General features: G+C 40.1%; 7 protein-coding genes, 1 long non-coding RNA gene and 1 pseudogene across 9 annotated transcripts in view; 4 read left to right on the forward strand and 5 right to left on the reverse strand.

Annotated features, from left to right (window-relative positions):
- Positions 1-2,916, forward strand: part of SUF4 (zinc finger (C2H2 type) family protein) — a 15,127-nt gene extending 12,211 nt beyond the window's left edge. The window contains exons 5-8 of one of the 2 annotated variants that reach the window (XR_013255556.1): positions 1,491-1,651; positions 1,744-1,797; positions 2,573-2,705; positions 2,854-2,916. Coding sequence is in view for 1 of the 2 variants with exons in the window: in XM_077397334.1 (XP_077253449.1) it covers positions 1,491-1,651; positions 1,744-1,797; positions 2,573-2,644 (287 nt within the window). In the remaining variant the exon portion in view is untranslated. The other variant, XM_077397334.1, reaches the window with a different exon arrangement.
- A 4,632-nt stretch (positions 2,917-7,548) lies between these two features.
- LOC143892602 (proteasome subunit alpha type-4) lies at positions 7,549-9,437 on the reverse strand. The gene is made up of 2 exons (XM_077397332.1): positions 9,280-9,437; positions 7,549-8,525 (listed from the first exon to the last, which is right to left on the reverse strand). The coding sequence occupies exon 2, from the start codon at positions 8,511-8,513 to the stop codon at positions 7,761-7,763; it is 753 nt and encodes a 250-aa protein (XP_077253447.1). The 5' UTR covers positions 8,514-8,525; positions 9,280-9,437; the 3' UTR covers positions 7,549-7,760.
- A 5,787-nt stretch (positions 9,438-15,224) lies between these two features.
- Positions 15,225-27,446, forward strand: LOC143892603 (coatomer subunit epsilon-1-like). Its single transcript, XM_077397333.1, has 7 exons — positions 15,225-15,487; positions 15,566-15,655; positions 17,209-17,360; positions 21,619-21,754; positions 21,838-21,993; positions 22,149-22,228; positions 27,144-27,446. The coding sequence occupies exons 1-7, from the start codon at positions 15,326-15,328 to the stop codon at positions 27,235-27,237; spliced, it is 870 nt and encodes a 289-aa protein (XP_077253448.1). The 5' UTR covers positions 15,225-15,325; the 3' UTR covers positions 27,238-27,446.
- A 3,380-nt stretch (positions 27,447-30,826) lies between these two features.
- LOC143892605 (uncharacterized) lies at positions 30,827-32,686 on the reverse strand (annotated as a pseudogene).
- A 3,358-nt stretch (positions 32,687-36,044) lies between these two features.
- On the reverse strand, positions 36,045-40,751 carry LOC143892101 (uncharacterized). Its single transcript, XM_077396567.1, has 4 exons — positions 40,254-40,751; positions 38,886-40,070; positions 38,567-38,693; positions 36,045-36,372 (listed from the first exon to the last, which is right to left on the reverse strand). The coding sequence occupies exons 1-4, from the start codon at positions 40,749-40,751 to the stop codon at positions 36,155-36,157; spliced, it is 2,028 nt and encodes a 675-aa protein (XP_077252682.1). The 3' UTR covers positions 36,045-36,154.
- A 4,481-nt stretch (positions 40,752-45,232) lies between these two features.
- LOC143846687 (uncharacterized) lies at positions 45,233-48,856 on the reverse strand. The gene is made up of 3 exons (XM_077355190.1): positions 48,753-48,856; positions 45,989-46,849; positions 45,233-45,602 (listed from the first exon to the last, which is right to left on the reverse strand). The coding sequence occupies exons 1-3, from the start codon at positions 48,832-48,834 to the stop codon at positions 45,580-45,582; spliced, it is 966 nt and encodes a 321-aa protein (XP_077211305.1). The 5' UTR covers positions 48,835-48,856; the 3' UTR covers positions 45,233-45,579.
- Positions 48,857-50,770: 1,914 nt separating this feature from the next.
- Positions 50,771-58,100, forward strand: LOC143846196 (uncharacterized). Its single transcript, XR_013234693.1, has 3 exons — positions 50,771-51,336; positions 56,551-57,004; positions 57,631-58,100. It is a non-coding gene; the product is annotated as an uncharacterized LOC143846196 (long non-coding RNA).
- A 2,443-nt stretch (positions 58,101-60,543) lies between these two features.
- On the forward strand, positions 60,544-64,079 carry LOC143846197 (C-type mannose receptor (DUF620)). The gene is made up of 3 exons (XM_077354621.1): positions 60,544-61,225; positions 61,634-61,981; positions 63,436-64,079. The coding sequence occupies exons 1-3, from the start codon at positions 60,914-60,916 to the stop codon at positions 63,931-63,933; spliced, it is 1,158 nt and encodes a 385-aa protein (XP_077210736.1). The 5' UTR covers positions 60,544-60,913; the 3' UTR covers positions 63,934-64,079.
- A 908-nt stretch (positions 64,080-64,987) lies between these two features.
- LOC143846199 (hydroxyproline-rich glycoprotein family protein) overlaps positions 64,988-70,715 on the reverse strand; it is a 9,825-nt gene continuing 4,097 nt past the window's right edge. Inside the window, exons 3-4 of the mRNA XM_077354622.1 lie at positions 68,839-69,024; positions 64,988-65,485 (exon numbers count right to left, since the gene is read on the reverse strand). Of these exons, the coding sequence (XP_077210737.1) occupies positions 65,405-65,485; positions 68,839-69,024 (267 nt within the window). The 3' untranslated portion in view covers positions 64,988-65,404. The remainder of the gene's footprint in view (positions 65,486-68,838; positions 69,025-70,715) is intronic.

The raw sequence follows: 70,715 nt of genomic DNA on the forward strand, positions 1-70,715 counted from the left end.
TGAAAAAAAAATGCTTCACTTTGTTTTGGTTCTCCACAACTCTTCTAATTCCAAGGAAATTCTCGCTATTGTTAAAAACTTTACAATGGCTGAACTAACAGTTCAAGTATTTTGATATGGATTTGAAGTTTGAACCTTATCTGTCCGAAACTGAGATAATGCATATTCAAATTCATGCTCTCCAATGATTGGAGTCCCATTATCTAGGTTGCTGTATACTCCAGGGCAGAGTCCATAAGTTCCCATTGTGAGCATCCTCAACTTAGTTGATCTTGGTACATAAGATTCCTTGCTTGTCCTTCAAATGAACATTGGATTACTTGGCGAAATTGTTTACAAGCAATTTGTAATAATGCATTAGAAATTCTCCAATAATTATGTTTGAAATGGAAGTCAACATATGGTGTCTGCCAATTTATTTTGCACTTTTTGCTCCAGTGTGGAGTTGAACCTAAGGCGTCCCAAGTGTGGGAACCCCCACTTCCGGGATTTTTGAAGTTTAGCTTTGATGGTTCTAGTCTTGGGAATCCAGGACCCTTGGGTATTGGTGGGGTCTTGAGGAACAAGAGAGGTGAAGTGATTTGGGCTATTGTGGGGCCCATTGGATTTGCCAAGGCAACGGAGGCGGAGGTTCGTGCGATACATCAAGGTTTTAAGCTGTTGGACAAAGATCTTTTGGACTCGGTGGTGGTAGAAGGGGATTCCCTTAATGTCATTCGCTGGCTTAAGGGTTCTCTTAAGCATCCATGGAGGTTTGATGGGTTTTTTATGAGAGTTTTGATCGGATGGCCTCCTCCACTTCATTCAAGCATGTTGGAGGTCCGCCAATGAAGTGACCGATGGGTGCTTCCAAAGAAGCTCTTGCGTTATTTTTCCTTCCCACCTTGAGCTTTTTTTTGTCTCTCTATCTTCTTTGTTTCCTTTTTTTCTTTCTTTATTTTCCTGTATTGACCATCTCGGCCTGTTTTTTAATGAAATGTGCTACCATTAAAAAAAAAGAAAAAAAGAATCTCAAATCAAGTTGGCTGTTTGATATGTGACTAGATAGATGGGTCCCACTTAGAGTTGAATAAATTAGGATTTAGTAATATCTAAATGGGCTTTTAATATTAATGTGGCTGCTAGCAATATTTTTAGTACTTATTTATATTTAGTAGGATATGGAGGTTTGATATAGCTCTAAGCATATTGGCTACTCTTAGAATAGAAAGCTATTATTTAATTAGGAAGTAGATTTGGGTAGGATTCTTATTAAGTAGGAAAGTTGAATAGGATCTATGGGTTATAAATAAGTTGTAATCTTCTATTTCATCAATGAATGAACAAAATAGTTTCAGAAAGTGTGTTTTGTGCACAAAGGAGGACTGATCCTTCCCTCGAAGTGGAAACAAGAGGCCGATCTTCCCTCTAAGAAGATCAATCTCGTTACGAACCGATTCGGGTTTGTAACACTTATAATTCTTGTGATTTCATTTTATTGTTTTCTGCAGGTGGTGGTGGATCATTCATCAACTCACATACATACGCTTCAGGTCCAAATACTGGTGGTCCGTCAATTGGGCCCCCACCTGTGATATCTAACAAGGTCCCCGCTGTCCAGCCGGCAACTAATGAGGTCTACTTAGTTTGGGATGATGATGCTATGTCAATGGTTAGTCCTCTGCCTTCAGTTTGTCATGATGTGTTGGCGTGAAACAATTATAATCATTGTTGAGTTTTATTTTCTTAAACCTATGTGTACAGGAGGAGCGGAGAATGTCCTTAATGAAGTATCAGGTGCATGATGAAACTAGCCAGGTAAGTTGTAATTGTCTCTCTTCTCATACATTCAATTGGATATTCAAGTCACTTTGCACATCCGAAAGGATAGGTAGGCTTATCTTTTGCTGTTTCAATATTCAATTATTTACTAATTCTGCTTTTTCTTAATATTGTGATAATGTATTTCTGTATGACGTGATGAGACCCATCCTGGTTTTCTTTTATTTCAAAAAAAAAAAAAAACTTTGGGGAGATTACAGGGCTATTTAACTTCTGTTATTTTAGACCCTTTAATCTGTCAATTAAATTTCAAACCATTTTGGTTGATGGGGCACAGTGTACTCCATTTAATTCTCAGCCTCTGTGGTTTGCGAGCAATTGTACCTATTTTGTGGGCATCGGAAGATTCAAGTAGGTATTTACATTATCCTTGCTGATAGTTAGTATTACAAATCTGACAATCTTTCTGTGATCGACTCAAAAGGGTTCTTCAACCTAGCATCGGGTGCAAAATATAAGTATGTATTATTTCTTTTTTAAAAATTTGAATTTCTTTCGTTGGTATTCATTCTCCTATGCTATAAGCGTGGGGGTTTGGGTGGAACGAGAATATGCCAACAGGCGTTTTGCCAATTCGTAGCATTTCGTATCTTTTTTCATCACAGTGCAATCAGATTTGGCACAGGTCAGCAGCTTCTATTCAGCTAACAAAGTTTGATCTCTTGCATAGAAATAAGGACTAATCTGATTTGTCTCTGATGAATGATATCACATATCTTTTCTGATTTATAGCATGGTGAATCTGTGTCAGATGAACTCTATTGATGCTGCCATAGACAGAAGGATATCCGAAAGCAGGCTTGCGGGTCGTATGGCATTCTAACCCAATCATTATAATGGGGAGAGGTCAGCCAAGCCATTAACCAGGGAATTCTTTCTCACGGGTATGTCTTGCTTCATCAATCCTTCAAAGTGCTCACCAGTCATTGAGATTAAACTTCTATATTGTATTCTTTTGAAAAACTTTCAGAGCCCATTTTTTGTGAGGAATACTACTCTGTAAGTTCCATCTTATTGGATTTATTTCTTCAGGTAATGTTTATTATATACATCAACCCTCAAGGGGTCGTAACTTAGAAATTCTATATTTCCACAGAGGGACTGCCTTTCTGGGACATGTGGAGTGTTTTTCCCACTATAGATGCCTCTTGTTGTTAAGCTTCTTCTCTGGTTTATAGCTTCTCATGGCTGCTTCTGAAATTGAAATTGTTAGGAACTCCTAAGTAGTTGCAGGTTCTATAAACCAAGGAAATGATCAGAAATTGGATCTTGGTATATTTGAGATTGTTTCCTTTCATTCGTAATGAAATATATTTGTAACAGCCGTTAAATTGTCATTTAAAGTGAAACAAAGTGAGTAGTGCCTTTATCAAAATTATGGTAGTGCAGATATCGGCCCCCTTTGGTTATATACGGTATCGGAAAAGAAGTCACGGGATCCTTCCGCTTTATTAAGATGCGGAGAATGACGAGCAAAAGATATGGAAAATTCTATCCAACATGCTGAGTCTGTTTCTGAATTTTCACCTTCTGTTTTTAACTGAAAAATGAGATTATTGGAAGTGACTCAGAGTCCCTTCCGAAGATTCTCATGAATCCATTTCTGCCCGTTTAATTCGGTGAAGCGTTGTTCCTGAACACGCCCATAGATATTCAACAACTCCACTGGATCCGATTCGGATTTGAATCACATTTTTCAAAATTATGTTGGATCATATCACAAACTAAAGTTTATACTCCACAAGACTCATGTCTGATTATAATGTTCACGAAAATACTTTAGATTTGCATATGGAAATAAAAAAGAGGAAACTCCCTGCGCTTAAGTGGCTTATAAAGCCTCTCATTGGTCACTTTTTGTGGACCCCGCAAAAGTGGACCCGCTGTATGAACCAATGGGAGGCTTTTTAAGCCACTTAAGCGCAGGGAAGCTCCTGCAAGTGCACCAACACTAGATTTCCTTGAAGATCTCGACCCTTCTATGAAGTTCAGCTTGGTCCATGTATTTGGCATTGCTAGCTTCGATCTTCCTTCACACTACTTGTATTTCACCATCCTTTTCACCTCAACATCGTGGCCATTGTAATCTTCGTGGTTGAAGGTAGTAGAGCAAGGTCCAAGGCACGATTTGAAATTCCCTCCTATGTGTATCTTCGTCGTGCAATTCTTAAAGTTGACATAATTAACTTCCAATGGAGGAAGAACCAAATACCATTGAGATGGCTTTCACCAACCAAACTCCTCAACAGATTCCCCAAAATTCTATTCAAAACCTCTGCTTTTCCATCTTTCTGAGAGTGATGGGCGCTACTATATTGAAATTTGGGATCCTAACCACTCCCATATAGTTCTCCACAAGTGGCTTAGAATTTTACCTCTATTTCCAGTGTAAGCAACCAATTTCCTCCTTAAAAGTAGAGATTGGATGCATCCGTAATTTCCAATGTTCTCTAATATGGTATAAAGTGAGCCACATAGAAAATATATCCACCACAACAAATATGGAATCAATGTGTTGCTTACCATGAAATTTGTTCATCTGAGCAAGAGTCTCGTCTCTAACAAATGTCCACCTAAGTCTCCACCTTAAAGTAACAATAATATTTCATGTATCAGGTACACAGACAATTCTTTGAATAAGAAATCATCATGGAGAACATATTCATCTTGATAACGATTTCCAAAATAGGACCAAAATAAAGGCCACTAGATTTCAAACCCTTAAGTTAGTCAGAGTTTATCACTTGAGTTTCCAAGATGTTCAATATGAAAGTTTGTCGGCTAAGTGCCTTTTTTAATGATATGGCCGAGTGCATCCACTTGTTTTTGACCTGTTGGTCTTGTGATATATGAAGGAAGAAATTTTTGGAAGATATGCCACCCATTTTGCACCTTGACGCCTCAAATTACGTTGCCCACTGATATAGCGAAGTGTTTGTGATGGGATAGAGTTATAAACTTTATTTGAACGAGGAAGTGTCTCCAATAACGTAGGGCCTGCACAGTAGCCATAATCTACATTGCAAGTAGAATACATCTAACAAGAATCATGTGACTTCTCCGCGTAGAATACTAAAAGACACCCTGATGGCCGCTCCTAGGCCCACATGTAAAGCATCACACTCAAAACTCAAATAAGTCATTAGAGTTATACGTAGGGAGAGACTCAGAGACCTCGGGCTCGCATTACTTGAAACTAGCTTAGGCTGCTTATGTCCTCTAGATAGCTCCTTTCTACAAGCAATTCATGACGTGATGTATAATCGTGTTGAAGTTACCTATACACCAACAATAAAATCTTAAAACTTTGTACTAATGCATGTTTTGTGGTGCCACCCAGCTCATGATTGCAACCACATACACTTCTCTTGATGCCTTGGGATGAAACGCCTATCCTTCATGACACTGGACTATTCAAATTCACAATTTTCTTGTTGTAGATTAGACAGAACTTTTGTAAATGATCGGCCATGCAAGTGTTTTAAATAAAAGTTCATCAAAGTAACCAACACAAACACAAACTTACTGATAAATAGTCACAACATGTGGTTCATGAAGTGCATAAAGGTGCTAGGTATGTTGGAGAGCCAGAAAAGGCATCACCAACCACTCATAGAGCCTGACTTTGCCCTGAAAGACGTATTCCACTCATCCTCGAGCCTTATGCAAAATTAAGGGATCCACAACCTATCTTCAAAAACACCTTGCACCGTTTAGCATTTCCAACATGCCATCCAACCTCAGATTCAGGAAGCAGTACCTCATGGTGATGTAGTAAATTGCTTTACTCTTAATGCACGTTTGCCAATTTCCATCCTTTATTTGGTGTAAATAATGTACTGACATGGGCTCATGCTTTCCTCTAATCAACCCCTTCAATTGTACTTTCAACTTGGAGCTACAACCCTTCATGTTCATTGGGCCTGGTCTGATAGTGGGACTGGTTTGGAAAGCTCCAACCCAGGATTATGGAGCATCCATCATAGAAGGTAGTCCATTCCAGCAACTTTCGAAATGGTGCCCATAAAGTCTCTAATCAAAGATTCTTTGCTCCAACTTCTTTGGCACAATAGGGTTGGAGGCTACACATCCTCATCGGACCCGGGGATAAGACTCCCCAGCTTCAAGTTCGTTTATGGCCGGAGAGAGATCTTTTTCAATAGTGAGCAGATTGTTATAACCCATCCCGTAATGGATCCCGCCTGGTCCCAGCCAGCTGAAACTCTACTTGATGGTTCTAGCATGGAAAATCCTGGGCCAACAGGTGTAGGCAGGATACTGAGAGATACAAATGGATCGACTAGGTGGGTGTTTTTATTGGGATGACATAATCTAATGAGGTGGAGGGAAGAACAGTTCTCCAAGGTATGAAGATAACAAAGAGTAGTGATTTGGATCGTTTGACAGTAGAGGGAGACTCCCTCAATGCTATCTTGTGGTTTAGGGCAGTCACTCCCACCACTGGAGATTCGCTCATTGGATTGATGAGATCCAAGACCCTGTGGTGGGGTCATCCATTTCTTATCAACACGTTAGAAGATCGGCGAATAGTGATATAGTGACACCAACATGTTAGCTAAGGCAGGAGTTGCAATGGAGAGCTTGGAGAATTTATGTTTTACCTCCTTAAGTGTTTTTGTCCTCTCTCTCTCTCTCTTTTCCTTTGCTTGTATCGACTATCTCGGTTGTTGGATCCCCCCCTCTTTTTAATAATCCTTTACCATTAAAAAATCCAAGAATACAAATCTAACACATATAGGTATCATTCAAAAAAAAAAAAAAAACACACACACACACACACATAGGCAATATCTAAAGTTAACAGGCAGGTATAATTAGAACTTCAGTTTATGCACAAAAAAAATATGCTCATGCAGGTGCTGCCTTATTTGCTAAAGAAAACGGAAAAAAGAGAGTAAATGCAGTTTCCCAAACAATGCCTGACAATCATAGGTAACAACTGCAATAATAGCCCCTAACTATATGTAGTCAACAACTCCAAAGTCTTTCACAAGAAATCCGATTCATACAAAACTGCATTACCACATCAACTCAACAGGCAAGCATTAGGATGCAACAAGTGACGAAATTGTTTATCTTTCATACATTCAACCCATAATTCAAAAACATCAGTAAAACTAGCACAAATAGAAACCAACAACTCATGATATAAAACAGGCAAGCAAGAGAAAACTCAAAGATAATGTAATAAAACAGACAGGAACCAAACCCATCGATGTTTGCCCCTCTTTAGCTAATAAAAATAATAATATTCGTTCTTACTAAATTAAAACCCGTAAGAGGGGACTAAAACTTAATCCAGCCTACCTCTACCATTGTTTTAAAACTCCCCTATCACATCGTGGACTCCCTTGAGTCGACTCCTTTTTACCTTGGCCACATTCCGCGTTTTGCCATATACAGTCAATAAAAACTTCTTTGACTCTCCTGAATTATTACCGCGTCAACTGAGTGCTCAGCTGCAACAACCTAGTACTCGATCACGTCAACTAGGATTTTATTCAGCCGCATTTTGAAACACTGACCTCTACCATGTAACTGCAATTTAACCTGATGAATAGACATTCATGAGAAGAAGAGGCCACATAGCTCAATCCCTAACAATTTCCCCTGGTCCATGGGTCTAACTTCTACTAGGTCGTAAATCCAGCAATGATAACTCCACGACTTCAGTTTCAAATCAAAATCTGAGACAGTTAATCCAGATTAGAATGAAAAAGTACGTTGCACCAACATAAACAACTTAATGTATGCAAATATGATTTGCTTACAAAACTTAGTAAGAAATCATTTAAATAATGCGCTTCATCCATTCCAACCATAAAATGTATGCACAGCACATGAAGGGAACTGTCAATAAGTGCTGAAACTTAACATACCAAGATACAAACTGAAAGAAAGCTCTAAATGCAAGTAACTCAAGAAGCCTCAGCAGCAGGTTGGGTCACTCCAGACTTCACCAGCAACTTACTGAGCGACTCGGGCGAGCAAACTCGGTACTTCACCTCCCCAGAAGGTGATAAGAAAACTTCGGCCAGCTCAAGCTTATCAGAAGTGAGGCTAGTGCTGTCCATGGTCTTGCTAAGTACCTTGAGAGCGAGCTGAACTGCCTCCTCCCTCGTAATTTCATCCTTGTAATCCTGCTTAAGCATCGACTGTGCCGCCTGATTGTTCGCCCCAATGGCTGCGGCCTTCCACCCGCCATAATTCCCACTCGGGTCGCTCATATACAGCTGAAAACCGAAATTCTTGTCCCAACCAGCAAACAAAAATGAGACTCCGAAAGGGCGGAGCCCCCCAAACTGTGTGTAGCCCTGTTTGGTATCACATAGTGATTGGACCAACTGCTCGACGGGCATCGGCTCTTGGTAGGAGAAAGTGTAGCGTTGGGCTTGGACCCTCGCCGTGTTGATGAGGATGTTGGCATCAGACATGATCCCGGCTACAGCACAAGCTACGTGATCATCGATTTTGTACATTTTCTCAGTGGATTTCGAGGTCTGGAGGAGTTTAGAGGTGACCTTCTTTTCGCCGACGAGGACGACTCCGTCTTTAGACAAAATGCCAATGGCGGTTCCGGCATTTCCAATGGCTTCCATGGCATATTCTACCTGGTAGAGACGACCTTCCGGGGAGAAAATTGTCGTTCGACTATCGTACCTTCGAGACATTTTTGGAAATCACTGAAAAAAAAAAATTCTCTTAATCAAGAACTCACGGGCTATTAGGTTAATTTTTTTCAAACAATCAGAATTCAAGGATCTCTAGGATCGAGAGATTTAAGGTTTTGTTTCCATCATTTAGGGTTCGATGCAAATCACTGAAAAAATCTGAAACAAGAACTCACGGGCTATTAGGTTAAATTTTGCAAAGAATCAGATCTCTAGAATCTCAAAGATTGAGATGTTTAGGGTTTTGTTTCCTTCAGTTTCGAAGCAACTCACTGAAAAAAATCCAAAAATCTCTGAAACAAGAACTTCCGACTATTAGGTTAAATTTTACAGAGAATCAGATCTCCAGAATCTCCAAGATTAAGAAATTTATGGTTTTGTTTCCTTCATTTAGGGTTTTGAAGCAAATCACTGAAAAAAAAAACAAAAATTTCTAAAACAAGAACTATAAGGTTAAATTTTGCAAAGAATCAGATGCCAAAAATGTCTAAGATTGAGAGATTTAAGGTTTTGTTTCCTTCATTAAGGGTTTCGATCCAAATCATTGAAAAAGAAACAAACATTTCTGAAACAAGAACTCACAGGTATTAGGTTAAATTTTTAAAAGAATCTGAATTCAAGGATCTCTAAGATGAGAGATTTTTAAGATTTTGTTTCGTCTTAGGGTTTCGATGCATATTAGGTATGAGTACAGGAACAGAACCTAGGAGAATGAAAAAGAAAAGAAGAGAAGGTGTTGGGATAAAGAGGAAAGATGAAATATTACCTGAAAAAATGATGGTCTTCCTTCTTTTCGCAGTGAGGGAAAGAGAATTAGAGAGAAGACGGATGAAAGAAGCCTCCTTTTAATACTCTCGCTACTTGTTCTTCAAGTCACTGTGAAGTTTAGAGGCATGCTGGCGCACATTAGCGAGGTAACCTAATTTGGAAACGTTACCACTTTCAAAATGGGCGATGACTTTTTTGCCCCCTTGTAGGATAATGTGCTCCACTGTTGACGTGATTTGACGTCAAAAAGCGTTAGAGTCTGCCCCAATTCAAGTTAGAGGGGGCCGCATTATCCTATAGTGGGGCGAAAAAATCATCTCCCAAAAAATTAGAAAAAAAAATAAAGGTCCCAGATATTCGAACTACGTTGTTTTGATAACCGGGCGAACTCGTCTTGTCTGTTTTAATTGGCTCCTTTTATGACTTGCAAAGTAGTTAGGGGTGCAACTCAGGTCGGGTCGGGTCGGGTTGAGGCCGACCCGAACCATTTCCTCAACCCGAAGCCGACTCGGCCTGATTTTCAAATCGGGTCGGGTCGGGTCGGATTGACCCGAAAATTAAACACATTAAACCACCAAAAATAAAAAAAGAAGTTAGAAGGGTGATTTCACCCCCTAAACGGATAAATAGAGAACAATGAAAAGTATGAAAATGTTACAAATTTAAACCCAAGCAGTAGGGTTGCAACTCGGGCCGGGCGGGTCAGGTTTTCTAAAACCCTACCCTACCTGAGAAATCGGGTCGGGCTTATTTTTGGAAAACCCAGGATTCTTAAACCCGGTCCTACCCGAGGTAGTTTCTCGGGCTGGGTCGGGTTTTTTCATATCATCGCCTTTTTTATGACGGCCACTTAAAGTCTTAAACCCAGCCCTATAAAGACATCAATTCAATCATTTTTTTAAGAAAATATCACAAAGGTAGCAAGCAACTAGAGAACCTACAACAAACCCCACAATGGATGAGCCATAACCACATATGGATGAGCCATGGCCCAAAGATCATTGCAGTCTTCATTGTCCAATAGGAAGACATCTATTGCTGATCTTTTTGCTTCAAAATAATGTCCATCTGCTTGGTTTTTGCCAAGCCAGACTTTGGTTAACTCTTTTAGAAGGCAAAATAAAAGTTAAAGAGGCCCTTAACAATGAGAAATGCTATGGTGTCCACTGGACATTCCTATTTTTTTTTTCCACCCATTAATTTATTGAACACAAGGTTTGTGAAATAGAGGTTCGAAAAGTAAGAAGAGCACCGTGCAAAATTCTCCATAAATCAAAGGATTATGATGATTTTATGCAGGAGATGAGGCTCATCCATCTATTTTCCATTTTTCTACCATTCATATAGTAGGGGCTACGATAGATGAGCCCCTACTATATGAATGGTAGAAAAATGGAAAATAATAAGAAAAATGAAAAAAACATCCACCACAAAGAAACCCTAGAACAAAAATCCACCAAACTGCTGAACAGAAAATAGAATATAATCCATACAAACATGCTGGTTCGACCATTCAAACAATCATAAGAACTGGAAAAATATATAAATTAAATCAAGATCTAAAAACAAAAGACAAAAAAAAAAAAAAAAAAACAGAGAAAAAAAAATCAAACACATCTTGATGGCATCTCTCAATCAATACCTTGTCCTCGAATCCGAATATCTCTTGGAAGATCCGAAGATTTCTTCGAACCCTAAATGCTTCCCACAAACCCCTGTAGACATGGCAACCAAACCCTAATGCTCTGTTCTCTCGTCGGGAAAGGAAATGAAAGGGAAGTAAAGGGAAGGAAACTGATGTGGCAGAAAGGAAAGTGAAGGAAAAGAAACCTGACAGAAACCTGTCAGATGAGCGTTTCGTTGCACAGAAACCTGACAGAAACCTAACAGAAACTACAGAAATATGCTTTTCGTTGCAGAGAAACTCAATAGAAACCTGTTAAATAGAAACTGTGACAAACTGATATGCAGAATGATGCTAACATAGAATCTAGTGTAAAATAAGTGTGTCTAACCCTCTGAAGTCAATCAAAATAAGAAAACCATGACAAATAGAAGTTGAACAATAACAATGCCAATCAAATTGTCACAAATATAGAGCTGCCAAGATATAAATCAGGCAACCAACATAGACTTGACAAAAAATTGTTACAAATATAGAGTTGCCAAGAAGAAGCAGACTGTAATATCGCTTAACAAAAAGACCAAGCCAAGTCCTTACATCTATAAGTCCAAGCCAACTAACAAAAATAGTACATAAACATGTTCACCAAAAAGAACAGACAAGCCAACCAAAAAAAAGATCATGTCCAAATGAAGTCCACATCCAGAACCATCCAACAACCACATGTTTATGTACGTCCACATCCACATCCACAATCACTCAGAATTTAAGGTTTTCCATCTTCCTCCACATGTAGCGCTCCCTCCTTTCTATTGTGTACTTCATAAAAGCACGAACCTCCGTAGGGTTACGGTTGAGGTACTCATAAGCCCTCTCAAGATTTCCATACATAAAACTCATGAGACCATACATAAAACTCATGAGACCATACAATAACGAGAAACTCATGAGACCATACATAAAACTCATGAGATCATAGAATACGAGTTTATTGTTTTTTAAAAACAAGCTACAAACAAGCCATAAAAAAAAAGGTGATACATAAATCAACGTTGAAAGTCATTCCACATATTCGTGGTCAATTCATTTCTAATCCTAGTCCCCTCTCGTGCATCATCGGCCCTACTAAGTGGAACATATGGGACATGCTCTTCTTCCTCAGGCGGGACCACTGCTCGTAACTCTAGATCTACATCATCAAGAAGATCATCATCTGCCATCTCCCTCCGAATGAAATTGTGGACACAACAACAAGCTAGAACAATATCAATCTGTTTTTCGTATGGGTACATCGGTTCCTCGTTTAAAATTCTAAAGCGCTTCTTGAGGACGCCGAATGCACGTTCCACTACATTCCGGAGCGATGAATGTCTGTGATTAAAGAGTTCATCCGCCGTTCGTGGTCTTCGACCCCTGATTTCATTTAAATGATACGCTATGCCTCGGTGCGGTGTTATAAAACTACGAAGTAAAGGATAGCCACCATTGCCGAGATAAAACTTCCCCACAACGAAGAAAGTATTGTCTCAGTATCGCCATTGTCTATTCATAACCGACATAATAAGTAGAAGGAAATGTAAAGGATACCTGGAAGGCAAGGAAGCCCATTAGGTCGTGATGTTGCATTTCCTAATATCCTTGAGTCGGATGCCGATCCTTCCCACCCAGCCAAAATGTAATTGAACTTTAAATCGAAGTCACAAACTGCCAACACATTTTGAGAAGGATAACCTTTTCGATTAATAAACCGAGGCTTATATTCGGCTCTCACTTTAGCACGAATATGAGTTCCGTCTATTGCACCAATGCAATCCTAGCATAGAAAGGTTAAAATATATCAGTCGGTCTCTTTAAATAAGGCCAGAATCTTAGAATTTGAGGTTACCTTGAAGTAAGGCCAGAATTTTGGATTATTGCGAATGACTTCTGGTATCTCACTCGTCGGAGGTTTTATAAACTCGGATTTCAAGCTTAGAATAGTTTTCAAGACCTTGTTGAAATAACGAGAAACCGTGGAACCTGATCGTTGTGTGAAGGCTCTAATTGACCAGTTCCGTTGATTGTGAGATACAATATGTAAGAACATTGCAACCTGCTCTTCAATGTTACAAATGTATTGTATCTTTAAGTTCGACGGTGCTTCTAAGCAGTCGAACAAATCGTCCGAAGCACCTGGCGTTCATCCTAAGTAAGTGCTTGCAATGTTCGCCTGACGTCACGGCACACGTAATAAATTTCCGATCTGTGAAGTAGTTGTTTTCGTATGGAGCTCTTCGTAGGTATTCGTCGTAATACTGTTGGAAGAATACGAGTGCAGTGGTTGCTGCGCTCACTATTGTCGCAACAGCACTCACAATCAACTTTGCCCTCTTTGTGGGGCGACCATCCTTGGTTCTAAGTCTCCTATCGTCCATCTAACAACAAGTGGATAGTACTCAAAAACAAATCATGAGTTAACAATAACAATTAAAACGTGAACAGTCAAAACCCAATTAAAACATGAATCATGAGTTAACAATTATGTGGTTTAACACAGCAAAAACACAGAGTACACGACAGAAGAGTGCTATAACATAAAGAAAATAAATGCCATAACACTCTGTAATACCCTATGTACTCAAGTCTTTTTTCCGTATCATTCACCTATCTCCAACTCGTGAAGCCTATTAAAACTGATTTCATAACATGACAATTCATAGCAACCCTAGTTTTATTACCTTGAATCAAAGATTATCAAAGGGATAAAGAGGAAACACTTGTGGTAAAGTAAAAATGGGTGAAAATGAAATAGAAATTTGGGTTTCATTCTAACCAATCTATAAAATTAGAAATAGTTGTAAAATGCAAAGGGAAAAAAATGGCAGTAATTATGAAACAAAACCCATATCAACATCAAGAACTTGGATGTAGCAATAAAAAAAAAGGAAAAAAATGAAAGAGAGAGAGAGAGAGAGGGAGAGGAAACTCATCTTTATCCTTAGAAAACCCTAAAAACGTCAGCTACCATTAATATCATCACTAGAAAACCCTTAACTCATTAGAAACCCCTATTTCTACCGACCCTAAACCCATTAAACGCATTTAATGTCTGTAAAAAAAGAAGAAAACCAAGCTTCAAAACCCTTAAACCCATTTAATGTCTTTGCCTTTCATGTTTGAGAAAAACCTCATTTACTCCATTGACAGATCATCTAATCTTCTCCATTAACACCTACAAAAACAACCTATTTCTGCCATTAGGAGTCCCTTCTCACATGTTCTTATCTCCAACCTCTCTGCAAATGAAATGCCTGTCTCTGGGCGAGGTTGCTGCCATCAACGAAGGCTGAATCAAATGGAAGATGTGGAGAGAGAGAGAGAGAGAGAGAGAGAGAGAGAGAGAGAGAGAGAATACTTGGTTTGGGAATGGCTGAACCAAATGGAAGATGTGGAGAGACGATAGAGGCGACGATTGAAACAGCTTCTTCTTCTTCTCGCGGAAAGGGAAGGGAAAGCTAGGGTTTCCGATAGTTTATATCGGAAACTAAAGAGAAGAAAAGTCGAGGGAACTCATTTTCCACGTAATTAATTTTATTTTCCACGTTTGAAAAAAAGTTTCTGAGGAAAGTCAAAAGAACATGTTAATTTTTAGTTTCCCTGGAAAATAAGGCTAGTTTCTGCGGAAACCAGCGTAAGAGAACAGAGCATAATAAATTGCAGATTTTTCTTTCTCAGAGAGAGAGAGAGAGAGAGAGAGAGAGAGAGAGAGAGAGAGAGAGAGAGAGAGAGATACCTTAGTTTAAGCCGGAGGCGGTTCATTTCCTGTCGTTGGTGAGATGAGAGAGGGGAGACGAAGGCAAAGAGGGGCTAGGGTTAGGAACTTACGATTGTGGTTTCTCTTTTTCGTTGTTATAACTACAAAAATCGGCCCGACCTGAAAATCACTCGGGCTTTGGAATATTAAGCCCGGCCCAACTACTTACCCGGACACTTTGAACCCGACCCATGCTTTTTTCGGGCCGGGTTGATGCGGGCCGGGTAAAACCCGACCCAAGTTGCAACCCTACCAAGCAGTCAAGCACTATGCTCCCAGTGATGACTGATGAGAGTTGGAATCCCCCGATGCACGTGGTTTAATGGGTGATTGTGTGCATTTTTAGGGAATAGTCCCACGCTAAAAATTGGTTTGGGGTGGGGACACCCTATGTCAAACAAAAGAGAAAAAAAGGTAAAAAAAGTCAAGGTGAGTTAGTGCAATTATTAAAACTTGTAAGTGCGAATATCAGTAGACTATTTTGATTGTATTGAAAAAAATATATAGCTTATCGTGCGAATTGCGCATCCTGCGTAATATAGAAGGCACCTCTTATTTTAATCACATAAACTCCCTCTCTCTCATTCCGATCTCCATTCTGCAATCAGAGAATTATTTCAGATCAAGATGTCTTCTCCAGATCTTCTCTTCAGTCTCCGTAACAATTTCTACCTAGGAGCCTACCAGGCTGCCATTAACAACAGTGATGTTCCCAATCTCTCTCAAGAAGACTCCATCGAGAGAGACTCTCTCGTTCATAGATCCTACATCGCCCTAGGAAGCTATCAGGTTTTTCTTCCATTCCTTCGTTTTTTTTCCAACATAAAAAACTCAGATCTAGGGTTCTGATTTCCCCTTCCTCTTCAGCTTGTCATCAACGAGATCGATCCGTCCGCACCGACTGCTCTCCAGGCTGTTAAATTGCTCGCCATGTATCTCTCAAGCCCCGAAAACAAGGTCTGTTTGTCCTTCGATTGTTCGATTTATGTAGTGCTTTTGTAAGATCCGGAGATTTAGGTTTTAATTGTGATAAAAAATTTTGTATGCTTTTGTAAGATCCAGAGATTTTGTCTTTTTGTTCCTTGATTGTTCGATTTATGCACTGCTTTTGCAAGATCCAGAGATTTTCGTCTTAATTGTTATAATTTTTTTGTATGTTTTTGTAAGATTCAGAGATTTTGTTTTTTAACTGTGATAAATGAATCGGAAAAGTATAGATTTGTGTTACTAGTTATTTAGAGTCGAATTTTGTGTTCCTTGATTGTTCGATTTATGCAATGCTTTTGTAAGATCCAGAGATTTAGGTTTTAATTGTGATAAATGAATTGGTCATGTTTAGATCTCTGTCATTAGTTATTTCGACCTGGAATCTTGAACTGTAGAAATTGATATGGATCTGAGTTAGAGTTGAATTATGTGTTCCTCGATTGTTTGATTTATGCAATGCTTTTGTAAGATCCTGAGATTTTGGTCTTAATTGTGATTGTGTCATTAGTTATTTCAAAACAAGGTCTGTTTTTTCCTCCATTGTTTGATTTATGAATTGCTTTTGTAAGATCCAGTGATTTTGGTCTTAATTGTGATAAATGAATCGGACATGTATAGATTTGTGTCATTAGTTATTTTAAGACAAGGTCTGTTTGTTCCTTGATTGTTCGGTTTATGCAATGCTTTTGTAAGATCCAGAGAATTTTGGTTTTAATCGTGATAAATGAACCGGACATGTATAGATTTGTGTCATTAGTTATTTTAAAACAAGGTCTGTTTGTTTCTCAATTGTTTGGTTTATACAATGCTTTTGTAAGATCCAGAGAATTTGGTTTTAATTGTGATAAATGAATTGAACATGTATAGATCTGTGTCATTAGTTGTTTCAACCTGGAATCTCGAACTGTAGAAGTTGATATGGACCTGAATTAGAGTTGAATTTTGTTCATCTTCTGGAACCTAGTGATTATGCTGATAAACTTGCGAATGTCGAGTCTGATTTAGTTCTCTAATAAATCACCCTTGGTGCTTAGTCTGCAGTTTTTTACTTGCCGCTCAGGGTTTGCTTTGGAACTTACTTTCTTTTACTGCATTTCTTCTTCTGATTTTCTTGATAAATGATCATTCAACAAACAAACGAAGGGAGCAATCACCACTTCTTTAGCTTGGATTCTGACTTAGAGGCGTTCGATAGGAATTACACTTCAGTTTTAGTTATTTCATTTCAAAAGGTATTGCTTCTTTCGGATGACCAAGTGTCGCTTTTTAAACTGTAAACATTTGTTGTGAGTTGTGGCAAACATAAATAAATTTTGAAACATAAACATTTGTTGTGAGTTGTGTCAAATGGAAACAATGATCTCCAACACTGATTTCTTTAATGGCTGCAAACCTGTTCAATTTGTTTATATTATGATAGTTATAGGCTAATATATTGGATTTTCATTTATCCTTTTCTTGGTAATGATTTTATCATGTTTCGAGGGTCATGAGAATTTGTCCACTTGTTTTTTTCCATACAGGAAAGTACTATTTCAAGTCTTCAAGAGTGGTTAAGTGATGCTGCTATAGGAAACAATCCCGTTCTACGACTGATTGCAGGGATCATATACATGTATGAGCAGGATTACAATGAGGCTCTGAAACATACCAACTCTGGAGGGACCATGGAGCTGTTAGTTCTATTTTGCCTTTTCCTGTTTCTGTCTTTAAACACGCTTACAATTTCTTCTATCATTTGATACACAATTTTTCTCACATAACAAGATGGTGCATATATGGTTTGAATATCTAGAAGTGGCGTCTCTCTTGCTAATAAACATTCGACAGATCCTGAACGTGTTAACATCAACATGAGGACATCATTTATCCGCTGCTTGTCACTGCAGGATTTCTACCTCTTTCTTTTTTGTCACTCATTTGGTGTTATAAGCAGTTTCAAATAGTCTCTCTTCTGCTGGAACATGATACTTGCAACAATTTCCATTTTCGTTTTACTGCTTAACATGCTTTTTATTTGCTCAAAACAAAGTTTAAATTTGTGCTTAATGTTTCAGGAATTTCTTGATATTCATGTGCTAGAGAAATCTTTCCTGTTGCCTGCCGTTGCAATCTAACATAGAGTTCTCATTCCATGTGGTTGCAATCTAACATAGAGTTCTCATTCCATGTCCGAACTTTATCTCAGCTCTTCATCATAGACTGTTAAGACCAATCTAACCTAGAGTTCTCATTCCATGTCAAAAAACTTTACATCCGATGCAAAAGAGTCTTATAAAGCTTCCCTTACTCATAATACTCTAATTTAACCCAAACTTGATCTCAGCCCTTCATCATAGACTATCATGACCAATCTAACATATGAGGAAACCCTAAGACCCTCAACTTTTAGAAACCCAGAAAACCCCACTTGTGTTCGGGCAACTTTACCTCCTCTTATCCATGTGCCTTTCAATAGATGTGTTTTCTTTAAAACCCTTATATGAACCCCATGAGTTCTTTTTTTGTTCAAATGATCAAGCGAATTGTATAGGAGGTCCTTAAAATAACTCTTATGGCTAAAGTAAACCCAATGTTCTGAAAATCGGAATCGTATCTTAAATCGTAAGAGGGGTCAAATTGTAAATCGAATCGTAAATCGTAAGATTTTTTCAGATTTATATATAAAAATCAGAAAAAATTAATAAAAAATAGGAAAAATTACAAATAAAAATAAAAAGAGTAATTATCAATTTTCCATTCAAAACGATTAAAATAAATAACAGAAATGCTTGATAACCACTTAACCGATTGTCATAACTCATAACTAAAATTAATTAACCATTCATAACTCAGTTCAAACAAACATAATAGGGCACACGGCACACCCTAGTTTGTTTTAGATTAAAATCGGGACTTCTACTATTGATTAAAGGCTCTGTTTGTTTTGGATTGTGAGAACAGATTGTGAGTACATAACATTAACAGATTATTTGACCCACAATTAAACGTAAATTTGGGTCTAATAATCAGTTTTGCACTCGAAATCAGTTCTCAAAATCCAAAAAAAAACAGAGCCTTTTAATCAGTTTTGGACTCTAAATCACTTCTCAAAATCGAGAACAAACAGAGCCTAAAAGGGGTCAATACTATTTGTTTTGGATTTTAAGAACTGATTGGAGTCCAATCGGTTCTCAAAAGCCAAAAGAAACAGAGCCTAATCAGTTTCAGACTCAATCGGTTCTCAAAAGCCAACACAAACAGAGCCTAATCAGTTTCAGACTCAATCGGTTCTCAAAAGCCAACACAAACAGAGCCTAATCAGTTTCAGACTCAATCGGTTCTCAAAAGCCAACACAAACAGAGCCTAATCAGTTTTGTACTCTAAATCAGTTCTCAAAATCTAAAACAAACAGAGAAAAGGGTTGACCCTATCTGTTTTCGATTTTAAGAACTGATTTGAGTCGAATCAGTTTTCAGAATCCAAAACAAACAGAGCTAATCAGTTTTGGACTCCAAATCAGTTCTCAAGATCGAAAACAAACAGAGCAAAGGGTCAGCCCTATCTGTTTTGGATTTTAAGAACTGATTGGAGTTGAATCAGTTCTCAAAATCCAAAACAAACAGAGCCTAATAATTAGTTTTAGACTAAATCAGTTCTCAAAATCGAAAACAAACAGAGCCCGAGTGATGGAGAAGGTAGGAGGAGAAAAAAAAATAGAAAACAAAAACCTACCTAAAACCAAAGTGGGTTTGGGAGCTTTCCTCTTTTCCTTTTCTTCCTCGTCTCGTATTCCACTCTTTCTTCTCCTTCTTGCCTTGAACGAATGGAGGAGGAGATTGGAACCCTAAGATCGAAGTGGGTTTGGGCTTTTTGGGTGCTTTTGTAACCCTAAAGGCGTCGTAAACATGAGAAGTCGAGAGAATGGGAAGATAAAGTCGTAAAAACCCTTTTACATAAGTTGTGGGGCCCACTTTATTTAAAAAAACAGATTCTGGATTGAATCGGACGATTCACTTGCATCGTACGAGTCACGATCGAATCGTACGATTCAATCTAAAAACGATTCAAGCTAACGATTTAAATCGTGAGGTGTATGATTCGATTTGAATAGTACGATTCGAATCGAGAATCGTACGATTTTGACAACGTTGAGTAAACCTATAAATTATCCCTAAAACATAAGAAAGCCCACTAGTACTTCTAAGAACACCTATGGAACTTAAAAGAAAATATTTTTTAAAGTGCTCTTTAGTCATTTTTAGAGTTATTTTTTATGCCTTATGTGTGACAGCTCTACGTTGGGTGTATTTTACAATTTTCAGTTATTTTATGATATAATTGACAAGGGTTGGTTACTACAACCCGAATTTTTACGTTTCCCAAAAGCTTGTCTCCTCCCTCCCTCTCTCCCTCCCCCCCCCCCCCCCCCCCCCTCCCCTCTCTCTCTCTCTCTCTCTCTCTCCTCCTTATCATTCTTCTTTCTGTCATTAGAATTGTCAAGGCTTTGTTCTCCAACCTAGAGGTCGGAGGTTCAATCCCCCCAACACACACTACCCACCCACCCACCACCACCACCACCCAAAAAAAAATAAAATCATAACAATAAAAAAAAAAAAAAAAAAAACCTACTTTATATTAGAGCAGCAGTTGATAGTGATCTACGATAAATGTTTTTGATTTGAAACTAGAACTTTCTTTTGAATAAATATGTATGTCATAGTGTCATACCCAGATTGTACCACGTACATTGTACCCCATGCATGTTTCCATACTGCATACCAGAACAAACTGCCTTCCAGGTAACATTGGTCGTGTCTCATTCCGGTTGGAATAGAGCAAACATTCTAGGAAAAAAAAAGCATTTTTCTCCAAAATATGATTGTTTTAATTTTGTTGAGGGTATTTTGATGTCCATTTATCCTTCCCAATTGAATGGGAGGGCTAAACTTAACACACATCAATAACCCTTATTTGCTTACACTTGATATTTTAGAAGTTTCTAAAACACCAAATCGGGTGTTGAACACATCAATTTCTCACCAAGTTTTCGTTCAAGTTTCTCTACATCTGCCTTTCCATTGCATTCTACACCACCGTTTCTTGTCTATATATTTTTCATTTGTGCAAAAAAAAAAATGAAGCGAAGTAAAAAAAATCCAAATCTTGTAGCATCTTTTTCATAATCTAACCCTGGAACGAGAGGAGCGTCGGAATGGAATTGACAACTAAGTCCACCTTTATTTAATTTCTTCATGTACCATTGTTATTGGTATAGCCTCCTCCATTTTACTAATTAAAGTATATTGATATATGCATTAGAAGTGAATTTTCAAAGATACTACCTTCACTTTGAAGTTCATAATGTGAGGTGTAAAATGAAAGTATGTTGATATATGCATACAGAGTGATTTTCAAAGACACGACCTTCACTTTCATAATGTGAGGGGCACATCACCATACAAATCCCATCAATAATTTGTTTATTTTCTGAAGGATAATGAAATGATATTAGAAAGTACAGAAAAATAGTGCTGAGATAGCCCACTAAACAAAAAAAGCAACGGAAAAAGATAAAATGTTCAAGATTACCAAGGTAAAGTGTTCTCTATACGTGTACTGTGTTTTCTCGCTATGAATAAGATATGATCGTTTCAAAAAAAAAGAAAAAAGATTACTAATGTAAAGTGCGACTAATGCATAATGGCTCGCATCACTAGACAATCCATCCACCACCTTGTTTTAGAATCTATGACTGATTGTGGGAGTAAAACTGCCTAGCAGCGATTAGTTTAAGAGTGGAGCTTCTCAAGATACACAAATCAAGCGTATATCTGCCACCGGAATGGAACCCAAAGCACAATCTTGGTGTTTGGCATTGTAAACAACTACATGAAATTATAAGTGATTATGCCTCTTTGTCAAATCTAACACAAGCTACTTCTGCTTGCAGACATGCATTGAATGTTCAAATATACATTAAAATGCACCGAATGGATTATGCAGAGAAACAGCTAAAGGCCATGCAACAGATAGATGAAGACCACACGCTCACCCAACTTGCAAATGCATGGGTAAATTTGGCCATGGTAAGCCTGTTCTCTCCATCTTATATTAAGGTGAGAAAAAATGTACAATTTAACCACTTTCCCATATTGTTCTATGATGTCAGGGTGGTTCAAAGATACAGGAAGCATATCTTATCTTCCAAGATTTCTCTGAGAAGTATCAGCCGACAGGGATGATCCTGAATGGAAAGGCCGTCTGCTGTATGTGCATGGGACACTTCGATGAAGCTGAATCACTGTTGCTCGAATCACTGAACAAGGCAAGTTTTTAACAATAATGAAATTAGCTTTTGTGGAACTCTAGATAACACTTTATTGAAGTGGCTCCTTTATAGTATTTATGTTGAACAACAGAGATTATGAATTATTTTTGGTCTGTTAAACTGAAGGGAAATCTGATTTTTGATTGCTTCAGGATGCAAAGGATGCAGAAACTCTAGCCAACCTATTTGTATGCAGTCTTCACCTTGGTAAATCGTCATCTCGTTACCTGAGGTAAATGATCATGCTAAAGAAAGTGACTATCTTCTCCAATTTGTGTGACTACCATCTAGAGATATTGCTTTTAACATTGCTGTTCGATAAACTCTGCACTTGGCTGTTAGGCTATCTCCATGAACTCTGGCAATAATCCATCCACGAAGTTGTGCTGAACTTTTGTCTTCCTTTCCAATTCTTTGTTGGATTGTTCCGTTATCTGCATTGCAATCATGCATGTGGCAGTGCGATTAGCTCATGATCATCTTAAGGGACGTCTTAATTCTCCCTTTAACTGGGTATCTATGTCAAGTATCTCTGACTTTTTCAAAATATTGCGATTTTATTGCGACATTTTGACAAAACGACAAAATCCCAAAACAATCCCGAGAATTTTAAAAATATAGTGCATCTTAAAAAAAAAACTGTATTTTAAGATATTTTTTTATTTTATATTTTTTCTTAAGTGATTTATTTTTATATATTTTTAAATAATTTTATTTTTATCGTTTTATCCTGATATAAACCCAAAACTTTTTAATATATCTCTAGATTTTCCCTTGCCGAGAAATTCTTGAGAAAGATATTTGTGACTTAGCTGGGTGTATAATCATGAGAAACGAAATTGACGGTATAACTGATAATTTCCATATTTTATGACTGATGTGGACATATCAGTAATAATTCTAATTGTGGAGAAAATGATAAGCATTATTGTTTTTTTGTGGGCTGCCTTAGGTATGTGGCTGCTTTTTTCATGAGTCCAAGTAACAATCATAACCTGCTTGCATTGTCACTGACCTCTCTCCTTGATTCCAAACCAAGAAGGTTCATTAAAAAATAAAAGACCTCCGCCCAATTAGTAGCCTATTCAAAGTTATTTCTGAAGTTCTGGTGAACCAACTTAAGGAGATGATGAGTGATGTCATTTCCCCTTATCAAGCCTTTGTGAAAGTTAGACAAATCGTAGATGGAGTGCTGATTGCCAACATACTCTTGGACTCAAGGAAACTAGGGATAATATTAATATATAGAATTGATATGGAAAAGGCATATGATAACGTGGAATCAGAATTTGTTGATGTTGTTTAGGAAAAAATGGATTTTCATGCAAAGATGGCATGGGATTAAGGTGAGCTTATGAACGGCTACCTTCTCAATTGTTGCAAACGCTCAGGGCACGAGGAGAGAAAAAAAGGGCGATTTCTTCTCCCCCCTCCCTTGGTCGATGGAAACCCTAGGGAGGGAGGCAATTTCATCTCTCTCTCTCTCTCTCTCTCTCTCTCTCTCTCTCTCTCTCTCCTTTTTAGTGTTTTTCCCCTCTCTCTCGCTGGTCTCTCTCTCTCTCTCTTCCTTCTCTCCTTTCTTGATCTCTCTCTTTCTCCCCCTATCTATTTTCTTTCATTTTTCTGATCTATCTTTGATCTCTCTTTCTGCTTTTTCTGTCCCCCCCCCCCCCTCTTTCTATCTTTTTTGTCTCTCTTTCTCTTAGATCTATCTCTTCTACTTTCTGATCTCTCCCTTTCTCTCCTTTGATGGGCAAGGGAGGTGTTGGTGGCCGGATGATGCTCGAAGTTTGGCAAATCTCGCAGGGATGCAGCAATGGTGACGGGAGGTGCGGAATGGCCGGATCTGGGTCCGAGTGGGCCAGATTTAATGGGGAAAGAATCGGAACTGGTAGGGTGGATGGAGAAAGTGGGCTGGTGTATCGGAAGTGGTTGACGTGGCAGGAATATAAAAAAGGGTGGCCGGATTTGGGGGGAAAAAAGGAAGAGGTTGGACGTGGAGGTGATGGGGGGGGGGGGGGTGTGTGGAGAAAAAGTATGATGGAGGATGCGGACGATGGTACTGAGATGTCCGGTTATTCCAAACCCTCCTCTCCCTCGTAAAACATAGAAGGCACGTGGGATGTTGGAAATGGTGAGGCGGATGATCGGCAAAGGGCTGTGGGAAGCCATGGGTCGCCGGATCTGGGGACCGTGTTGAGTGGCGGAGGCGATGGGTAGCCGGAGATAGCGTTAGGGTTGACATTTGAAATTTGAGACGTAAAAGATGGGTTTGATCGAGGTGCAAGGTTGAGGCTAGAAGGGCTGGGGTGTTAGGTTAGGATAGTTGTTTTGGGTTGCAGGTAGTTAGCTGGAATGGTGACAGGCGGTGGCTAGAGAGGTAGTGGTTCAGGAAGGAGGTAAGAATAGGGTTAGGTGGAAGGTAGGGTAGGGTTAGGGATCTAGGGTTTGGTGGAAGTGAAGTGGAAGAATGTTAGGATGAACAATGGTGGTCTCTAGAGTTAGGTAGAAGGAAGGGTAGGGTTAGGGTTTTAGGTTCTGGTAGAAGTGAGGAGGAAGAAGTTAGGGTGAACAATGGTGGTCTCTAGGGTTAGACTAGGGTTTTTGGCTTGGTGGTTTAACGGGGATCCCTCAGAACGGGCGGTGGCGCAAGGTGGAGGCCTGCGAAGATCATATTCGATTGGTTGGCTGTTGTGCACGGTTAGGGGAGCACAATAGCTTCAGGCCTTTGAGCTGAACTTTTGAAAATCGAATTCGCCAGTTAGAAAGTGGTGGAGAAGTCTGTCTGACGTGGCAGGTCACACATATGACTTGATGGGCCCCACAAATATGGCACCACAAATATGGCACTTTTTGTTGAATTCGATTCAATTGAGAACATTGGGCAGTGTAAAGGAAAGGAAGGGAGACTGGTGAAGGCACTCTAGGCTGCGGTAGTAGATGAAGACTTCGAAAGGAAAGTGAAATAGTTATTTGGCATGGTGACAACGGATGGAAGTGTGGACCTCATTGTAGCGGTTGACCTACAAGATCACTTGTTTTGGTTTTTACTGGCCTAGGACTATGTTCCTGGCCTCTCTTAATTGATTTTATGTAATGCAAGTAGGGACCCCTGGTCCCCAATGTAATCTTCATAGTATCAATGAAATTTTTGATTTTCGAAATAATTTTTTTTGTTGCAAACGCTTCACCTATTGGTTTTATTGCAAGCGCTAGGGGTTTGTGCCAAGGGAATCCAATTTCTTCTTACCTATTCGTTATGGTGGTAGGGAGAGTTTTTAGGAAGGGTAAAGTTAGACAAATCTTGGTTTGTCTCATCTGCTATTTGCTGATGATATTCTTGTATTCTTAGATGCTCAACAAGAGGAGATGTGTAGTATCGAACTTTTTTTTAGATGTTTGGAAGTAATATCGGGCATATGGATATACTTTGGAAAAATCTGTGTTGTTGGGGCCAACGTTGACTGTCAGGAATTATACTTCTTGGCCTGGATCCTAGGATTGGCTCAAGAGAATCTCTTTATCAAATATTTGGGACTTGCCTCGGGGATTGAAATTCTGGCCCGATACTTATGGGATCCGATAATTGAAAGATTAGAGAAATAAACCCGCTTCTCGGAAAAAGGGCTTCCTATCCCTTAGAGGAAAAATCACTTATAAAGACAGTCCTATAAAACTTTCAGATATATTATGTCTATATCAGATACCTTCAAAGGTAAAGAAGCTGGAGAAACTTATAAGGGATTTTCTATCGGAGGAAAAAGAGGAGAACAAAAGGCTTAAGCATCTCATGGACTGCAAAACGATTTGCAAGCCAAAGAATAGAGAACTCGGATATGGTAACCTCAAGACAAGGAACACAGCACTACTGGGAAAATAGATATGGAGGTTTGGAATTGGTAGCTTAACATTTTTGTTTGGGCTTAAAAACAATTGTGGCAACTTGTTCCATTCTCAGTTTTCTAGCATATTTAGATGGAATGAAACAATAACATCTTCAATAGAAAAGTAAATCTCCTGGCAGGATCATATCGGAAATCAAACTGGTCTTAGCTGTATGGACAAATGAAAGAATGCCAATTGGGGCTTTTCCTTCTACTGTTGCCTTCAAGAATTGGAAAGCTACCATTTAGGAGAAAAAAAACGAAAGTTAAATTCTCTCCAAAACGGTGTCTGCCCCCTCATCAGATAATAAAAGTTACTTTTGATGGCAGCTCTAAAGCAAATCCCGGTCCTGGAGGCGGCATTAGGGGTATCTTTAGGGATTGAGACTGGCAGGGACTTGTTCTCAAGTGCTATTCGGGCCCATATGGAATAGCGGACTCTAACAAGGCGGAGGCTAGAGAATTAGTCACTATTCTTCGCATTTTCAGAGAGACTTTTAAAGGTTGATTTATATCTGCAGGGGATTCAAAAGTAGTCATTGCATGGGCCAAAGTGGCAACTGTAGGTCCGTGGGAATTAGTCACTATTTTTCCCACCAATCTCCCAGGAAGGTTTTTATTCCACAAAAGTCCCAAGAACCAAAAAAATTCCGGCAACCAAACAGAGCGCTGATCTATGCTAGCAAATCAGTCCACATCTACATCATTGTTGAAGATCGGCCAATTAGGAAGCAAACAGTTTGGCTAAACAAGGAGTTGTCAGTAGCGAGCTTATCATTAGCGATGTCTTTCCTATTGTGTAGATAATTCTCTTTGTCTACTTTGGTTTGCTCTTGTTTTTTCGTGTTTTCTGTTTTTGGGAGAGTCATCCTCATGTACCGGCTTTATTTGCAATACAATTCCCCTCTTAAAAAAAACTCTGTTTTATACAATAAAATCCCAACTACAGAATTGGATACTCATCTACTTATTTACAATATCCAGCAGTGGTAATTTCCTCAAATACCCATATGTTTGGTATTGGCACCTTTGGTTGGATCCATGCTTATGTCTTTTGAAATGATGACTCCTGTCTTAAGCTGTATCCAGTTGTGCTTAGTAACAAAACTTGTCACTAGCTTTCTTTAGGGAATTATATTTTCTATTTTCTTGTGTTGAATGATTAACAGTACCATGGTAACATGCTCAAGATCTATTTCTAATTTCTTTATTTATCCTAGAAAACTTTTACTTATGTGTGGCTTCTTTTCTGTGTTTCTACAGCCAGTTGAAGTTATCACATCCTGACCATGTACTTGCCAAACGCTTGGCTGCTGCGGAAGAGAGCTTTGAGAGAGCTGTACAAAGCAGTGCGTGATGGACCGTGTGGAGAGAGAGAGAGAGAGAGAGAGGATTTTGCTGTATGTTCTTGAAAATCATTTTAGGGTTTTTTTTACCTATTTTGTTTTGTCTTTTTGAAGTTGCTGATTTTTCCTTGAGAAGAAAAATTAGTTTAGTGACACCATTACTGATTTAATGTTGTTTCAAATATATCTTTGTGGGATGAGTAACTTCCCAATTATTGTCTCCTAGGGTACTTCAGTCCTGCCGTCATACTCGAATATGTAGAATTGTGTGCCCATCTGCCCTCCGATCAGATACTCACGGAGAATGGGCATAATATAAACCTTCGTCTTCAAATTATCAAATTCATATTACATCGGTATCGATGTTATTTGCCCTCGTGTTGGTATCGATGTTCTGCCGTGTCAGCTGATGACTTGGCGCAGGGGATTGTTTTACGTGGACCCGGCCTAGGATGAAAAGCATACGAGGTAATAAAGCTTGTGGGGCCTGAGATGTCACTCTTGGAAAGAGGCATAATGACAACACATGAGCTTTTCAAAATTTTGGATGTTGCATAAAAAGGAGACTCCCCCGTGCAAGAAAACACACAAAGAAATCCCTTTTGAGGAGAAAACACAGAGACAGCAGCTTGTAAAATCCTACAATTTTTTTTCTTGGGAAACAACTCCAATACAATTCTAAATGGATGGAAAAGAAAGTCAATATGATTAAGCCCTGGAAATTATTCGACCTAGAGGCCTTTTTGTTTTGGATTTTGAGAATTGATTTTGGGTCCAAAACTGCCTCTTTGGTTTGCACCATCAAATCGATCTTGGACTCAAATAACAACTTTGGGATGTAGAATCGATTTGGGTCCAAATTTGATCTTACAACTGCGAACCAAACGCTGAATTTTGCGAAGAAATAGTTTTGGACTCAAAATCCCAAAAAGAAACGGCCATAATCTCATGGTTACTCACCTTCTGCTGATGATCGTTGGAGGTAATGATCGAGAATGCAGAGATAGTAACTTATTTCATAATACAACATCCTCTTACCTATCCTATCATATATATATATATATATATATATATATATATATATATATATATATATATATAGGATAGGATAGGATAGGATTCTGCTATAACCCGCATCCAGTCTTTTTTTTTTTCATTTATTACGGCACTTAATTAGAAATTTACTCTCTGGGTCTCTCTCTAAGTTGGAATTCCAAAAGACCTCATCCTTCCATAAATGCCCATTGCCTTTTCGATGTTTGGTTGGCTATTTTTAAGGAGATTGAGGGGAGAACATCTTCTTGAGATCTTCTTGGGATTGTTTGGTTGCCTTTTAAGGTCTTTGACCACTAGCACTGTCGGGCGACGGGCTCTAGATCTTCTCTCTAAATTTCTTCAAATCAAAGAAATTTGTGGAGAAGATCTTGGGGAGATCTTTTTGCCCTTATCCCAAACCCCCCCAATATTTGCAAGACAAACCAAACAATGTTTCTTTCTTCCACCCTTAATCTCCCCGTTGACTGATCTGCTTTAGATCTCCCCTTTAATCTCCTCTTTGACCGCTGGGATATAGATCTCCCAATGAATTAATGGCATCCAAACAGAGCTTAACGCATGTAAATGAGAAATGGTTAGGGTCACACAATTCTTTTCAACTTTGTTTCACAATTAGCCTCCTTTAATGCCTCTTTTAACGCTAAAGATAGGGAAGAATAAAAGGCAAGAAATCCTTCCCATTAGTGAAAAAAGGGCGACAGATTTTTTCCCCTATAGGATCAAAATGATCAATGGGAATTAGAATCGACAGAAAAGAGGCATTGCATCTCTCCAAGCACTATCTAAACCATTTGTAATGCCATTTCTTGCTTGGACAAGTTCAATATTGTTGTATTCAAAGATCAATCTAATACTGTTGTGTTCATAGATCAGTCTAATATGAATCGTCTCTTCAAACTCTGTATATACCATCTATAATATCATTTCTTTCGTGGAGAAGTTGAATATTGTTGTGTTCAAATATCAATCTAATATTACAACTCTCTTTGCTGTATATAATGCAAGCCAGCTACTCAAATTATGTTGTTAGTTTCTTTCGGGGTTTTTATTAGTTGTGACTTTTTGTTAATGAAAAATAATAATATTGCAGAAGATTTTTTACGCCTTTTCAATTTCTCTTTCTACACTACGGGTTTGATCAAATTTCCACAAAAAAAAATCTGTTCCTATCCCTTTTGCAAAAGACCTCTACATTTTTTTTGAATGGTAAAAGGACTCTACCTCCCACCACGAGATCCCGTTTTAGAAGTTTTTTCCTTACTCTTCTAAAAAATTGTTAGAAAAATGCTTTAATTTTACCTCATGGATTTTTTTAAGAATAAATCTTTGATTTTAAAACTGTTTTAAAGCATATTTTGTTCCTCGCCCGTGCATCGCACGGGTCTGCAACTAGTATATATGTTAAACGGAATCCTATAAGATGTGGTGGTGCCACGTGTCAGCCCCTTCTCTATCCTGCAATTTTAAAAAGCCCTATTTATGGTGGTATTCGTGACATTTGGGGTCGAACAAACAAATATTCTTTGATGTATAAAAACTCTCCAAATTATTCATGGATTTTATTGGAATCTAATTAAACAAGATTTGTTCAATGGCTTTATTTTCTAGGTATGCATGTCATAGAAGCTTTAATCACACGTGGGTTGGTTCAGTGGCTTAATTTTCTTTATGAATGCTTATTTGTTTGTTATTCCCGTTCCCGTGCAACGCACGGGTTTGCAACTAGTTCTTATATAAAGCTCTATTCTTATATAAAGCTTTCTTGTTAGTTGCCAATACCCAATACGAGACAATGTAGGGATAAAAATCTGCTGTCTATTGGAAATTATTTTGTAGTTTAACTTTTATTGGGAAATCAGGCATTTTTTATCGAGATGTGAAAGGATGGATTTGTTCATCATGTGTTCCTTAGTGGACCTTCATTTTTTTGATGGGTATGATGATTTGGGTGACTTACACGGTTCTGGTAACATGCCAAACAATCATCCAATAGCCTACCAAAATCAAATATTTCGCTTGACGAACGGTCTGGATCTTTGGTACATGTCCCACATTTAAGGGTTTAGATTTAGGGACACCAACAAATTCACCATAAGGTGCGTTGGATTGCTGGAATAAGGAAATCTGAATCAACATCATATTCTGATTCTTATTCTGATCCTCCCTTAAACAGAATGAGACAAAAAATAAAAAATAAAACAAAAATTTAATTCAAAAAACTTATAATAAAAATTCCATATTCTGATTTGGGAGGAATCAGAATACCACCTGTTGGGGCGGGAAACAGATTCTGGCATTTCTGCCTAATTCCCCTCGGTATCATCAATTCTGCCCCCTTGATTCCATTCTTTTATTGAGCCAAATGCCGGAATCGTGCAAATTGGAATCATATCCCAATTCCAGCGCCTGATTCTAACAATCCAATCACACCCTATGTACCTTCCAAATATCTAGGTACTTTCGAACAATCGCTACTGAAGCATAGAACTTTATATCACAGACCTTTATAGAGGAGTGTAGGCATAAAAAAAAGCAAAAAAGAAAAAGAAAAAAAAAACATTCATTTCTACACATATAATTTCAAATCTTCTCATACATACCTACTATTAATGGGATGATGGTCCATGGCTCTCCAGACTTCTGAAACTGCTTATAAAACTATCTGAGAAAAATGTTGCAAAGAGTAGAGTAGTAGCTTTAGCTTAGCTATAGGTAGGACACTGGTATCCCGGAGGCGGGGCCTTGCCGCAGTCGATGAGAAGCTCAAGAGCAATGGGTAGGATGAGATGAATGTGTAGAAACTTAAGCTTGATGGTCGTACAGAGACATAGTGCAGCATCTTGGTCAACAAGTCCTTGAAGAAGTGGGCAGCAAAATGGTTTTGGCACTACTGCCTATACCACCACTGGGGGAGGAGGAGGGGGAGGTGGGACCACTTCTGGGGGAGGTGGTGGAGGTGGGACCACCTCTGGAGGAGGAGGAGGAGGGGGAGGTGGGACCACTTCTGGGGGAGGTGGTGGAGGTGGGACCACCTCTGGGGGAGGTGGGACCACCTCTGGAGGAGGAGGAGGAGGGGGAGGTGAGACCACCGCTGGGGGAGGAGGTGGAGGTTGGCAGGGTTTGACAATTGGAGGTGGAGGTGGGACCACCACCGGGGGAGGGGGAGGGGGGACCACTATTGGGGGTGGAGGGGGAGGCGGGCATGGCTTAACAATGGGAGGGGGAGGCGGGCATGGCTTAACAATGGGAGGTGAAGGCACCACCATTGGAGGAGGAGGTGGGACCACAACTGGGGGTGGAGGATGCTTAGGCACCACCTTTGGAGGGGGAGGCGGGCATGGCTTAACAATGGGAGGTGAAGGCACCACCATTGGAGGAGGAGGTGGGACCACAACTGGGGGTGGAGGATGCTTAGGCACCACCTTTGGAGGGGGAGGCGAGCATGGCTTAACAATGGGAGGTGAAGGCACCACCATTGGAGGAGGAGGTGGGACCACAACTGGGGGTGGAGGATGCTTAGGCACCACCTTTGGAGGGGGAGGCGGGCATGGCTTAACAATGGGAGGTGAAGGCACCACCATTGGAGGAGGAGGTGGGACCACAACTGGGGGTGGAGGATGCTTAGGCACCACCTTTGGAGGGGAAGGTGGGCATGGCTTAACAATGGGAGGTGAAGGCACCACCATTGGAGGAGGAGGTGGGACCACAACTGGGGGTGGAGGATGCTTAGGAACCACCTTTGGAGGGGAAGGTGGGCATGGCTTAACAATGGGAGGTGAAGGCACCACTATTGGAGGAGGAGGTGGGACCACAACTGGGGGTGGAGGAGGCTTAGGCACCACCTTTGGAGGGGAAGGTGGGCATGGCTTAACAATGGGAGGTGAAGGCACCACCATTGGAGGAGGAGGTGGGACCACCGCTGTGGGTGGAGGAGGAGGTGGAACCACCACTGGGGGTGGAGGAGGCTTAGGCACCACCTTTGGACGGGGAGGGGGAGGAGGAGGAGGAGGCTTAGGCACCACCTTTGGACGGGGAGGGGGAGGAGGAGGAGGAGGCTTAGGCACCACCTTTGGACGGGGAGGGGGAGGAGGAGGAGGCTTACGCACCACCTTTGGAGGCGGAGGCGGTGGCTTAGTTACCCCCTTTCGATGGGGAGGTGGGCATGGTTTGACATGAGGGGGCTTGACATGGGGTGGTTGGACATGAGGTGGAGGCTTGGCATGAGGAGGTAGTTTTGGTCGTGGAATGGGATGTTTAGGAGGTAATTTGGGTGGCCACTTTGGATGGTAAGTAGGAGTTGGGTGTGGGCAGTAGAAACATGCAAGAGATGGTAGTAGAACAGCTCCTAGATTGATAATGAGCATCAAAAGCTTGGCTATAGCAAGCTTCCCCATGCTCCACACTCACTACCTATTAGTGAATATAGATGTAATACATACGGGTCTTTTATAGACTTGAATTAAGGTTTGAATATCATCACCATCTCACCGCACCCATATTTTTTATTCTTTTGCTAATTTAAGTTCTCGTCAGCTTTCATTGATTTAAGGCTTAGGAATAACAGCATATGTGGATAGGGTTTTGTCCTTTTTAATCTCTCTTCTAAGAAGATAAACTTAGTTGTATTTCTTTATAGGATAAAGTTTCAATCCATGGGGCAATTGACCCCTTAATTTCTCGTTTTAACTTAAGTGGATTCAACCCCGTGACCATGCTGCCAAAAAAAACCTAACTCTTAAAACGCGTTTACCACTATTCATAAAACAACCCCACAAGATATGTCTACTTGATCAGTCCTCGCATTATTATCCTGTTATCCTGACCGTCAAATGAGATGATCAGCTCAATCTCAGCCGTCATCTGCGCACCAACTACTGTGTCTTCCATCTCAATCCAAGAATTATGCCGTGTTTGATTCTAGATTATATATAGTCACGGATGTGCGTTTATTTCATAGGCCCGTGTGTGCACATGTTCCCGAGGAGTGTGAATATCAAAAAGGGTATCTAGATGTTTGTTTATTAGCAAATGCCCCACCCCTTTGTCATCATTTTCTTCTTTAGTATCAGTTTAAGATTGAAAACTTTTTGGGCAGTGATAAATCAACCCCCATCTCTCTCTCTCCCCTGTCCCCTATATGGGGGTTGATTTACCACTGCCCAACTTTTTTCAAAGAAGGTTTGGTGAAGGAAAATTGTATTCACATTAGGCTGCATTTGGTTTCAGGAATAGGAAATCAGAATCGGCATTCTATTCTGATTCTTATTTTGATTATCCTGGAAACGGGATAGAAAAAAAAAATTAAAATAAAAAACTTAATTTAAAGGTAATTTAAGAAGAATTCATTTCGATCGATGAATTTAAGAAATATTTAATTTAAAATTTTCATTTCAATCGGAATCAGCATTCATTTTGATCGATTAATCTGAAAGAAATTTAAGAAAAGTTTCATTTTGAAATTTTTTCGCCTTGGTGTCATTTTCGCCCTTTCGATATTTAATTTCATTCATTTTTTAATGACAAGTTGAAATCAAGAGAAATCGGAATAGCATGCCGATTCGTGCATTCACTATATTCTAAAAGAAATAAGAACTATTCTTTCTGCTTTAGATTTTGTTATTACACACATTTTCAAGAAAGGTAATCTTGTTGCGGACAGCTTGGACAATCATGCTTGTGATACCAACGCTAATATGGTTTACTAGGATTGGGCTACACTCCTCAAAAATTTGGAGGAGTTGTTAGATGCGACCAATTATGTATTCCTTATATTCTCACTAAATAAATGTTGTATGCTTTTTCTTTTCATTTTTTTTTTGTTGTAAAAGAGTTTTATCTGTCCTCTTCTTGTATCTTGATGGATTAGAGGCAAGGTTATATGTCCTCCTCTTGTAAGTATTTTTTTTTTCTTTTTTATCGATAAAATTTAAGGTGCCGTCTTGGGTTCCTAATAAATTCCAAGTTTAAAAAATAGTAAAGTTTTTAATAACGCGGTATTATCAATTTTATGTGGGTATCATCTTCCTTTGTGAAATTTTATCTAAAGACTTATTCGTGTTAGAGATGAAGAAATTGGCTTTTTATCATCAATGGGCTTAAATTTTATGTAGTTGATTTGACACACAATTTCCATAAGGGAAATGAAGGCTTTACCCGAAATGATGGCAGATCTTGTGGGTTTGGTTGTATTGCGTATAAAATGACAGAAAATGACTTGTTATGGGTCACTACTAAAAGGTACCTCCACTTGAGATGGGAAGTAGATTCCAGTTTTTTTCACCTTTAATATAATTACTCTTGTGTCGTTTTAGTCCCCTTGATTCCGTTCATTTTTTAAACCAAATGCCGGAATCAGAGTAAGATGTCGATTCCGATTCCAGCACTGAGAGAGAGAGAGAGAGAGAGAGAGAGAGAGAGAGAGAGAGGGCATCTATATCTTTTACTTTTACTAGTAGTTGATTCGAGTTTGATAGGCAATTTCGCATAAAGCCATTTCGGGGTGGCTCACCTTTTAGCAGATTTTGTCTTATTCATTTAGTTCATGTGAGTTGGCTGTTCTCTCGTGCAAAAGTCAGCCCCAAAATGGCTTTCTGCGAAATTGCCTAGCAAATCCCAGTTGATGCACTTGTTCTCTTTCTCCCGAGTACTTGTGGGTCTCACTGAGCCCTAAATTTTCTTACTTCAGACCTGTAGTCTATCTCATTCACTCACTACAACGAAAAAAAAGGGGAAATGATATATTAGCCCTTTCTATTAATTGGGAAAACCCCCAGTATCTACTCTTTTACGCTAGATTGGGGCTGTCCAAAATATAAAGGGGGGGAGGATATATCATTTCCCAATGTACATATGCATACGCTCACTTTCATGCATTATTGATATTTGCATGAGAATTTCCTCTGTTAAAGCTTACATGACATACTATTATTTTATTAAGAACAAGAAAAATTGAGGACATGGAAGGGCTTAAGATAGAAGGAGAAATCATGTTAGTTCACCATAGAGTAGCAGGGCCCCACCACATGCCATTGGCATGTGTGGCAAAATTCATGGATCATTCGTTTACCCGGCCAAGGTGAGAGAAGGGTAGAGAGGGCTGGTCAAAGAGAGATTTGAGAGGTTTGAAAAGTGCGGTTTTGTCTTCTGCGATTTAATAATATTTAATACGGATTTGCTAGCGTACATCGCAGAAGGCATTTCACGGATGCTTTGTTGCATCTGACAACAGCCACACAGGCTCACTTTTCAGCAGGTTTTGTCTTCATTCACAAGGTCGCTGCTGTTAGATGCAACAGATCATGTTAAATGCCTTCTGCGATGGACGCTAGCAAATCCCTATTAAATAGTATAGTTTTAATAACCCTATCTTATTATTTCATTGTTCTTTTGTTTTATTTATTAGTTCCATGCTTAAAATTTAAGTAGATCATCACAGAAGTCCTACACACAGGTTGGTTGGGATTTTCCATATTCCAATCAGTGTAATCCTAGGTGTATATCGCATCTACAACAAGGTCTCCACGATGAACTGTCTGGATCTTTGGTGCATGTCCCATATTTAAGGCTTTAGGTTTAGGAACACCAACAGGTTCAGCATAAAGATTTATTCCATTAAATACATCATCATCATCTCTCTCTCTCTCTCTCTCTCTCTCTCTCTCTCTCTCTCTCTCTCAATATCTATCTACTTTCCAACAATCCTACTGAAGCATATATAGATCTTTAATCGTAATCATTTATAGAAGTATTGCAGAACAAAAGAAACTGCATTTCTACACATAAACTCCAAATCTTCTCAAACAACCTACCATTAGTAGGATGATCCATGGCTGTCTATGTGAAAATGTCAAAAAAGAAAAGAGAGTAGTAGCTTTAGCTTAGGCAGGACAATGGTATCCTGGAGGCGGGGTCTTGCCACAGTGGATGAGAAGCAAATGGTTTGGCACCGCCTATTCCAATGTCCACTAGGCTTCCAAGCAAGTCCTCACAAGATCCCAACTTGAGAGCGTCAATGGGGCATGTCTGTTGTGCTGGTGGAGGGATTGGAACCACCTTTGGAGGTGGAGGTGGGCATGGTTTGATAGTAGGAGATGAAGACACCACCATTGGAGGAGGTGGTGAAGGTGGGATTACTAATGGGGTGGAGCAGGATTAGGAAGAACCATACTTAGCAAAACCTGATTCAGCAACAAAAATGGGATGTTAAAATACGGTATTGGTTCAAAAAACGTAGACAAAAAAACGTAACAGAAAAAATGCATTTAAAATTTTGTAATTTACAAAGTATAGTGGGACAAGTTGGACAAAAACGTGTTTAATACTCACCAAAAATAAGTTTGAAACGCTTTTTAAATGTATTTAGTTTTTTTTCTCAAAAAAAGTTTTAAAAGGAGTTTTTTATTACTATTAAAGTTTTAAACGGCAAACTATTAAAACATATTTTTTTTCGTTTAAAACGGTGTTTTGCTAACTATTGGCACAACCTTTGGAGAGGGAGGTGGGTTTGGCTTGACAATGGGAGGTGAAGGCACTATCTTTGGAGGAGGTGGAAGTGGGACCACCAGTGGGAGTGAAGGAGGGTTAGGGACAATCTTGGGAGTGGTACAGGGGCTTGGCTTGACAATTGAAGGTGAAGGCACCACCATTGGAGGAGGTGGAGGTAGGACCACTAATGGCGGGGGTGGAGGAGACCTAGGGACAACCTTTGGAGGGGGAGGTGTGCTTGGTTTGACAATGGGAGGTAAAGGCTCCACCATTGGAGGAGGTGGAGGTGGGAACATTAGTGAGGGAGGAGGAGACTTAGGGACCACCTTTGGAGGGGGAGATGGGCTTGGCTTGACAATGGGAGGAGAAGGCACCACCATTGGAGGAGGTGGAGGTGGGAACACTAGCAGGGGTAGAGGAGACTCAGGGCACCACCATTGGAGGAGGTGGAGCTGGGAACACTAGCAAGGGTGGAGGAGACTTAGGGACAACCTCTGGAGGGGGAGGTGCGCTTGGCTTAACAATTGGAGGTGAAGGCACCACCATTGGAGGAGGTGGAGGTGGGACTACTAGTGGGGGTGGGGAGGAGGGGGGCACGGATTGACAATTGGACGAGAAGGCACCACCATTAGAGGGGGTGGAGGTGGGAAAAGTAGCGGGGGTGGAGGAGGCTTAGGGATAACCTTTGGAGGGGGAGGTGGGCATGGCTTGACAATGGGAGGTGACGGCACCACCATTAGAGGAGGGGGAGGTGGGCTTGGCTTGACAATGGGAGGTGAAGGCACCACAATTGGAGGAGGTGGAGGTGGAAACATTAGCGGGGGTGGAGGAGACCTAGGGACAACATTTGGAGGGGGAGGTGGGCATGGCTTCACAATTGGAGGTGAAGGCACCACCATAGGAGGAGTTGGAGGTGGGAACATTAGCGGGGTGGAGGAGACCTAGGGACAACATTTGGAGGGGGAGGTGGGCTTGGCTTGACAATTGGAGGTGAAGGCACCACCATTGGAGGAGGGGGAGGTAGGACCACTAATGGCGGGGGAGTAGGAGACCTAGGTACAACCTTTGGAGGGGGTGGTGGGCTTGGCTTGACAATGGGAGGTGATGGCACCACCATTAGAGGAGGGGGAGGTGGGCTTGGCTTGACAATGGGAGGTGAAGGCACCACCATTGGAGGAGGTGGAGGTGGGAACATTAGCGGGGGTGGAGGAGACCTAGGGACAACATTTGGCGGGGGAGGTGGGCTTGTCTTGACAATTGGAGGTGAAGGTACCACCATGGGAGGAGGTGGAGGAGACCTAGGGACAACATTTGGAGGAGGAGGTGGGCTTGGCTTGACAATTGGAGGTGAAGGCACCACCATTGGAGGAGGGGGAGGTAGGACCACTAATGGCGGGGGTGGAGGAGACCTAGGGACAACCTTTGGAGGGGGAGGTGGGCTTGGCTTGACAATGGGAGGTGAAGGCACCACCATTGGAGGAGGTGGAGGTGGGACCACTAGTGGAGGTGGAGGCTTAGGGACAACCTTTGGAGGGGGAGGTGGGCTTGGCTTGACAATGGGAGGTGAAGGCACCGCCATTGGAGGAGGTGGAGGTGGGACCACTAGTGGAGGTGGAGGCTTAGGGACAACCTTTGGAGGGGGAGGTGGGCTTGGCTTGACAATGGGAGGTGAAGGTACCACCATTGGAGGAGGTGGAGGTGGGACCACTAGTGGAGGTGGAGGCTTAGAGACAACCTTTGGAGGGGGAGGTGGGCTTGGCTTGACAATGGGAGGTGAAGGCACCACCATTGGAGGAGGTGGAGGTGGGACCACTAGTGGAGGTGGAGGCTTAGGGACAACCTTTGGAGGGGGAGGTGGGCTTGGCTTGACAATGGGAGGTGAAGGTACCACCATTGGAGGAGGTGGGACCACTAGTGGAGGTGGAGGCTTAGGGACAACCTTTGGAGGGGGAGGTGGGCTTGGCTTGACAATGGGAGGTGAAGGCACCACCATTGGAGGAGGTGGAGGTGGGACCACTAGTGGAGGTGGAGGCTTAGGGACAACCTTTGGAGGGGGAGGTGGGCTTGGCTTGACAATGGGAGGTGAAGGTACCACCATTGGAGGAGGTGGAGGTGGGACCACTAGTGGAGGTGGAGGCTTAGGGACAACCTTTGGAGGGGGAGATGGGCATGGCTTGACAATGGGAGGGGAAGGCACCACCATTGGAGGAGGTGGAGGTGGGGGCTTAGGGACAACCTTTGGAGGGGGAGGTGGGCTTGGCTTGACAATGGGAGGTGAAGGTACCACCATTGGAGGAGGTGGGCTTGGCTTGACAATTGGAGGTGAAGGCACCACCATTGGAGGAGGGGGAGGTAGGACCACTAATGGCGGGGGTGGAGGAGACTTAGGGACAACCTTTGGAGGGGGAGGTGGGCTTGGCTTGACAATGGGAGGTGAAGGCACCACCATTGGAGGAGGTGGAGGTGGGACCACTAGTGGAGGTGGAGGCTTAGGGACAACCTTTGGAGGGGGAGGTGGGTTTGGCTTGACAATGGGAGGTGAAGGTACCACCATTGGAGGAGGCGGAGGTGGGACCACTAGTGGAGGTGGAGGCTTAGAGACAACCTTTGGAGGGGGAGGTGGGCTTGGCTTGACAATGGGAGGTGAAGGCACCACCATTGGAGGAGGTGGAGGTGGGACCACTAGTGGAGGTGGAGGCTTAGGGACAACCTTTGGAGGGGGAGGTGGGCTTGGCTTGACAATGGGAGGTAAAGGTACCACCATTGGAGGAGGTGGAGGTGGGACCACTAGTGGAGGTGGAGGCTTAGAGACAACCTTTGGAGGGGGAGGTGGGCTTGGCTTGACAATGGGAGGTGAAGGCACCACCATTGGAGGAGGTGGGACCACTAGTGGAGGTGGAGGCTTAGGGACAACCTTTGGAGGGGGAGGTGGGCTTGGCTTGACAATGGGAGGTGAAGGTACCACCATTGGAGGAGGTGGAGGTGGGGGCTTAGAGACAACCTTTGGAGGGGGAGGTGGGCTTGGCTTGACAATGGGAGGTGAAGGCACCACCATCGGAGGAGGTGGAGGTGGAGGCTTAGGGACAACCTTTGGAGGGGGAGGTGGGTTTGGCTTGACAATGGGAGGTGAAGGTACCACCATTGGAGGAGGCGGAGGTGGGACCACTAGTGGAGGTGGAGGCTTAGAGACAACCTTTGGAGGGGGAGGTGGGCGTGGCTTGACAATGGGAGGTGAAGGCACCACCATTGGAGGAGGTGGAGGTGGAGGCTTAGGGACAACCTTTGGAGGGGGAGGTGGGCTTGGCTTGACAATTGGAGGAGGAGGAGGAGGAGGAGGAGGAGGAAGAGGAGGACAGACCAACACTGGGGGTGGAGGCGGCTTAGGAACCACCTTTGGAGGGGGAGGTGGCTTGACATGAGGGGGCTTGGTATGAGGGGGCTTGGCATGGGGTGGTTTGACATGAGGCGGAGGCGGCTTAGGAACCACCTTTGGAGGGGGAGGTGGCTTTACATGAGGGGGCTTGGCATGGGGTGGTTTGACATGAGGCGGAGGCTTGACATGAGGGGGCTTGACATGGGGTGGTTTGACATGAGGGGGCTTGACATGGGGTGGTTTGACATGAGGTGGTGGTTTGACATGAGGTGGAGGCTTGAAATGAGGGGGCTTGACATGGGGTGGTTTGACATGAGGGGGCTTGACATGGGGTGGTTTGACATGAGGTGGAGGCTTGACATGGGGTGGTTTGACATGAGGTGGGGGCTTGACATGGGGTGGCTTGGCATGAAGTGGTGTAGACTTGGTTGGTTTTGGTGGTGGGAAGGGTTTAACCTTTGGAGGGTGTTTGGGAAGCAATTTGGGTCGCAACTTTGAAGGGATCGTGAGAGGAGTTGGGTATGTGCAGTAGGAACATGCAAGAGATGGTAGTAGAACGGCTCCTAAATTGATAATGAGTATTAAAAGCTTGGCTATGACAAGCTTCTCCATGCCTAGAAGAGAGCTTCCACACCCTCACAACCTCATAGTGAATAAAACCTGTAACACAGTGGGTCTTTTATAGACTTGGAAGGAAGGTTTAGACAGCATCACCAAAGTAGTTTATTTTAGTGTTGTTGATTTGCTTTCATTGACTTAAGGCTTAAGAATTACCCCATATATGGGTAAGGTTTTGTCGTATGTGATCTCTTCTATGAAGATAAAACTAGCTCTTAATATTCACAAAAGAACCCCACAAGATATTATATTCTAGATATGCCTATCGGATCAGTCCTCGCATTATCATCCTGACCGTTAAATGCGATTATCAGCTCAATCTCATCCGTGATAGCTGCACTAACAACTGCATCTTCCATCTCTCAATCATTGGTGTCAGCTTCCCTCGATGAATAAAATATGCCGTGTTTGATAGGCCCATGTTTGCTCGTGCTCGAGGAATGTGATTGTCACAAGGGTGTCTACATGTAGTTTACTAGCAAATGCACCACCACTTTCTCATGATTTTCTTCTCTCATATCAGTTTCTGATTGAATTTCTTTTTCAAACTAGCTTTTGTGGAAGAAAATTGTATCGACCCTTCTCTTTATTCTGCTCTTTAATAATTAGCATTAGGGTGCATTTGGATTGCAAGAATGGGAAAAAGGAATGGGTATTCTATTCTGATTCATATTTTGATTCTCTTGAATGGAAAAATAAAAATAAAAAATTTAATTTAAAATAAATTTAAGAAAACAACTCATTTTGATTGGGATGGAATTAGAATACCACCTCTTGGGGTGGGAATTGGATTCATTTTGAATCTGATGGTGATCGGGTGGAATCGGAATACGATGCCAATTCTAGCACCTTGATTCTTACAATCAAAACGCACTCCACCCAAGGGCTCCACTTTTAGAAAAGTGTTTCGCACATAAGCAGTGTAATATTATCAATATAGTGTAGGTATCATCTTCCTTTGTGAAATTCTATTTAAAGACACTTGTTCATGCAAGATGGAGAAATTGGATTTTTATCGTCAATGGGCTTAAATTTTAGGTAGTAGGCTTGGCACACAATTTCCTTTGATAAAGGGAAAGGAAGACTATATCTAAAATGAAGGTGGATTTAGTGGGTTTGGCCTTGTTGCATAGAAAATGGGAGAAAATGACATGTTGGGAGCCACATACGGCAGGAATTCCTTTGTTTTCCAATAATGTTGACTCCCGGAATGAGAAATAAGATATAAGAGATTATAAACTTAGGGAAATGTTATCAGCACTACTGTATTTTGATGAGGGCACTCCACACTTTATTAAAAGTACAGTATGGTCCGCACTATAGGATGATCCAAACCGTCCATTAGATGGGCCACAGTCTAAATTGGTTGTGCCCAAAAATTTATTTCCATAGGTTGATGCTAACCCTCCAATCTCAATGTTAGAGAGTTTATCCTAACCCTCTATAGATCAGAGAGTTAGGATCAACCTATGGAAATAATTTTTGGGGCACAACCTATTTAGATTGTGGCCCATCTAATGGACGGTTTGGATTATCCTGTGGTGAGGGCCATACCTTACCTTGAATAAAATGAGGAGTGCCCTCATCAAAATACAGTAGTGCTGATAACATTTCCCTAAATTTATAGAGCATTAATTAGTAGAACTCTAGCAGCCCCCACTTGAGATGGGTAGCAAATTCCAACATTTTTTCCTATTCAATTCCGCCCGGAATCATTTTCGTCCCCGTCGTTCTTTTCATTTTTTAAACCAAATGCCGAAATCAAGCGGAATAAAATGCTGATTCTTATGTGCGTCTGTGAGAGAGAAAGTTTGAAAATTCGAGTTTCTATATGGTGTAAAGCCTTACAACAATCTTTTTGAGAAGCTGCTGTTGGATCAAATATCAAGGGTGGTACCTCCACCGTACAAGGCCCTTATTGTTGTGAGGCCTTGCCCGTATAATTTCTCTGAAAATTCTACGGATGAGATCTCATCCAACTAGCAAGTCAATAGACGGAAATGGTGGGACCCACTTGAGAGAGAGAGAGAGAGAGAGAGAGAGCGCTTGTAAAGTAGGCAAGTGGTAAGTAGTCAAATGCGATTTTGATGGAAGGTGGTGGGAGGGACGCATGCGGGAAAGCCTGCAACCTGTGGGTCCCAGCAATCCCTCAATTTTCTTGTTCTTCTCACCTCGACTCTATCTTATCCCCTCACTTGGACTTCTTACCACTTCAAATCAACTTGGAAACGTTGTTTCTGTCCATCTTCCACCGGTGAATGGTTTAGATCACCCAATAATGTGGGTCCCACTGTATTTTGTCCCATACACCTCTTTTCTAAATTTCAACTTTGGGAGATGGTCTTCTAAGAAGGCCTCGTCTCAATTCACAGTACAAGTGGAACACATTTTTGGCAATTGATCTATTAGTTCATCTCTACTTGGTCCAATGGGCCACTTTAGGTCCGAGATCCTATTGGGCAAGATTAAGTTGTCTTTTCATCAAGCTATATTAAGGGTGTAAGATCATGTGACTAAGACAAATTTATGGCCCACCACATGGCAGTAAGGCTCCCTTTCTTTTGACGTAAAATGGGCGTAAAACAAATTTATGCTCATTTTTAAGTATAAAAATGAGCATAAAATTTATTTTGTGCCCATTTTACGTCTTAGCGACAAAACAAGGTCACCTGGAAAATATCAAAATCACTCAAAAGATGGAGGAATCAAAAGGAAAAGATATCTCCCCCCCCCCCTTTTTAACAGAAATCGTTAACTTTATGCTTTTGGAGTTAACGGTTGCTTCTCCTACCCTACGAAAACTGTTTTGGGGGGGGGGGGGGGGGGGGGGGACGATATCACTGCCCTAAAAATAAGGGAAACGATATATCCGCCCCCGTTTCTAACATGGCCCACACCCTTCTACTGTAAAAAGAGTAATCACAATTCATACATACACTAAGGGGCGTGGCCCGGGGAAGAGAAGGCCACATAAGCATTTCCAAAGATGTGCAATTGCCAATTGAAGTTGAATCACTCCAAATTCGGACTAACCGAGCATAAAAAGAGATTCATTTTGGGGAAATGATATATTCGCCCCCATTTTCCTCCCCAGGCCACCCCTTGTAGTGTAAAAGGGATAGTCATAAATACATTAGGGGAGAGGAGAGAGGGGGGAGGGGAATACATCACTTCCCTTCATTTCGCAATCAACATCCCCATATTCACCTAGACCAAGTCACTTAAGCCCCGGGACACTGAGTGTTGTCACGACCCGACCTCACTGTGCCCAGGTCTGCGTCTTCTACCCACCCTGATTTTATTTTCCAGCAGCACTACCATGCTCGACCCACCCCGCAGGCACTCTCCTCTTGGGGATGCTGAATACGCATCTACATAGTTGAGGGAGAGATTCCACATATATAGCCCAACAACTTTTCCTCCCTTTCGGATGTAGCATCTCACGATCAAACCTCCTTAGGGCCCGACGTCCTCACTAGAACCCCGCTTGGGACCTAGCATCCTCGTTGGCACACCACACTGCCGGAGGTTTGGCTCTGATACCATTCTGTCATGACTCGATTCCACTATGTAAATATTGTTCGGTTCTAGGTCTTCTACCCGCCCCGATTTTGTTTTCCAATCGCACTATTGTGCCTGACCTACCCTGCAAGGACCTGCCTCTTGGGGATGCTGAAAACTTGTTTGCATAATTGAGGGAGACAGACCACATATATAGCCCATCAACTTTTTCTCTCTTTCCGATGTGGGATCTCACATTAATCAAGCCAAAATCTTTAATAAATCAATTGATAGATATATCCAACGATCATCGGGGTCTATCCTCTAATCAGCAATCCAACCGTGAGGATTCATTCGGATCAGGTACCAATTATAGAAAATACGCCAATATTTGAAGATGCACCCCAAGTTCACCCAACATATCCTCGTGGAATTTTTTTTACACAATTTAGAGGGAATTGATAAAATAAAAGGGACATCATTATAAATTAACGGTCTCTAAAAAAAACTTGAAATGTGGTGGCCGGTTCATGTTACCTTTTTCCATTTGTAATCACACAATGGAAAAGCATGAAATTTTGGAAAAGTTTTTATTTTCCAAACTTCTCCAGAAAATTCCTGCAATCGAAAGAGGGCCTTTATTATCCGAACTTTCAAAAATTCCATAAAATTTCTCTTTTTTATTAAAAAAAAAAAATCATTAGCCTTACCAGTGAATTTCCATTGGGTCACTACATCATGACTAACTCACTACTGCATACCCTTCCAGTGGCTCAAGTGGCCCTTGCAAGCGTGAAGAACTATACTAAAGATTTATTGCTCAACTCTGACCGGGCACATGGGGGCGATATAGCCTTAAGGACAATGGATTTACCATGCCTCAGCTAGCCGATATATTTTCCTACTCCACAGTAATATTCAACAGTAATATTTTGATAAGGATTTTAGTTACTCTGGTTCAACACAAAGGAATATCTACACAACGTACAAGATTTTCATTATATTTAGTTCAGTTCATTAATACATTGGGATTTGCTAGGGACCATCGCAGAAGGCATTTCGCGGGCTACTGCTGCATGAGAGAGCAGTCAAGTAGGCTTACTTGTCACTTTTCAGCAGATATACAATATTTATGTCTCTGCCCACACCCTAAGACCCCAAATTATATAAACAAAGATGCATAGACCCCAAGCAAAATTAAAAGAGCTTGAGTATCTGATTGCCAATTTCATGTGGAGATCATCACATCATCCTAAAAACTGAGAAGTTTCAGTAGGCCGCAAGAGAAGGCATTGGGTCATAATCTCTTTGGCTCTTCCGTTTAGAAATGGCACATATCAAAGCCTGTTGTAAGGAAGAAAAAGAAAGCAGTAAGATATATATGAACACAGAATGCCCTGTGAAACCTTTTCCCACTTCAATTATCCAAAGATAGCTTTATTAATTCAATGGGAAATATATCTAGTCTAAGTTAATCACATCAAGTTTTGGTTTGTTGAAATCACCATGGTTTTAGCCTTGATCAACAGGCTTAGAGCTCACCACTGCTAGAGTGACCCCACAATTTGATCAGGTGTGAGTGTGAGCAGATGGTGGGCCCCACTCTTGGCGATCATCCAATTTAGTTTGGACAGTGGCGATATGATCATTCCTATTTTTAGAAAATAAGACTAAAAGCCCAGCCCTGCTCAAAAAATGCAATTGTGATTAGGATTCTTAATTAAGCTTACTTGGATCTTGGGTGACCAACATAGCCGTCCCTCCAAAGTCACACGTCCCTCCGGCTAATTTCGACCCCTGCCAGTAGCTATTGAAAGCATATGAAGCATGAGCGAGCAATGTATCGGGATGATAGCATGGCCCATTCGGCTGAATTGAGTCACAGTCCGCTCCTGACCCACAAGCATAATTCATGGCTTCTTGAATAATCGGATCCGGCACTGAAGGCTTAGCAACACACCATAGGATGTTTGTTGGGCCTGAATAGGGAGGAGGTGGGACCGATGGTGGTGGGAAAATAACCGGCGGTTGAAACAAGGGAGGGCCCGGGACATACTCTGGCGGGCTGGGCTCAGACTCAGGCGGGCCCAACTCATAGTTGGGTGGGTTCGGCACGGATTCTGGTGGATTTGGCACATAATTAGGTGGGCTAGGAACATTTTCTGGTGGATTTGGAACATAACTAGGTGGGCTAGGCACGTATTCCGGCGGAATTGGGATGATTGGGGAATTTTCCGGTGGGCTCGAGGAATATGCCGGTGGGCTTGGGATGAATGTTTGAGGTGGTGGGCTTTGGATTGGCAAAACGGGAGAGTCATAATATGGTGTAAGGGGTGGATATTTACATAAAGGGGTTGTATCTTGGGGCAAGGAGAATGGAGAGAGAGCCCCCAAGGGATCATCTAAAGGTGGCATTGAGTAAGGAGAGTCTGCATTTGGTTGTGTGATGGAAGGATCAATGGAGGGATTGATGAGAAGATGCTTCAAGGGTTTTAACTTCTTTAACTTCTCTGAGGTCTTGATTGAACTTATTTTAGGTGCCAAACCTTGGACATGGTGGGAAGCCTTAGGATCCCTTGAACTTCTTGCCTCTGCTTCACCAAATAATAACTTAGTACCTCCATCTCATTGGAAATTACCAAAATACCCTCTCTTAGAAATTATCAAAGTGGCATGATATTTTCCCCTCTCTGATGGATAAAATCTCCCTCCGTCCCCTTTGACGTTATTCGTTAACTTTTAAAGGCAAAGAAAAGCGTTAAAGGGGGTGAATTTATCCTCAAGCAGTGAACCATTCTAACAGAAACCGTTAGGGGAGGTGATTTTATCCGTTTTAGGGGGCGCAGAAACCGGTAGGGGGGTGATTTTATCCGTTTAAGGGAGGTTGGGGGGGGAAAGAAAATATCATTTCTCTTATCAAAATATCCATATCAATTAAAACTACAAAAATACCTTATTCTAGAAAACGACAAAAAAAACCAACGGCAAATGACTGAAGTACCGCCATCTCACGAAAATTGACCAAAATATCCCCATCTCGTGAAAAATAACAAAAATGCCCCTTTATGGGAAATAACCAAAATACCCCTTTGTCATAGGAAATTACAAAAGGCACACATCTCGTGAAAAAGAAGAAAGTACCCCATCTCCTACACAACGGCCAAAATAACCATATCTCATAAAAAGACCAAAAAGCCTTATCTCATGGAAAATGACAAAATACCCATATATTGTAAAAAATAGCCAGAGAACCCATGTTGATATTGGATGAAAAATGACCAAAATATCCCTATCTCATAGAAAACGACGAAACAGCCGCTCATGGAAAAAGACCAAACTACCCATATCTCATAGGAAATTACTAGAATACGAGTATGACATAGAAAATGATAAAATACTTCTATCTCGTGGAAATGAGGGGTATTTGGATAAATTGATCCCAACCCTCGGATATATTTGGTAAAAATGGACACATGAGAAAGTTTAACGTTTACGGGGGTGAAAATTGTGATCAAAGAAATACAGTAAGGCTGCGTTTCCTTTTGTTTTATGTGAACAAGTCTCTTTTTTGCTCCGATTTTATGTCGCGTAAAGAAACATAAAACAAATTTTACGTCCATTTTTACATCGATAGAAACATAGCCTAAAGAACTTATATCCCTTTTTAGCTCCGATTGTATGCTGCTTTAAAGAAACATCCGAAAAAAAATTAGGGCAAAAGTTTACTCTGGAAAATCTTACCTTCGTAAATCTTAACTCCTTTCCGTAAATTTTATCGTGCCTGTTTTGTCTATTTCATGTAGAAAGAAATAGAACATAAGGAATAATACGGGGGAAATGATATCCCTCCTCCCGCGTCTGATATTTTATTCCTTAAGTTTTAAAGGCAGAGAAAAACGTTTAAGGGGGTGAATTTATCCTCTACCAGTGAGAACAATTCTCACAGAAAAGGGGGGGATATCATTTCCCTAATATGGGTGTCAAAATTACATGTCGGAGCCACCCTTTTTAGTGATCATTCATCTATCCTCTTAGTATGGATGTGCTATGCCTGAAAGATGTGGATGATAGATTCTAACCCTCCAATTTGTGGACATTTTTCCTCTAAATTGAAGATTGTTGCTTTCTATATTTTTCCACCACCAGATGTGGGGAAGATTTTGGAGCATGGCTATGGACATTGTGGGTCATTGAAAGGGTGGAACCCACCTATACTTTTGCTTGTAATTATTATATACTTCGTTGAAATAATAGCTCATAATATAGTGGGAGGTGATATCCACTCTCATGTTTGATATTGGCACTCCTCGTTTTATTTTGCACTTCTCTGATTGGCTGTTAATAGCTTTTTTGGAAATTGTAACCTAATTAAAAAGAACTAAAAAAGGGGGTAAATTTTATGGAAAAAAAAGGAGTGCATTATCAAAATAAGGGAGTGAAGATATCATCTCCCATAATCAGTGATAAGAGAAATAAGGGTTGATGGAAATTTACCACATTGAGTGCAGTTGGTAGCTGCAACAGAAAGATAGAAAACTATAACACACAACTTCATGCAATCTTTCTTTAACTTCATAGCCACTTGAAGAACATGAAGAGCCTCAGAAACACAGGCTTATAGTTGTGGTTTATAACTTTATATAGGTGGCGTCAGTTGCTTACGAACGCCTAGAAAGAGAAAAAGGGCCGAGGAAGCCGGCAATAAAGTGGAATGATAAAGGGTAGTTTTCTTTAAAGATGATTCTTGCTCACTGTAATAGCTTATTTCAGTGGAGATACACATGATAAAAGATGTGAGAGATTGGTATTTGACATTTAATTATTAATGAAGCTATATTTACTTATTTGTATTCAGCATATGTGCTTGCTTGGCATGAGAGAAAAATAAAAAGTTGGGTGTTTTGCCTTTTATTTTGCTTGTATTGTACTCAAGGAAGTCTCTCTCTCTCTCTCTCTCTCTCTCACACACACACACACACCAATACATATAGAATTTCTCCAAGCCAAAGACTTAATTCTAGTCTAACTAGGAGACCACCAAACTAACTCTTCTCTCTGTCCTATTCCAACTAGGAGCAGTGCTCCATAATAAGGGAAATGATAAATGCACCCCATTTCATCACTTGGGACACCCAGCTGCATTGTACGTGGCAATCACGTAACTTCATTCCTTCAAAGATGAAAGACATCAGCCCCTTTGCAGTCATAGATACACTATAGCTAGGTGTCCCAAGTGATGAAAAGGGGCGCATTTATCATTTCCCCATAATAACCCTAGTTACATTAGTAAGTAGCAAGGAGAAACCCTCGTACATTGGGAAAGAAGACAAAAAAAAACCCAACTTTCTGTACCTTGGCTTGTTTCCAAGTGACTTGAAGATTGTCCACGGGTATCGCCACTAATTCGCAATTGCTTCCACATATCACCATTGGTCTTTTGAAGAACCACTATACACCATCGAAACATTTTGGTTCAGACTCCACTTGACTCGATCAATTGGTCACTGCACAAATGTGGAGCATCAAGTTAACTCACCTAGTCAACTTTAGAGGTATCCCAATCCATCCTCACGAGCAAGAATTTGCCTCTCACTATTGTTTGCAAACTAGAACTCCGTCTCTACACCAATTGCAAAAGAGACCTTATGCATATGCATACCATTCCATTCTCAACTAACCATCAAGATTATAGAAATACTTTTAGAAATTGTATACCCTACCAGACGATATAATTCATCGCATTTCTATCCTTTCATCAAAATTATATACACATTTCTATCCTTTCATCAAAATTATATAGCCGCATGTATTTTTCATGACTCTATTTGCAACTGAATACATGCAACACCTCAAGTTCAATTGGTCAAGAGACACTAGATTCTTCTGTCTCTTCAGGAAATACATCACAACACCCAAAGTACAAATCACTCTGAATAACATCTTCATCTTCACAGTCTCAATTCCTGTAACATCGTAAAGTGGACCTGTCATCCAATGACACTACATCTTTCCTTATCTCACTCTTAGAACGTATCAAAATAATCTCTTCAGACCATACATGAACAGAGCACCTTGAATCTATAATCCACTCATCATGAGTAGAAGTGTGATTACCTATAGAAACTCTGAGAGTAAATTTAACTATTTCACTCTCTACTAAACCTTAAGGTTCTAGGTTCAATTTCTGCTTACCTACCTGGAGAGAGAGAGAGAGAGAGAGAGAGAGAGAGAGAGAGAGAGAGAGAGAGAGAGAGAGAGAGAGAGAGAGAGAGAGAGAGAGAGAGAGAGAGAGAGAGAGAGAGAGAGATCATGGCCCACAATTGGAATTTATAAGATGCTAACTATGAATAATCCCAACCCATCAATCAAATAGGGGCTTTTCTACGATTTCTCCAATTTTGACCATTAATATTGGGAGGCCTTAAAAGCAAATGATCACTGTTAGAATTGAATCCTAGCGACCAATATTGGGGCCTGCTAGGACATGTGTGTATATTCAAAACCATTAATACGGTGGATCATCACAAGGCAACCTAGGGATTGAGCTAGGAGCCTCTAGCTCAATCGTCAAGGCTTTGTTCTTCTACCCGAGGTTCAATCCCATCTTACCTACCAAAAAAATCACAAGGCAACCGATATGGTATAGGCCCATACTCCCATTCTTAACTAGTATATCTCATGTGTAAGATTGAGGCCTATGGAAATTAATGGTTTATCTTCTCTCGGCTAGTCAGAATGGGACCAAATTGATCGAGGGGCTAAGATCCTTGAATTAAGGCGGGACAGACAGCAATGGGGCAGACATGGTAGGATCAACGGTCCTAATTAACATGTTACATGTGGGGCCAAAGGTGACCCTTGGTTTAAAAAAAGAAAAAGAAAATGCTACATTGGCCCCCTTTTTTAACCTGGGACAGCCCCATCTAGCGTAAAAGAGTCGTAATCTATCACTCGACATGACAGCATTCCCAACACAAAATCCTCCGCAAAGAAGCTCATCAGCGAAAATCGTCGCTTCATGGTACCCTTATGACATTAAAAAGAACGATCAACTCGTCATGGCTCGTCAAAAACACGAGTACGTAATCATATTCTCACCATTTTTTTCCCTTTTCATATTAGCACGCCTACCAAGTGTTTGTTTATATTCCCCCCTCCATTGTTTCATAGCGTCAAGAATTACTGTAGATAGATTTCTTGTTTTGAAATATTTATGAAACATTGGAGAGCAAATTTTTTAGGAAAATCAATTCCAATGTGAACATTGTTCAACCCCATCTACCAAATGTATCACAAAAGCTATGTGACAGTTAAAGCTCGTGATATACTTTTTCCATTTGCAATTTGTTATGTGCCTAGATGGGTCCCACTTAGAGTGGAATAAATTAATTAGATATTTTAGTAATAATATCATATATTACCAGATCTGATGTATTTAGTAATTATTTTAGATTATGATACCTATTTAGATTAGGATAGTATTTATTTGGTTATTTCTATTCTTATCATAAGATCTTTCTAGATCTTTCTATGTTTGTCATGAAGTGCTTTATATAAGCATATGTTACTGTTAAGGGAAATGAATGAAGAAACTTGTTTGAGTAAGTGTGTCTTGTGCACAAAGGAGGACTGATCCTTCCCTCGAAGTGGATCAAGAGGCTGATCTTCCTTCTAAGAAGATCAATCACGTTACAAACCGATTCGGGTTCGTATCACAATTAAGCAACGGAACCATTTGCATTGAGTCGGACAAGAAGAAAACACAAAGAAAGCATCACACTCATAACCCTAATCTGGGGCTTATATATCATTGACGCTACAGAATTTTTTTTATCAAAGTACCCTTTAGCATGTGCGATGCACACATTGGTCTGTCAGGGTACTGTATAATGCCAAAATACAAAAAATCTGCACAAGAATCATCACTTTGGCTTGAATTCTGCAAGCACATGAAAATCAACTCCACTGTTTACTTTATGCAACACAGCTCCGCTCCTGCACAAGAAGTGCCCGCCCCACTCCATCGGGTGCCTTGCCAATCATCAACAACTGCTGATATTGGCCAAGTCCAATCAATGCTTGAACTTGGTCGTTGTAACTGACTTTGTCAACATATCCACTGGTTTGCCATCTGTATTTATCTTTTGTTGTGGATACTTCTATCTATCCTATTCTCTTATCTTTTGATATCTCACATCCGTATGTTTCGTCCTGGTATTATATACTTGATTCTTCACCAAATGTATAGTACTTTGACTGTCACAATGTAACAAGACTTCTACCTGCTTCAATCGCATATCGCGAACCAATCCAGCTAGCCAAATAGCCTCCTTATCAGGCTCACCTGCCGTCATGTATTATGCCTGTGTCGTGGACAAGGAGATCGTAGACTAAAGAGAAGCCTTCTAAGAAATGGGCCCGGTTGCTAATGTGAACACAGCCTGTAGTTGATCTCCTCCCACTCTTCATCTTTTATCGTTTCTGGCTTCTTGCTTTTTTCCAACAATGCCTTGTATAATCCTTGTTGAACCAACAAGTCTTTAACTTTTTGTTTCCAAAGGCTAAAATTACTCTTGCCGTCAAATCGCTCCACTTCAAACTTCGTTTTTGAGCCTTTCCAGCCATCTTAGATCAATACCACAACCTCGTTACACAACTCCACCTCAACAAGAATCCACAACCGACGTCAAAAGCTCTACCATTCTTGTCCGACTAGATCGATCCAACAACTTTGATATCACCTTTTGAGAAAGTATGCCTGGCAAATTGGATTCAATCGTTCACAAATAAATGAAAAAGTGGAAATAAACACAAACCACAATATGCACATTGAGATTTTACGTGGTTCGTTCAAGATGCCTACGTCCATAGGAGAAGAGTTTCACTAATTCGGTTTAGGGTTTAAAAAACTCTCCTTGTTCTCGGCCAAGAAATCACAAAGAAAACCTCATACCCGTAACCCTAATATGTGGCTTATATATCAATGCAACTACATCAAGAAAATTACCGAAATAGTCTTTAGCATGTGTGTCGCGCACACTAGTCCGTCATGGTACTGTATAATGCCATAATATGAGACATTTGCACAGTACTAGATGTGCAAATGATATTAAAGACTCTCTAGCTAAATAGAGGTGGAGTCAGTAGACTCTACCCCTGATGTAAATTCGCTGTTCTTCATTGGTGATTAATTCGTCTTATTATGCATATTCCAACATTCAGACATGCCATGATAGTGTTCAACAACCAGATCGATTCGATGTTGAATTTGGCCCCAGAAATCTTCTTCTAATTCCAAGATGACACTGCCATCTGTGAATGATGAGACTCTCTTAACAAAAAAATGGCATGAGAAACGCCACTGATGAAGCAGCCAATGAATGAAGGATTCTCATGGCATGGATATCCTTTTTACACTTCATGCCCGCTAATCTTAATATGATTGATCTGGTTTTATACTATTGTCAACTCAGGTACCTTGTTGGAGAAATAATCGTTCATCAACATTTGGGTGCACACGCTTACGTTTATGGCGGGCAAAAACAGTCTCTCTATTGGTTGGAGAGCAGAACTGTCAAAGAATAAAGACTGGATTTTGTCTACAAATTATTGGTCGAACATTCTCATATGCTTTCTGTATGTTTATAAACCCATTAAGCTCTTTCTGCCCCCTCCCTTCAATAATGGTCAAAGATGTTATAGTTCTCCATAATTGTACGGTGGAAATATTGGCAAAATTAGTCTCTTCAATGCTTCTAGCATTTCATTGGTGGTGTCAATCTTCTCATATTCATATGTTTAACTTGTCTCTCATCACCTTTTGTCAAACTATCATCTGGTTCGAGTGGCGTGAAACACATTCATACTCATTTTTGGAGCATGATAAATTAGGCAGTTTTGGTTCCATGTGAAGGAGTTGGATGCTTTCATCTTGAAAATTTTCAATGCCTCTTGCAATACTCCCTTGTTCAATCCTTCTGGAAAATCAAACAATCTTGACAAAAAGATCAAACACATTGTGCCTACTTGTGGCTAACCTTTTCCTCTAGGCTCCGTTTGGTTGCCTCCCCAAGGTGGAAAGGAAAGTGAAAAAGGACAGATTGTGGTTTCATTATTTGCATTAACAATTAAACAAATCTGTCCTTTTTTCACTTTCCTTTCCGCTCTGGGAGGCAAGTAAATGGAGCCCTAGGGAATATATTAAAGAAATTATATCACATAACAATATGGGAGGCGATCATTTGATGCTACTAGGATTTCTGTCTGCTCTATTTGGCTAACATTGGCTTCTCTATAATGGTAAGAGAATGATGTGACCATTCCATTAGTTAATTGTGGATTTCTTTGACAATATGGGCTGGATGCCAAGGATTCAAACATTTTCTCGAATTTATTTTCTACCCAAAGCCTCATCCAACTCATTTGGAAAATTCAAAGCCTCCTGAAGAGTTCGAGCTTTTGCCTTATTTGTGTTTTTCTTACCTATCAAAGAGGAAAATTCCTTCAACACCTTCCCCTTCTCACTTGTAAATGCGCTCTCTTGCTGACCTATGTTGCTCAAAAGACTGCCATCAAAATTTTACTTGATGATGTTGGGAGTGTTGAAAATTGTAAATCAAAATCAATATTTCTTGTTTTCTCCTTCAACACCATACTTTTCCATCATTACACTCCTTCATAGATGACTACAATCCTTTCTGAATCTCTGGATCCATTTGTGTTAGAGAGGGCTCTGTTCATTATCTTCAAATTCCTGATCCCTGGACTGTTGGGTCGTTTTGCCTTGCAAACCTCTTTCCAATCCACAAAATGGAATCTTCTCCTAGACTCAGAGTCATCGCAAAGGGAACTCCATTGCAACTGTTCGATGCGCTTAAGAACACGACCGGGCATTTGAACTTTGAACAAGGAGGTTTGTATCTGGATATTGCTAGCCCCTCTAGGAACCCCTTTAAAGACCATCTTATTTCTTTGCTTCTAGACCGGCCAAATAGCTGCTACAAAGAACAAGCTCTAAAGAATTCTCCTCTGAAAAGCCATGTTTTGAAAGTCCAAGACTCAAAATAATCAGCTATGTGCACCAATAGAACCTAACTGAGCATAAAAAATTCAGCATGACATGTCAAACACAGAGGGTGACAGACATTTGATGTGTGTGTGTGTGTGTGTGTGTGTGTGTGTGTGTGTGTGAGAGAGAGAGAGAGAGAGAGAGAGAGAGAGAGAGAGAGAGAGAGAGAGAGAGTTTCTTCCATGGAGACCGGGTTGCTTCCACGGAGATCGGTTTGCCATTTGTGATGACTGGGATTAACTTGCAGATGCTTTAACTAAAGTGTTTGTCTCATTTAATTCATTCATCTTAGCCAGGTTTGCATCATTGTCAAACCCAAGTTACAGTCTATCTAGTGCAATTGAATAGGATCAAGCTCTTTAAGGTGGTTGGTTCTTCATTGTTGTCTATTAAGGGTCATTCTTCAATTCTACTAATGAAATGGCCAAAATATCCTCTAACAAATCTTAATGATACTTTTCCAAGTTAGAGATGAAACAGATTCTCGAACTCCTTGTTGGGGTGTGCATCACAGATGTATAGGGTGGCAAAATTAGGTTGGTAATCTTTCATTTTTTTCCCCTCTTGTAAACGCATGTGAACATTGAAGCACATGCCTTTTGCATATTGTTTTTGTGTTAGAAGTTGGAACCTAATGGGCATTATTGATATTTTATTTTCACTTTGAAATAACAGATGACCAATTTTATCATATCAGATGGCCATGATTATCAAATCTGTGTGATTTTTTGCACATGACCCATCCAGCATAAGTCTACCAGATAATGACTCTGGACATGTTTATAGAGGAGATGGGTAGGGCATAATTTGGGGTGGCTTTGTAGGACACCTCCTTTCCCCCTTGATAAAATTAGGCCTTTTCAGTTGTCAGAGAGCTCCCAATCTGTCAGTTGTGATAGTCACGTTCTAATTTTACAGTATAATGAGAAAAACCCCTGGTTGGATATTATGTTAGTCAAACATAATTCTTTTGGTCTTTATTTATATAACGAGATCAACATTGATAGACTACTCAAATATTAATCCTCTTGTGGTATCAGCTAACTAAATTTTCTAACTTCAAGCATAGTATGTTCTTTTCCCCAACACATCCTTTTTCATGTTTGGTTATCCTTATACTTCAGATACTGGTCACTACAATGAATCCTTTCGATAGTACATCTGAAATTTGGTCTCAAGCCCATCTCTGAAATGCATAACCATTTTACATTGTTTATTTAACAGGCATCAATCTAAGCTGGAAATGTTGAAACGCTGTGGAAAGGGCCCACCCAAGAAGGAGCAAGGAAGGCATGTGGTTAAACGTAACAAATAAAATCATCCGGTACTGGTTTTTAGAATGTCCTCCATCCTCTAAACACCGAAAGCAAGTTGAATGTGGTATTCAAGTTTTATTGTTTACTTCTAATGCTGTTTTATTCATTACTTAATATAGCTTGTCTCAGAGTTGCCTGTCATCCTGCAACCTAACATGTTGACCATCTTGGACACAATGCTAAATCGATCCTCATCAGCTTATATAGACATATCAGTGACCTTTAACTATGGCTTTGTCATGGACTTGCTTATTTGGTTATACACGGGCTTCGGGCTGCTTGGAGGATTTCCTTCTGAAATCTTACTAGGGACTGAACTTCACTGATTGAGGATATAGAGACTGACAAGCATATATAATGAGGTAAGCCATTTTCCTTTTTAGGATATTTTGCTGCTCCTTAAATGGCCTGTTTCCAGTATTTGCTGAGAATCTTACCAGGGGATTTAGATCTCTTTGATCACGACAGTTATGAACCTCTGGACATATCTGTTTTTCTACGCTGAGAATCTTATCGGTGGATTTAGGGTCTCTTTGATCACAACAATTATGAACCTCTGGGCATTTCTGTTTTTCTACTCTGCATTTTTTTCCCTAAAATTTATCAAGGAACCTGGGCAGGTAACTTAACTTTTTCTTAATAATAGGCAAAAAATACAAGAGGAGGATATGCCGCCTATCCTAAAGAGGAAAGAGAAAAGAAACAATCAACTAATTCATATGCTAGGAATACCTCATAGCTCCCCTAGCAAGTCTAGGGAGATCCTAAAAAAATCCTCAGAACAGAAATCTTAATGCTGTTTCTGTTTTTCTTCTGCTTGGTAATTTGAAAATATTACATAATAATGCTTGTCTTCACTGGGCAATATTTTAAATTGATTTTTTAAAGTCCATTTCTTGTTCATCATGACCAAACCATCTTGGTTTGACATACATCACCACCATAAACGCGGCTAAACAAGCTAATGCATTCTCTTTCTACTGTGCAGAAAGGCATCTTCATTTTTTTTTATGACGTAGGGTGTCCCCACCCCACATTGTAGAGTGGGACTAATTCCCTCCGGATGCGTGCAGTCACCCATAAACCACGCCCATCGGGCAAGCCTAGGGGGATTCGAACTCTCGTCTCTGGGGAGCATACCCAAGACTTTAAGCCAAAGAGCCACACCTGTACGGGTTTGAAAGGCACCTTCATGATCATTGGTAAGGCAATTTTTGGGTCTGATAAGGGCATAGTATATGATGTATGTGGAATCAGGACTTTTTTTTTTTTGATCGGGAAGCTGGGGTTAGGCGGACCCCTACCAGTATATTGATAAAAGAGAGATGATACAATAAAAGATGGAATCAGGACTTTTTTATATTATTAAACAGGAAACAGAAAGAGGTTGTAAGATCAATTGTAAAATCATACAGATATCTAAAATCACACAAAGAGTCTCCTGCCAAGAGCAAAAATTTCTCTCTTCCCTTTTATATCTTAGGTTTTACAAAACTTAAAAAAGCTTTTCTATTCTTAGGTTCCCACTTAAAGTGTGGAAAACATGACAACTTTCCCTTTCTTTTTTTGGTAGGTAAGCTTGGATAGAACCCCATGACAACTTCTCCATTAATCTCCACATTGACTTGTTTCCCAACTATCTTAAGATTTTTAGTTGATGTTGCCACTGGTCTAATGCCGTTGCAAACCACCATTAGCCTTCTGAAGTACTAATTACACCACCGAATCACCTTGGTCTCATGCCTAACGGGTATCCCATGCGGTTTAGCTTTTCTTTTCTTTTTTAAACCAAATCCTAGAAGAGGCTTGATAGGTAAGGGCCTAGAAGCATCTGAACAAGGTGTTCTCAAAGCCATTTGACCATACTTGTGGTCACCACAAGGCCAAATAGATCCGATCGCAGTAAAAGATATTTAGTTGTTAAAGTAAACTTTACATTTATTAGGTTTTGAATAACCTCGAGGCTATCAAAGTTTTCCCTATAGTATATTTCATATGGCGTTGGTGGTATAGTCCAGTATTTTAAAAAAAAGTACTCTACAGCCCACTTCATAGGATGATCCAAACCGTTCATTTGTTGGGCCACAACGTAAGTATGTTGTATCTTGAAAATCTTTTACATAGGATGATCCTAACCCTCCGATCTATAGAGGTTTCCATAATGTGTAGTCCCTTTACAGATCGGTGGTTGGGATCATCCTATTGAACAAACTTTCCGTAGGATGATCCTAACCGTCCGATCTATAGAAATTTCTCTAATGTGAAATCTCTTTACAGATCGGAGGGTTGGGATCATCCTATTGACAACCCCGAAAATCTTTTCCATATGATGACCCTAACCCTCCGATCTATAGAGGTTTCCATATGCGCAGTCCCTTTACAGGTCGGAGGGTTGGGATAATCTTATTGAACAACCTATTTACATTGTGGCCCAACAAATGAACGGTTTCGATCATCCTATGAAGTGGGCCGTACAGTACTTTCTGAAAAAATATTGGACTATACGGCCACAACAATATAGTATTGATGGAAGTGAATGCTATGCACTGTATGGTGATCGTGACTTGTTGATATTGTGGGCCACCACTAGACCTTACTGGGATGGTCTGATGTTTCATGTTCGTCACCTATAGATCAAAAATAGGATTTTCTTATGCCTTCTCTGAAAGAAAAAAAAACACATCAATATTGCCTTGTGTAGGAGCGTAGATCGGATGATACGGAGAATTTATACTGTGGGCCCATCCTTTGATGAGCCATTATAATGCATATCGAATAGATGATCCTATCGTAGGGCTAAAAAACTTTTGCTATTGGGTCAGATGGTTAGGATTCTCTAATCTAATTTTCCTCATGATTGATCTTGTGCCAACAACCATATGGACGATCCTGATCATCCCAGTTCATCTCTGTGTATCCAACAGAACTTTTAGTCTATCTTACACCAAAAATGGGTAACATCTAATAGAAAATTTTCAGGTAGACCGACCACATCTGATATAAAATACTTAGAATTTAGTTCCTATGGTCACCACACATGATAGAGGCTGTTTAACTTTCCAAGCTTAGCTTGTAAGACTACCCTTTATCCATCCTCCAATCTCTCTTCCCTTGATGCCGACCTGCCACCTTGACCGGCACAAACCCTAATGTGCCGGCTCACCACCCGGTCTGATCCCACTGCCACAGTCAACCCCTACCTGATGTGCACTTGGACGAATGCGTTCGGATGCCGAATAGAGGATAAATCCTTTTAATAAATTATTCTTATTTAATTAGAGAGTTTGGTTGGGACACATGGAACTATGGAGGAGCTCTTTTAACATAGGATCATGGGTTTTCGGCATAATTTTTTACGGGAAATAAAAATACTTGCCGCAAAATTACAGGCAGGGTCTCGCAGTTTGATGATCCAAACCATTCATCTACTACTACTAGGCCCTATAATAGATGGGTTGTAGATCTAAATCTAGTCCTTCAACAATGCCAACCTTTCATTTTTTACGATTTTTGTATCTTTAGTCTTTTGTTTTTTCTTTGGAGCCCCTCTCCCGATAGGAGGGTTAGGATCATCCTATGGAAATGATTTTCATGGCATGGCCTATTATGTTGTTGGGGCCGATAAAAGAATGGTTTGGATCATCAAATGGAGTGGACCCTACTATCTTTTTAAAAAAATATTGAAAATTGGAACTAATAAATGGATGGTTTGGAAATTTGAGAAAGTGGGCTCCACCTGCACTTATCCAGAAACAAAAAAAACATGAGGCACCATGCAATTGCTCTGATATATATAAAAAAGGACTTGATAAGGTTGGAAAACGAGAAATTTAAAATAAAAACAAGAAGGGCATTTTCGTCATTCAGGTTTACAAAGTGAGTGGCTTCTGTTTGTCTCTTACCCGACTGCCACAAGTCCAACAACAAAAAAGGGCAAGGTGAAGATGAGGATGTTGTCTCAAAGGAAGAGAATAAAGCAAAAGGCAGAGAGGAAGGGAAGGAAAGACCCACCAACATGCTAGTGACTTATTAAAATCATTCCCTGCCGTTGGACAGATAGCCTGTCTCTTTTGTCTCTTCCTCAAAAGAAACCCTTCTCTTCTTCTTCCCCTTCTCATCTTCTTCCTCAAATCCTATGTCACCACATTAGAGTACACTAGATCCAACAACTCCCATCTTTAGCTTTTTTTAAGTACCTTTTCCTCCCTCCAACATCTCTCTCCGTTATCATTATTTTGTTTTGATTCTTACTATTTCTTTTGCAAATAACAATGGCTTCAAGGAGAAGTAGGAGAATCCAAAGGTGGTGCACCCAACCTCTAACACCATTGTTGGAAGGCCCAGACCCAGAAGCCCAAGGTGAAGGAGGAAAGAAAGAGAGTTCATGGGAAATAATTCGTACATGGGTAAGATTTCAAATGGACAAAGGGAATGGTAATACCTTTTCAATTTCCTTCTATGGAAATAATGCGGCCAAGAGGAAAGATTTGAAGCTTCTTCTTGGTGTTTTGGGCTGTCCCCTTGCCGCAATTTCTCTCTCCAATGACCCCATTTCGCACCTCTCAGTTAAAGATGTTCCTTTTGTAAGTCTCTCAACGTTGGTTCTTTCTTTTTGAAACTCCATTTTTATAACTAATTACTCCAGAAGCTTAAAATGTTAGAATTGATATTATTTATGAGTTTTGCTAAGGGCACTCGCTTACAGAGCATTTAAATTCTCTTGGTAACATCATTTTACACATTTTTGGAAGAAAAATGTTTCGTAACATGTGTAAAATGGATGTTTCATTTAAATGCTCTAGACACTCGCGTGTGACCCCCTTTTGTGTCGGCTGTACATGTGAATTTTTAATATCAATGAGTTATTAGGTTTTGAACCCAGACATGCCAAAGGCAATTGCCGTATACCATGTGAAACAACGAGTTACTCCAAAAGCTTAAACCGTTACAGTTGTTGTTATCTAATCATTTATACTTCAACAATTATACAGGAGACTTCTTCTGCGCATTACATTGTACAACAGTACTTAGCGGCGACTGGGTGTTTGAAGCTTAGAAACCGTATAAAGAGTCTTTACGCGGTGGGTACTGTGAAGATGGTCTGTTGTGAGACTGAGATTGGATCAGGGAAAAATGTGAGGAATGTTGGGATGAGAGGTGGAGAAAATGGGTGTTTTGTACTTTGGCAAAAGTCGCCGGGAATGTGGTCCGTCGAGCTTGTGGTGGCCGGCGGCAAGATCGTCGCTGGCAGCAACGGGAAAATCGTGTGGCGGCACACACCTTGGCTCGGCACACATGCGGCAAAGGGACCCCAACGGCCACTTAGACGCATCATTCAGGTATTTTAGCAATTGAGAAGGGCATTTCTGGAAAAAAGAATTTAACAAATTTCTATTCAATGAGGCTTCTTCTAGTAGGTTATCCTCCATCCAGGGAAGATTCTGCTACTTGCCTAAAGTAGGATGACAAATAGGCACCTTTGGATAATGACCAAATTGCCCATAGTACAAGAAGAAAAAACTCTTTAATGATCTAACAGCTAGTTTCCTCCAATGAGTGGATTTTTTTTTAAGACTCTATGATGAACTAACGGCTAGTTTCCTCCCATGAGTGCATAATTTATGTTGCGGTCCACATAGAGTGGTCCTCCTAACCTCCTTACTTGAATATTCTTAGGCTTCAAATTTTAAAATATTACCCATTTTCTTGCATTCACTGAACTAAACCAAAATCTAGACTTAGATTACCTTAAACAAAGATTCTATATGGTACGCGGTCGTGTCCGGTGTAGGCAGTAGCCCTTGATATGTCTTTGATATTTGATCCAACAGCAACTAAACACACCATATATTAGTGGACACGCCGATACTTCAATACGGTGTGGCCCCTTTGTAATACAATGTAGCGCCCATAGTGGGTCCTACCTTTGATTGATCTGGGCTGTCTACTTGATTGGGCTCGCTTCGGATCTCATTTGGCCCAAAAATCACACCAATAGTACAATTCTAATATCAAATAAAATTATTTTTTGTTTTTGAACATGGACGGTAAAAAACTACACAGAAAAATTATATTGATTATTGCTTGTTATCACTGCGTAATCAGTATGATTTTTTGGGCCATAGGAGATCCAAAGCAAGGGTTATAAAATGAACGGTTCAGAACAATAAGATGGTGGGACCCATTATTTTCTTTTCATAATAGGAGTGAACCGTATAGTCCAATATTTTTCAAAAAATTCTGTAACGCCAACTTCATAGGATGATCCAAACCATTCATTTATTGAAACACAACGTAAATAGGCTGCGCTCCGAAAATCATTTCCATAGGATGATCCTAACCCTCCAATCTATAAAGGTTCCATAATGTACAGTCCCTCTGTAGATCGGATGATTAGCGTCATCCTATGGAAAAGATTTTTGGGGCACTTCCTATTTTCATCGTGTCCCAACAAATGAACGGTTTGGATCATCCTATGAAGTTGGCAGTACAGTTCTTCTTGAATAAATACTGGACTATAAGGGCACACACCATATGGTGTGGTGTGTGCCCATATTGTCCAGTATTTTTCACAAAGTACTGTACGCACCACACCATAGGATGATCCAAACCGTCCATTTGATGGGCCACAACGTATGGAGTGGCCCGTACAGTACTTTTTTGAAAAATACTGGACCATACCGGCTTACACCATATAAAATCTCTACATGCAGAAAACCAAATTACCTATTGGATCAACATATAGTTTGAATGTCTCCCATCTCATGCCTCATGTTACATGTGAATGTAACAGGGTTTAGATCCGAAAAGCACAGCAAACATGTTCACTAAAGCGCAATGTTTAGGCGAGAAACGGATTGGGGAGGACGATTGCTTCGTATTGAAAGTCGCCGCCGATCGAGCGAGCATAATCGAGAGAAGCGAGGGGCCGGCTGAGGTGATCCGGCACGTAATGTACGGATACTTCAGCCAGAAGAGTGGCCTTCTCATTTACATAGAAGATTCTCACCTTACTAGAGTACAAACCCCGGGGTCCGACACTATCTACTGGGAAACAACCATCGGTAGCACAATTGGGGACTATAGAGAGGTGGATGGTGTTCTTATCGCTCATTCCGGCAGGTCTTTAGCCACAGTATTCCGATTCGGGGAGGCCTCAATGCAGCACAGTAGGACTAGAATGGAAGAAGATTGGAGGATTGATGATGTTGTTTTTAATGTTCCGGGACTCTCCGACGAGTACTTCATTCCGCCGGCTGATATATTTGAAGTCACTATGCGCGATTCTTAGGCAATTTGAATAGCTAAAATGGTTTATCTTTTATATGTGATTGGTTACTTGTAGTAACTAGAGCTAATTACCCCTTTGATCATGAATTTTGTATGTGTGGCATGTCCCTATTGATATTCTTAATTGTAGTGATAATAATTTTTCTACGCTACTGTTCTTTAGGAAGTTCTATTACAAGTATATTACTACATTAATGGGTGACTGCCGGTATAAACCTACTTTCTGGTAGTGCATTATGATCAACGAGCCATGAGTTTAATCAATTTACTAGAAATCAATATAAGCAAAATATTATTCTAAGCAAAATACTAAGGGTTTGTTTTGTGTTTTGACAACTGAATTGTGAGTCCACAATAATAAGTTTTGAACTCAAAATCTGTAACCAAAATCCAAAATAACCACAGAAGGGAAATAGTACAAAAGGAGATGTTATCCGCCCAAGGTTTTAAATTTCGATTTCGGCTGAAATTTCGGTGTTTCCAGAAAACGAAATTTCGGTCGAAATTGGGTACTGGCCCACCAAATACAGTTTTTTCCAACCGAAAATTCAGTAATTTCCATCGAAATTTGGTAAAGTAATAAATTATTAAAAATTAAGCTTTTATTTCGCCGAAATTACAAAACCGCTTTCGTGTCGGTCCAAATTTAAAACCATGTATCCGCCTTGAAGAGGTTCAAATATCTCTAAAATAACCAGAGACCTTGGAAGGTCTGGTGTTAAAGTGAAGAAATGATAAGAGAAGAGAAAATGCACTAGAGTATACATGTCTATGTTTGATTATATTTGATTTGACAGTGACAGAATCTTACACAATTTTTGGCAGTTTTTAGGGAAAGATTTTGGCCTCTAAGCCAAGGTCAATCTCAAAATTCTCCCCATTAAAAATCTCTCCTTGCTCCATCAGTGGGCCATGTGGTGATCCTAGAGGGGCCCACCATGAATGGACCATAATCCACAAATCTAATCAATTGACGGTTCATCTCAAAATACATATAATCCAAACCATTCATTTTGTCGGAACCCAGGGTGAGCAAAAAATTGTAAGATTCTAAGGAAACGGTTCCAATAGATATTCCTCTCATATCAAATTAAGGCAGCACCCCCTTCAGCTGAACAAAACTCTGTAAGAAATAGAGATTAGAAAACAATAGCCAAAACTCCAAACACATGGGAGTTTGGAAAGACACGGTTTATTAAAGAGACTTCCACAGTATATGAAAATGCCAAAAGTAGAAACCATTAAATCTCTAGAGATGATCAAACACCAATGAATAGATTTCTATCAGGAAAAGAAGAAGCTAATTTCTACATAAACTATAAATAAAGGCAGATTTAGATGTAGATAACAAAAAATAGGGTCAGGCCTTATTTTCTAAGTTGGCTTTCAAAGACTTCCCCCATATGTTCCTGTATGACGAGATGAACGCCAAAGATTTCCGCTGAATGATACATTGAACCAGCATTTCTCTGCTATTTGTATCGCTGAGAAACCTCCCATACCAATTTATCCATGAACTGGCATTTCTTGTCCCAACCCCAACCTGGGTTGCTCTGCATCAAATTTCACCAAAGAAGAGATCAGATGCTATATAAAGGTAAAGCATTTCTATTTCTGGAGACATGGGACTGGGCAAATGGCATTGGGCTGGCTATAAAAGTACAGGTGAGGACAAAGTTTTAAGATATTGGCTACCAAGTTAGTGCTTTTTGTAGTTCATTTCTTTAGAAAAATATCATTTTTTAGTCCCTAAAAGAGCTCCCAGGGAAGATCTTTGTAGTTATTTTGCATGTTGCATATACTAAGGTAGATGGTGATGATACATACCAGTAGTCACATTGACAGAAGAAGAAATAATCTACCAAATTCATTTTCCATAATAAAAAATAATTTAGCATTGATTTTGTCAATTAAGAAACATCTCTAGGTTACTACTAAACGTCAATGTAAAAACAGATTGGGAGAAAAAAAAATTGTACAACAATGGCAGAACACTGCTGCACCATCTGGGGATTAAGGACCTATCCTATGGGTCGTAAAGACCTTTTGGTCCTTTGAGAAATTTGAAATGAAAGCATTAAAACAGTCGTTGAGGAGAAAGTGAGAAAATTCCAAGGAACAGCAAAGGATTATTAATCAACTGGGCATTTGCGAGAAAGAGTGTTGGAGCTTATCCACTCAAAGATCTTTATAGTAGGAAATCATCACTAAAACCAGTCCCGTTAGGCATGAACTCCTTTGACTACATCATTAATTTTCTTGGTAGTTTGATTGGGAACCCTCATCCTATGGAAATGGTTATTGTGTTCAGAAATTACTAGGGGGTGGACATTGGTGTTAAAGACTCGGGAAGGGGCAGAAGGGGCAGATCTCCATATGGGTTTCCTAATCTTCACTAACAAGGTCAGTATGTTAGTTGGAGGAAAATTTGTCAAATGCACTTAAATAGGCATCCCATTGTGGGTTTGAGTTAGTTGGAGGAAAATTTGTCAAATGCACTTAAATAGGCATCCCATTGTGGGTTCAGAACTTCAGTCCATGGAGGCTTGCTCATGGATGAAACTAATGATATAATTAGAAGCTTAACTGAGTGTTTGTTTATAATGTAAGATGCTAATAATAAAACTAATAGGCTAGCAAGAGAGGATTCACATAGACCCAAGGTTTCAGGTTTCGGTTTCGGTGTACATTTCGGATGTGACAAATGGAAACATGATGATTTTTTATGGAAATTTCAGGGGAAACCCCGTAAAATCACAAAAAACATATGAAAGTGAGGGACATTTAAGATGTAACTTCACAAAATGCTTGAATGAGCATAAATATATGTTTGGAGAGAATCGCATAAGCATGATAACACTTATATCTTTCAAAAAACAAAATAAACACTTATAATAGCTTAACAACATTGAACACCTTGTGACATGCATTTTCACGTATGTCCGATAATTCAATATACACTACATTTCATGTGCAATTCATATAAATATTTACACAGAATACCTAACCACATTTCACATGCAATTAATATAAATATAATTGGGATTTGCTAGGGGCCATCGCAGAAAGGCATTTCGCGGCTGGCTGTTGAATGTGAGAACAGCCACCTCAGATGATAACACATGCCATCATGAAATTTTCACAATGCTGATTTCAATCAGCCTGCACTAAACAATGCTAATCAAAAAATTTGGATCGCATACTCCTCCACTGACAGAAGATGAGTTGTGAGTGGCAGACAAAGAATTATTGGAAGAATATTTTGGAGATGATGACTCTCACTCCAAAAATATTGATATGATGTGACGGGTAGTCACCGGGGGGGACTTTGGAGCAGCTATTAAGGACTCAGACAAACATTCCATCTTTGAGTTTAGTTAGTAACTCAGTGGAAGAACAAGACTATCTAGTTAGTGACTTTATGAGTTTAGTCACTGTAAGATTGTACTCTTCCAGTTTTTCTTTGAAAATGGGATTGGATTGTTCTTGCTGTTAATTTTATCTTCAGAGACTCTATAATCTACCTTGACTCTTATTTGTTTTTGAATGGTTGCAAAACTTGCACTTCATTACTTTGTATTTCTTAATCTCTCTTACATTACTGCATAGAATTATAAATCCATAAATAATGCTTCAAGTTCAAATCTCAAAGCGTCATTCAGTCATGAGCCATGATTCATAATACAAAAACTTTAAATATTGTTGAAGAAACCGACACACTAAACAGAGGTAGAAAATTATATGTTTATAGCTTTGAGTGATTGAACAATTAATTGGTGATCCTGTAGTGAATCAAGCAATCAGCCATGTATAATGTAATATTGTCAAGTACCACTTATCATATTCATTCATTTGTTCTGCTAAGCCAATTGCATTTTTATGGGCACAGTCGGGTCAGCGCATCTGTTTTGGGATTAATAAGATAACGGAGGGGGGGCATAGGTTTGAATCCTGTCACCTTGATGGGGCTAATACTCCAATATGAACATCAATTGACTGTCACTACCTCAACCGTGTTCACAAAGCAGTTAGAAGTTGGAAGTTGGAACAAACCTATCAAAGGCTTGACAAACTAAAATCATCCATGTTCCCAAAGCAGTTAGAAGTTGGGACTTGGAACGAAGCTATTAAAGGCTTGATAAACCAGCTTTCTCTTCTCTGTGTCTAGCAGTGGGATAGGCACTATTTAAAAACTCCACAACTCAATCATCAACTCGCCCATGTTGACCCGAATGGAGCCCCACCAAGTCAATCAAGAACTTCTTTGCCATGCCAATGTCAACCAAAAGCTCGCCACACCAATCACTGACTCACTTGAAACGACTCGATTTCACCTTTTTTTTCTTTTTCTTTTTTTGAAAATTAACATGGCTTTTAATGAAGAAAAAGTGGGGACAAGATGTCCCATTACATACACGTGGGGACTCGATTTCACCTTGAGCAAGTTCTTATCCTAGTATGTTTTTAAACACTGGGCATATTTATTCCATATACAGTAGACTGCAGTGACAAGGATCTAGAGGATCTTATGCAGGTAAATTGCTTCAGGTTACTCATTTTAATGATTGAAAGGTTCATGGTAATAACTAAACAATACTTGGCACAAGTAAACAATTCTCATGAAAAAAAAATAAAAAGATATGAATGTAGTAGATCAATATCCTAGTACAAGTTTTTAAATACTGGGCATATTTATAACATATACAGTAGACTGCAGTGACACGGATCTAGAGGATCTTACGCAGGTAAATTGCTTCAGGGTACTCATTTTAATGATTTGAAAGGTTCATGGTAATAACTAAACAATACTTGGCACAAGTAAACAACTCTCATGACAAAAAAAAGATAAAAATATGAATGTAGTAGAACAATATAAAATTGGAATTGTATAAGAGAGACAACAAACCTGAAGAGAAAGAACAGCACGGTCAGTGAATCTCTTCACAGAAGAAGGCACATTCTCAGGTAGAGTTTTTGCAACTCTTTCTAACTCCTGTTGTTGCTGCTTGGCTGTTACTCTATCAGGACCGCTGTACATATCAACAATTTCTTTCAAATATGGCACTTTTTCCATTGTTTCTTTCATAATGTCCTGGTATGGGAAACACAAAATTAGTAATCAAGGAAGAAAAAAATGACTTCAACAAATGAGCTTATAAATCTACAACTCACCGAAGGACAGGACGAAAGCCCTGAATAATAAAGAAAAACAGAATTGCAGATTTTTAAGTGTTAAATCACAGACATAGGTTTGTAGTTTCAGATTTTTGCAATTTAGTGTTGGATGTTTTGAATTGTTAAATTTGTTTTTTGAGTATTAGATTGTGACTTAAGTGAAGGTTAGTTTCGTCTTTTCATACTAAATGCAATTGATGCATACATCAATTGCATTATCAGGTTAATGAGAATAATGTTTTTGCACCTGCGTGGAGTTTGGGGTTTTTTTTAATGGTAAGGTTTTGGTTTTTGTTAGTTAAACATATCTCCATTCACAGAAAAGAAGGTATAGCAATATTGCTTGTAACCAAACCAAGGTTTCAAGTTTCAGTTTTGTTATGTGTGTCGGTCGAGACGAAAATGGAAACATGTTGGTTTCGGATGAAATTTATGTGAATATCTTACAAAATCATGAAAATATACGGAACATATGTAAATAATGGACATTTAAGATGAAACTACAGGAAGTGCTAGAATAAGCACAAATAAACACTCAAAAACCATCACATAAGTAAAAGAACCAATCATAATAGTTTAACAACATCGAATACCAAGTGACATGCATTGTCGTGCATGAACTAAATAGCAGATTTCAAATGTAATTCATATAAATATTTATATGTAATACATACAGCACATTTCACGTACAATATAATTATGTAACACATATTGGTATAGCATAAAACTAATACACTTACGATTTTAGTTTTGGTATACCTTTCGGTTTCGGTGGGGATGGAAACAGAAATATTTCAATTGTTTTGTATCAGTTTTGATGGAAATTTACAATCATGATCAAAACAGGTTGAGATATAGCTCATCTTCTAGAAGCATCAATTAAGTGCAGCAATACAGAAAAACAAATCAATTAAATTTTCTTTACCCTTTTACTGCTCTATTCGGGTATTTCTCAAGTCTATTTTTCAATGTGATTAATGCAGTAACCCAGTTCTGAACAAATCTCTTCTTCCAGTTCTTCAACTTCTTGGATTTATCAACTACAGCAACACCTCCTCAGGCGTGAGGACCTGTCTATCCTAGCATATTAAAACATATAGGTGACACCAAGGTTGGAATTGACTACTAACTGATTACAATGTTCAGTTGCACAACGACCACAGGTCTCAAATACATGAGAAGATTGTTGCACGATGAATGGGAATCTTTTTTCTAAACTGAAAGTGCCATGCCATTGTTTCTGAAAGAAGAATTTGGACTAGTGGCTACACAGTCCTCAACCAAAGCATCAGAACAATCTACCCTCCTTACAAGGAAGGTTCACCAAGGGTCATTCACAATCCAAATTGCACAGTAAGGTCCTGTTTGTTTAAGATTCTGACAACCGATTGTGGAGTCCCCAACCAATTATTGGACTTAAATTTAGATCAATTTTCGGCTTGGGGACTCCAAAATCGATTGTCATAATCTAAAACAAACAGGACCTAAGGTAGAAGGACGGATTTCAGTCACTGCATCCAATCCAATTACAATAGATACGGATAGGGTTCTTCAGCCTCACCTAGTCACCTTTAATCGGTGACAATTTCCACGACTCCTACAAAGTCT

The sequence above is a fragment of the Tasmannia lanceolata genome, unplaced genomic scaffold, assembly GCF_043159265.1.
Source record: "Tasmannia lanceolata isolate RefF3 unplaced genomic scaffold, GAP_Taslan_0.1 ptg000015l, whole genome shotgun sequence".
Lineage (NCBI taxonomy): Eukaryota > Viridiplantae > Streptophyta > Magnoliopsida > Canellales > Winteraceae > Tasmannia > Tasmannia lanceolata.

Bases quoted from the DNA above. Each gene is read 5' to 3' on its own strand.
- LOC143892603 (XM_077397333.1), top strand. From the start codon at position 15,326: ATGTCTTCTCCAGATCTTCTCTTCAGTCTCCGTAACAATTTCTACCTA. The intron at 21,994-22,148 runs GCAAGTTTTTAA...TGATTGCTTCAG, and splicing joins TGCTCGAATCACTGAACAAG to GATGCAAAGGATGCAGAAAC. The intron at 22,229-27,143 runs GTAAATGATCAT...GTGTTTCTACAG, and splicing joins TCGTCATCTCGTTACCTGAG to CCAGTTGAAGTTATCACATC.
- LOC143846687 (XM_077355190.1), bottom strand. From the start codon at position 48,834: ATGAAGTTAAAGAAAGATTGCATGAAGTTGTGTGTTATAGTTTTCTAT. The intron at 46,850-48,752 runs GTAAATTTCCAT...TTGGTGAAGCAG, and splicing joins TACCAACTGCACTCAATGTG to AGGCAAGAAGTTCAAGGGAT. The intron at 45,603-45,988 runs GTAAGCTTAATT...TCCTTACAACAG, and splicing joins GTTGGTCACCCAAGATCCAA to GCTTTGATATGTGCCATTTC.
- LOC143892101 (XM_077396567.1), bottom strand. From the start codon at position 40,751: ATGGAGAAGCTTGTCATAGCCAAGCTTTTAATACTCATTATCAATTTA. The intron at 40,071-40,253 runs GTGGTTCCTAAG...CCAATTGTCAAG, and splicing joins AGCCACCTCCCCCTCCAAAG to CCAAGCCCACCTCCCCCTCC. The intron at 38,694-38,885 runs GTCCCACCTCCA...GTTGTCCCTAAG, and splicing joins AGCCTCCACCTCCACTAGTG to CCTCCACCTCCACTAGTGGT.
- LOC143892602 (XM_077397332.1), bottom strand. From the start codon at position 8,513: ATGTCTCGAAGGTACGATAGTCGAACGACAATTTTCTCCCCGGAAGGT.
- LOC143846197 (XM_077354621.1), top strand. From the start codon at position 60,914: ATGGCTTCAAGGAGAAGTAGGAGAATCCAAAGGTGGTGCACCCAACCT. The intron at 61,226-61,633 runs GTAAGTCTCTCA...ACAATTATACAG, and splicing joins CAGTTAAAGATGTTCCTTTT to GAGACTTCTTCTGCGCATTA. The intron at 61,982-63,435 runs GTATTTTAGCAA...TGAATGTAACAG, and splicing joins CACTTAGACGCATCATTCAG to GGTTTAGATCCGAAAAGCAC.